This window comes from Cydia pomonella, chromosome 14, assembly GCF_033807575.1.
Source record: "Cydia pomonella isolate Wapato2018A chromosome 14, ilCydPomo1, whole genome shotgun sequence".
Lineage (NCBI taxonomy): Eukaryota > Metazoa > Arthropoda > Insecta > Lepidoptera > Tortricidae > Cydia > Cydia pomonella.
In genome coordinates this window covers 6,853,779-6,925,867 of record NC_084716.1, presented here as the reverse complement: position 1 = coordinate 6,925,867, position 72,089 = coordinate 6,853,779, and the positions used below count along the sequence as shown (strand labels likewise).

The following is a 72,089-nucleotide window of genomic DNA, read 5'->3' as shown; positions in this document are numbered from 1 at the left end:
AAGTTGCGTCGTCTCACGCCAAGGGAGGGTTCCAGTTACGAGGGTGGACTTCAAACAGTGTGAAGCTACTCCAGCAGATCCCGACGGAGTTACACGCAAGTACACCGGCACAGCTCGGCAAAAGCAAGGAAAATAAGATCCTCGGGATGTACTGGAACCCTGAAACCGACCAGTTGGGTTTCAACACAACAATGATAAGGGTACCGGCCGAAGTGAAGGAAATGATACAGACGCCTACGAAGAGGCAAATGTTATCGGCCGTGATGTCAGTATATGACCCGCTGGGGCTGTTAAGCCACTATACTATAACAGCAAAAGTTCAGCTGCAAAATCTGTGGGCCAAGAAGCTGGACTGGGACTCTCCACTGCCAGAAGAGGATAAGCGTGACTTCGAGGCCTGGCTGCGAGCTCTGGATAGCGTCGCGAAGCTCAGGATACCAAGATGCTATCTTTCAACGGGGGCAGTGGCGAGAAGGGAACTACATGTGTTCGTGGACGCCAGCACCAAAGCATACGCATGCGTGGCGTACTGGCGAGTAGCCTCAAATGGCGGGGAGGCCCAAGTGAGCCTAATCGCGGCAAAAAGTAAGGTTGGGCCAACGAGGCAACTCAGCATACCACGCATGGAACTTCAGTCGGCGCTCATCGGGTCAAGGCTACAGCAGACCATCCGAGAGGAGCATCGTCTGACACCAGATCAGGTCATCAAGTGGACGGAAACCTGCCGCGCAATGTGTGGCCACGCGGCATCGTCACCCAGGTGTACCCAGGACCGGATGGTGGAATACGATCGGCTGACGTTCAAACCCGAGGAGGCGTGTTCCGGAGGCCCGTCACAAAGTTGGCTGTCCTACCGTTGCAACAGGAGCAGTCGCAGGAGCGTCAGCGGGGGCAGACTGTTACGGACAGCATGGACCCCTGCCGAGACGAATGCTCGGACGGTACAGACCCGGGCCGGAAAGAATTACCTAACGCGTAAAACTAGATAAAATAGCTATAGAGTGCCTAGCTATAGGATAGAAATAAGTTGACACAAGCACACTTTGTATGATTGACTTATCGGTCGATTGACTAGAAACAGGATAAAATTGTAGTCGCTATGAAAATAGCGTTTTGTGTCAGCTTGTTACGTGACGTCATCACCGCGGGTGAGCGGCCGGTGCGATCACTGCGGAAGCCGGAAGCGTACTGAGCGGCGCGGACTTCGGTGCGCGGTATTTATATGTTCGGGCCGAGGCGACCCAATTTCACCTGATTTCTCCCAAGTTAGGCTTTCCCCAGGGATCGTAGTGACCTGTATAGATAGAAAATAGGGTTAGCTATCCGTAGACACAAGCATTGTAAGCATTGGGCCTAGAATTATCGAGATATTAAGACTTAAAGTTATTTTTGTATGGAGTTGAACTATCGATAGAGATAATTCTTATATTTATGAATATTTTCAGCTGAAACTAGTATAATAGGGTAGATCTTCGTAAATGCTTTCTAAAAAGGTACGGTTCATCACTGAAAACCTCAGGGTTCCCGAGATAAACCCGAAAAGGTGGTTAAATACGGGGAAAGTTCTACGCCCAATGCGAGAAAGAGATAGCACAAGAAAGAGAAGTCCACGTAACGAGGCCGTTCTCGAATTATCTGGAGTTACTTTCGAGACCTCGTATTCGCCCTATATAAGCAGGTGAGATACGGCCTGCGGACAGTGAGTTAGTACAGTCAGTTCAGTTCAGTTCAAGCGATCGGAAAACAAAAAGGAAAAGTGAGGAAAAAGTGAAAGTGCCCTAAAGTTGTGATCAGTATTAGTGGTAATAGTGGTTTTAGTGCTAGTTACGTGGACCGCTTAGTTATTTTACCTTAGTAAGTACTAGAATAACGTTATAGTGAAAGTGCCTATAGTGTTAGTGTTTAGTGCTTAAGTTTGGTGCCTAAGGTCTAGACTAAGTGTGTGCTAGTGCTAAATAAATAAGAATCTAATTAAGTGGTGTTTGTTTGACGCTCCAACTACGTCCCACCGTGGGAGGAATTGGATTTCCGAACCAGCAGGCTCCGTAAATAAATATTAAACTGAGTTATCGCTGAGAGCTGACTCCAGGGTGTCCTCTGGCGGTTACAGGTGCCGAGACTTAGAAAAAATCGGTCTGGCCAGGGACTCTGACAAATATTGATGGATGCGGTGTGGGGGCTGAGACTTAGAAAAAATCGGTCTGGCCAGGGACTCTGACAAATATTGATGGATGCGGTGTGGGGGCTGAGACTTAGAAAAATTTCGGATTTTTTAATACTACGTCGGTGGCAAACAAGCAGGCCCGCCTAATGGTAAGCAGTCTCCGTAGCCTACATACACCTGCAACTCCAGAGGAGTTACATGCGCGTTGCCGACCCTAGCAACCCCCCCCCCCCTTTTTTGAGCTCTGGCAACCTTACTCACCGGCAGGAACACAACACTATGAGTAGGGTCTAGTGTTATTTGGCTGCGGTTTTCTGTAAGGTGGAGGTTGTTGTACCCCAGTTGGGCTCCGCTCTAGATCTGGAATGACATCCGCTGCGCTGTGCCCTACCACATAAAGCGAGATGACATTCACAATGCCATACCTCTCTTTTGGACGTAGTTTAAGGACGTACCCGAGTCCAATGGACATGGTGGAGTTATAGCGGTGGCCCCGGCTCCCGCGTGCCCTGGGCTAGCCACCGTCGAATCCAAGCGGTACACGCGTCTTCAAATGCGTCACGCGCAAATATGTACGTTCACACTCGCACGAATGGAAGAGAGACCGCGTACACAACAAACTCATCGCTCCGGTACTACCCGTAATGCAAAACGATAGAGCATCAATTTTCCGGTCTCTTCCAAAAATACGCATCAAGTGGTTCGAAGCCATGTAAACCGAACGAGACGCACTCCAAACTGACGCGAATCGGATTGTACAAGTACACCCACATCGCCAAGTTCGAAGAACGAATCGTGAGCGAAGTGTTTGACGGAGGAGGGGTGAGCGACGTGCTGGTGCTCTACGGCGTTGGGAGCAAGTTTATGAACAAGGCGTCGTTCTTGGGGCGCAAGTTTCGACACGACTCGTTGCTAAAGAGATTGAGCAGTAAACGCAATGTCCGCGTCGAAATCGTGGCCGAGTCATACACGTCGCAGGCGGGCTCGCAGAGAACGAAAGCCCTCAAAAAAATCGGTATGAATCACCGACTGTGCTGGGGCGTCTGTCCGATGTGCCACAGCTAGTATGATCGAGACGAAAATGCCCCAAAAAACATTCTGATCAACCATACCAGGGCTACCATCTGTAGGTCACGATGTGTTCCGAAGAAGGCATCGTAACCTCCCGAAAAAAAAATAAAGCTCTGATGCAATAAGGATAAAATTTCGATTTCAATTAATTTGTGGTCTGGGGGTTAAATAAACTTTGTAATTTATTTATTTTTCAACGGTCAAACACTAATCTCTTCTGCTCCATGACTTCTAGAAGTAGTAGTTGTATAACACAAGTTCTTTGCATGGTGTGCAATTCCTCATTAGCCAAATATTTACGCAAAACACGCATCACTTTTTTGCAAGTTTGAAACTTTGACTCGGCAAATAATAGTCACGTTGACTCTTTCTGAGAGCGGTTTTGATTAACACTGGCCACACGCAAGTCTCGGGCACGGTGAATTCCACCGAGTTTACCGCAGAGGGTGTGTATACGTTGCGCAACGAGAGATCCACCTCGTCTGGATCCATCGTTGCGGGCCCGAGGCTCGGAATTCGGTTCATGTTACTTGAGACGCGGGTCGCGTATCGATATTTTATACGAGGCCCACTTTTTGGAATTTTGGTGCGCGCTCATAAACGCAACGAAATCGCCCCATTTGCACACGCAAACGAGCCGCTTCTGCTCGCCACGATACGCGTTTCCGTCCACGATTAGGTCGATTTGCTCGTTGCGATTATCGAGAACGCGCAGCTGTTTCTCTTTGGGTCGGGTAAATATTGTAATTGTATGTCGGTCCATGTGTTTTGAAACTTTTTAAACGAATCTTCGTAGATGTAGAGGCGGGATATGGAGCAGTCCTTCTCTTCAATAAACTCGGGCACGGCCGTGGGGAAGCCGTTGCGGTCGTGGGGATTGCGTGATCCCCGCAGCAGAGAGACGCTCTCGGGCGCCAGGCGAAATTTGTACAGCAATTGTTTCGGCGAGAGGGGCGTGAGCGGCGTGTCAACCAGGTGCATCGGCCCGCGGCGTCCAATGACGTCATGCCGTCACCAGATATGCTTGCGACACCGCGGTCATCACAAAAACGGGCGCCGAGTACACTTGCACCGGGCGTGTCGTGCCTGTGTGTGAGAATAGCAAATTCCGATCGTCTCGGTGGACGGCGGTGTCACCAAGCACTACGGAGGGACTAGTAAAGAGCTACACGGGCGGTTCTACAACGCAATGACGGGACCCGATGTAGACTTGCTCGCGTCGTTGAAATGGTCACGATTCGGGGATCTCTTCGAACAAACCGAGGTTTTTGTCTTTGCAAATGCGAACGAAGTTATGATGACAAACAACTACCGGATATATCTTTTTTTTTTTGCCGTTGGCAGTTTGCCTGGCATTTCACTGTCCCGGAGAGACACTCAGGTATATCTTTTCTATCTATTAACGGCGAATACCTGCACACTGCACATAATTATTCACCAGCAACTTGCTCTTCTAACTATACGGCCTTGTGGACCGCGAAGTATTGTACTACTTGCGCCAGTTTTCGAAAATGGTCATATCACGCTCTATTACATATACACTAAGTCTCTCTAAACACTTGTAATGTTGTAAACCGCATGTTAGTCTTAAGTATTAAGTGGTATTAGGTATATGTTCTTCGTGAGATACGTATATGGAAGCATCTGTATCTAAGGACATTTATGCTATTTAAGTCTTTATTGTTCATGCCATGTATGTTTTCTGTGTTATCTCCTCAATAAATAAATAAATTAGGATCGATCTATCACTACTGTCAGAACTATTGTAGCCAATAAGCCTGACATCGTGCTGATAGACCAATCGCAGCGCCGGATCGTGCTCGTCGACATCACTATGTCCCATGAGGATCTCATGAAAGCCGAGAAGGACAAGTCCAGTAATGGAAAAAAAGTGTTCGATGCCGGCCACCCGTACAAACTGACCTCGCGGGGTCCCGAAGATGATGCTAGCCTAGAGTTTGTATCATTGGATAATGATCCGTTTGGCATCAGCCCGCCGCACACTTTCCACTAGACCGCTGTGCGCATTCTACCTCACCTTTGACAAGTGCCGCGCAGTACTTGTATGGCTTCAAATCACTTTGATGCGAAAGATGGTGTATTCGATCACGCGATCTGTATTTTTTTTGGAAAAGTGCGCACGAGACGCGCTCCAAGCTGACGCGACTCGGACTGGAGCTTGCGTGATCCCCGCGGCAGAGAGACGCTCTCAGGTGCCAAGTGAAATTCGTACGGCAATTGTTTCGGCAAGAGGGACGTGAGCGGCGTGTCCACCAGGCGCATCGGCCCACGGCGTGCAATGACGTCATGCAGCGAGCTTATATATGCTTGCGACACCGCGGTCACCGTGAATCTCTCGGTCTCGGTGGACGGCGGTGTCACCCCAGCTTGGTGAGGGAGTGCATCGGGCGGAAGCCGGCGTGCCATCGAAGAGATTCTGTGGGAAAGGTTCGGACTCACTCTGACCGCTCGCTTGTTGCTATGTGGATTTCGCTTGTAATCACTGGCTCAATTTATACCGTCACGTCACCGATTCTAGGGCAATCCATAAAGAGATCCTCTTCTTAATGCTTAATGTGGCAGAAGATCCTGGTTAGGCTCCAAATCTTAAGGCATGACGTCCGGGTCGAAAGGTCCAAATTTTATGGTTGATGGTTTCTTGAATTAAAAAATGTTTCAGATGATTTGTTTAATCGTAGTATTAATTAGATACATATTTTTAATCAAAATTATAAAGGACGCTATGCGTATGTGCGAGCGCGTCAGTGTCGTTTCCTATCTGGTCTTGCAGCGTTGGCCGTTGTCCTCTCAGCGGAGGGGAGGACTTCCGAAGAATCCCGAACACACTGGCTTTCCGTGCACCAAAACGGGAACAAAAATAGTGTTACTATTTTAATTGTTCAACTTTTATTTTATTTTATTATTAAGTATTCTTTTGGCATCGTAATTTGTAAATTGTATTTTCAGAAATCAGAAATCATAGCATTTATTCGTGATAAACTATGACATACAAAAGTATAACAACATAACAAAAGAAAGAAACATTAAACATTTTGATATGGGTGTACAACTGTACGTGTTGCCTGAAATATATTTTTTTAATTTAATTCAATTTTAATAGCATCGTTCACAGACGTTTCTGCTTGTTAAAAATTAATACAGTGCGGTTAGTTTTGAAGTCTATGGTGATGTAGATACCATGTGGGCAGGTTGCTTGGAGTGAAAGACTTTTTGTAGTTATGTACAAGATTGAATGAATTTTATTTACAAAATGCGCGTAATTTATACAGAATTTGTGAAATGTAAGAAAGAGATGTATATACAGGGAAGAGTGTGATACATTATAGTACCCGCGCGGGACGCGCGGGGTGAGGTGCGCGGGCGCGAGGTTGCGGCGCGTGGCCGCGGCATTCGCGCGCGCCTATAAAATAAAGCGAGCCAACGTTTCCGTCCTTTTCTCGGCCGGCCTCCGTAGGGTGCACATCGTGTCGTCGGTGCGCCGTGTCCCGCTCCGCTGCTTGATACTCGCTGGTAGAAGACACGAAGAGGATGCTGCAGGCTCCGCATATGCATAAACTGCCCTTGTCAGGGCAACATAAAACTGCCCTTCTCAGGGCAAACTCAAACTGCTCTTGTTGCTGTTGTGTGTTGTTTGTTGTTTGTTAGAGCAAACGTCACCGTTTCTCTGCTTAACCGTAGAGTGTCAATCGATCGATCTATAAACTGTTCTTATCAGAACAATTTCACTGTTTCTATAACGGACACGACGTCGGTCGATGTATATGTTTAAGTATGTATATATGTCCCCACAAGTCCATTGTCCGTCAGATATCTCTAGAACAAATAAACTTCCTGGGCTGGACAGTGCGCAGTCTTGTTTCTTATTACTAGCGGTTTATGTCGAGCACAGTTCTTTATGGCGATCTGTAAGCGGGTCGAGTCGTCGGTATATCGTGTTACTAGTTCGTCAAATTTAGGACAACCTAGCTCCTCGATATTTATATAGTTAATTATGCCCAGAGCGTCCATTAAGTCCTTCTCATAATGTCCACCCTTGTATCCAATTACTCCGCCTTCTTGAGCTGCTTTTCTGCTAAGCTCAATGAGTTTTTCATTTATTTCCTTCGGTGGTTTATCGTCTTTTTCGTCTTTGAAGGGTAGGCCATGGACGAATTTGGTAACATAACTCGCCTGCTTACGGTCCTTGGGCGTCAGTTCATGATAGTATCCAACAATATGATGCGTGGTACTGACTCGGCCCGTTGACACCTTTATAAAACTAAACTCTTTGCAGTAGAACTGCTTACTGTCACTTATGTAAAACCCGTCCATGTCGATTAGGTAAGACACTTTCATCATAGTTAAATTTTACCGAATGCTTTCTTATATTTTGGAAATAACTGCACTATTAACCTTCTGAATCCCCAACACAAACAAATTGAAATCGAAATTTCAACCTTATTGCGTCCGAGCTTTATTTTTTACTCTCAGGATGATATTCTTGCCTTGATTGCGATCCCGCAAGCGCGCAACATTACTTACTACTGCGGGTCGTAGGGCCTGCAGACTGTTTTATATATGATCCAATCTCGAGATAACCTCCTGAATACCCGACACAAATAAATTGAAATCGAAATTTCAACCTTATTGCGTCCGAGCTTTATTTTTTACTCTTCAGGAGGTTACGACATCCTCTCCGGAGGACATCGTGCCCTACAGATGGTAGACCTGGTATGATTGATTAATTTTCTAACTGATAGTTTTATTAAGTAAGATAGTTTTGATTTCCTAAAATTGTAAAGCAAGTTTGTATTTTTTTTAATGCTTTATTTAAATGCGTACGCAAATGTTTGCCATACCCTATTAGGGTCCATGAGATTGAGTTGAGAGAACAACTTACTTTTTTACCATGGTGCAATAAACGATTATGATTATGAACGATTATGATTATGATTATGAACTCGCTGCGGCACGTCGGTCAGACTCCCCAGCGCAGTCGATGGTTCATGCCGATCTTTCGAAACTCGCCCGTTCTCTCGTTGCACTCTGAACAAGCTTGAGACGTGTACGATTCGTCGACAATTGCAACAGGTAATGTTACGTTTGGAGCGCAGTCTCTTCAGCAACGAGTCGTGCCGAAATTTGCGTCCCGAGAACGAGGCCGTGTTCATAAACTTGCTCCCGGCGCCGTATAATACGAGCACATTTTCAACTCCACCGCCGTCAAACACCTCCCTCACGATTCGCTCCTCGCATCGAGCCGTACGCATATACTTGTAGAGTGTGAGGCGCGTCAGTTTAAAATGTTTTTCGTACGGCGCCTGCTTCTGACCATTTCATGCGAAATACAGTGTATTCAATCACGTGATTTGTATTTTTTGAAGAAACTGGACAAGTAAGTGACGCCCTCTCCTTTTGCATTGCATTCAATACCGGCGTCAATAGTTTGTCGCGCACGCGATCCCGCTTCCATTCGAGCGTGTGTGAGCGCACATATTTGCTCGTGATTCGTTTAAGGGCGTACCGCGTAGATTCGACGGTGGCGAAGGGGACTCGCGATCCCGGGTCAAACGGTACGGCTCTCTCGTATTTGATTCGCGCTCGTTTGGTAGTCGCCGACGTCTCTTTGGAATTGACGATTCGGTTCATCGAGAGACTCGCTCTAACGCCGTCCGTTTGCAGGCAGCATCCAAACTTCTCGCCGTCGACCTCCAACCACGGCGTCCACAACTGATGGAGGTGGTCCGTGATTTTGGGCCGTTCACTAGCAATGGTGTCGGGAGTGACTCGGCGCACCAGCTCGTGCCACCCGCGCGAGGTGTACCCGTGACGGTTGGGGAAACAGACGAAAACTGCGCGTTCCCATCGCCTGTTGTATGCGCATCCACTCGGGCACGGTGCTCCACCACTGAGATCCCTCGACGATGTCCACGTTGATGACGTCGTCATCATCATCGGGTAGATTCTTTTTGTAGTACGCTCGGAAGAGTCGCTTGTCGGTCGTTACGTTTCACTTTGAGGTAGCCAGCCAGTCTCGAGTAGGCGTGAGTGGTGATATTGGTGTGTAGCGCGGTCTCGTACTGCTTGGCCAGTTCTTGCACGATAAACGAGCGCAGCCTACCATCGTATAACTAAAGTATCTAGTTTATGATTCGGCGTACGGTCCTTTGCCCTTCATTGCGTAAACGAAATTCAAAACGTCCGGTTTCGCGGGCACACTGAAAAAAATGAACTCCAACTAAGTAGCATTTTCTCTTAGTTGGCGTTAAAATAATTGAAATGACCTTATTATTGTTTACTGAAACCAAAACCATGTAGTTGTAACAGAAACCTGAATATGTTTGAAGTTACACACAAGTAAATTGTTGATGTAATAAAAACTTTTTATAAAAACAACTAATACTTTTTTGAATTCATACTGTTAGAGTACTTGCTAACTCTAACAGTTACTTGATAGATATCTTGATATTAATGTAAAACACGAAAGACTAATTCTTGATATAAACTTGCTTTATTATAACTTGATAGGTGTGCACACTTATATAGTAGCGAACGTGATTATTTAATGAATGAAAAAAGGGTACTTATTGACTAATTATAACACTTTTATATAAACTAAATGCTGATGGGGCAAATGATGAATATGATGCATGTGCAATTTACTTGTACATATTCCGGGGGCGGTTGAGATGAGAGAAAGATGCTGCGTAAAACTTGATATACATTATTTAAATTTAATTAAAACTAACTACTTTAAATTAGGGCTCCTGATATCCGTGATACACGCCGATCCGTAGCTACGGGTTCTTAAGCCCGGCGGTACTAAGATCACGAATTTCACGAACACGCCAAGGTACGTACCTCGTACCTGCGTTCGCGACCGGATTCACGTGACACGCCGTGACCGTGACACGCCATGATACGTAGCCCGTACCTGCGTTCGTGTGCGGAGCTTCGGGCTCGGTTCCGTTGGATAGGTACTTATCGCACGTCTCGTAGTTTCGACACGCCCGGGAGAAAAATAAATAAGGCCTAGGTATTATTGAATTAAGTTACCACTTAGTATTGTATTTTTTGCATCGATTTGAATATAATGGTTATATCTAAATAATTTATGGGGTTATCCTGTTTTTTGTATAACCAGCTAATGATTAATAGTCAAAACTAGCGACCTGCTCGTTGCATAGCACTATTATAAATATAAGGTGTAAAACTCCCTAGTAAGTATCATTATAATTATGAACTTAAGCAACGCTGTGCTACTGGTTGTCATTATTAAATCAAGAGAAGACATTTTTCTCTGTTAAGTATTAATGAAATGAATGAAAAAGCAAACTTGAACTTGTAAAAGCTTGCTACTATCAAAGAATATAACGTAGCCTAAATATAAACAAGGCAATCCTAATCCAAAGAAACAAAAGGGTCTGCAAATCTTCGGTAGGTATGATAAAATTGATAAAGGTAATACAGGTAAACAAATTCAACAAAAACACATGTACGGGGCCACGGAAAAAAAGTACGCAGCTGCAGTTCTTATCAGTTTCGGACTTTCGGGGCATTAAAGAGTACTGTTTATTTCTAGATTGAAGGTATAGTTTCTATTTTCCTCCGTGAGCTTCTACGGGTTATCGTCTTATCTATTGTTTAAAAACCGCAAAGGCGCGTGCCACTATAAAAAAATGGTTAGGCCGCATAGGTAGCGTTTATTGAATTACTACTCTATTGAGCACGGAATAAGATTCATTATGAACTAATACAGAATTCTAACAGAATAGCTGTCTGATCTCTATTGGTGCGTCTAAGGTAGGCGACTAAACGCTCTCAAACCAGCTTAACTTGTGACACTGCGATCCGAAACAAAGATACGTATTCGAAGACCTCGCTTGCACTGGTAATGCGAGCGCACGGCTAGCTAGCGCAAAGGAAGCAATGTTATGTTTCTCGAGGAGCAGGTAAAAAACAGGGCCGGTTTTTCACAAAAATAAACAATAAAACAATGGTAAAATAGTAATAAATATGTATATCCATTTAACAATCCCGCACTACTAATGTTAAAATAGACCTATATGTTATAATTATGTACACTAAAATAAAGATATTATTTACAATAGAGTACACATTTAGTAAAACATTTATACAAATTTATATTATGAGTCAACAAAAAAATAAGTAACATATACATAATAGTGTATGCATAAAATAAATAAATATAAAACAAAATATGCATATCGTTTAGAGTCAAATCACGCTAACTCTTTCAAGCAAACCATACAAACAGTGTCAGTTTGTTAGAAGTCTGAAGAACGCTAACTCTTCAGACTTATTTATTACTATTTTACCATTGTTTTATTGTTTATTTAAAATTAGCCTGTTTAAAGTTTAAAATTAGCAAACAACTGTTTAAACAGTTGATTATAAAAATGAGTATATCTCGTTATTATTGTAATTACACAAACCCATTCTGTTAGATGTGTACCTACTATTTAAATAGTGTTATGTTTTATCTCTTTAAATTAAACAACGTAAAACCACCCAAATATATTTGTGTGAAAATCCGGCCCTGTTTTTTACCTGCTCCTCGAGAAACATAGACAAGACAAGACAAGACAAAGCATTTATTGCAATCATATTAAGTACACAAAAATTACATAATATGTACCCTGCAAGGGCGCAGCAGTCTTATAACTAAATAACAATCTAGTACAAAGATTATATATAACATTGCTTCCTTTGCGCTAGCTAGCCGTGCGCTCGCATTACCAGTGCAAGCGAGGTCTTCGAATACGTATCTTTGTTTCGGATCGCAGTGTCACAAGTTAAGCTGGTTTGAGAGCGTTTAGTCGCCTACCTTAGACGCACCAATAGAGATCAGACAGCTATTCTGTTAGAATTCTGTATTAGTTCATAATGAATCTTATTCCGTGCTCAGTAGAGTAGTAATTCAATAAACGCTACCTATGCGGCCTAACCATTTTTTCATAGTGGCACGCGCCTTTGCGGTTTTTAAACAATAGATAAGACGATAACCCGTAGAAGCTCACGGAGGAAAATAGAAACTATAATAATGACATATTATTGTTAGAGCGTTTTATTGTATGACTAACAAGCTAAGCCAACATACCGGTTTTTTTTTGGAGATAAGAAGTGCAGTTGCACGTGCAGACAAAGATAATAAGATTTGCGAGCGACTTATTAAAATGAAACAAACAATATACATAAGTAGCTGTGGGCTTTACCTTTTATTCGTGAAGTTGAAAGAAGTGACCGCGATGTTTTGTTTTACAAATTCGTGGTATTTTTTATTTAATCTGGAGGGAGCAGTTTAGAATTTTGAACTCACATTCATTGTCATTAGTTACTCCTGACATCATAGTTGGTCTCCTGACACACAGTGTTGTTGTATTATTTTAGCAACTCGTTTGTGTTCCTGCCGGTGAGTAAGGTTGCCAGAGCTCAACGAGGGGGGGGGGCGGGTTTAGGGTCGGCAACGCGCATGTAACTCCTCTGGAGTTGCAGGCGTACATAGGCTACGGATACTGCTTACCATCAGGCGGGCCGTATGCTTGTTTGCCACCGACGTAGTATAAAAAAAAATATATTAAAGTAGCTATTCATTGTAATTAATGTTTGGTTCTTTTCATTTATTACTCATTAATATTTAAAAGGCCTTACTATTGAAAATAAATTTTAATTGAAAAGTAATGAAACGGAATTAGAGCTATGAATAAAAAATTCATGATAAATATTTATTCGTAGCTCTTAGAGACCGCATCGTATCTTCACTCAACGTCGCGGGCGGACCGAACCGGCGTGTTCTTAAGATACGTGAAGCCGTGATCACGCCTACACGGATCTACACGGATTCACGTACCCTAATTTCACGTAGCCGAATGTCACGTGCGGAACGGACCAGAAAACCGTAGCCGTGAATCACGAAACCGGGCGCACGGCTACGGGTTCACGAATCACGGACACGACCGCGAGCCCTACTTTAAATGAAGGGGATGTTGCTTTATCTACTCGCGAAAGATTTGTCGTCTCGCTGTGATCTTCGTTGCTGTGTTGACGAGTCTCGCTGACTACGGCGAAGCGCGGAGACGCCCGGGGCTGGAGCGGCGTGGCGGCTGGTGGCTCCTCGACGATAAGGACGTCTTCCATCATCCTTGTTTTTACTTGTAGCAGGTTGTATATCTTGCGGAGATCTGTATGTAAGTTGTCGATTGGCAGGGAAACATCTCTGGTTAGGGTGCTTGCTATGGTGTTTAACTCATTAATAAGTTGTTCCGGAGTTAACATGTGTAAGTTAAAACGGCCTTGATGTATATCGGTGATGGTGTCTAATAACATGTCTTGTATTCCATAACTCATAACTCTAAACATCTTTATTGCTCATATATTACATTGAATACAGACCCTGTAAGGGCACAGCAATTTATTCTTATACTATAAGTACTTATACTTAAAACTAATCTTATTAATTACATTGCACAGCTATGTAGGTAAAAATAAACCTTAAAAAAAAAAAAAAAAAAACTAGCATTCTATTTTGTCGGAAAGGTATCTTCAAAAAACACTTTCAAAGAATAATAAATAATTATTTAAGGCGGTTTCAAATGATTTAGGTTTTGCTATTGATTTTATTGCTTGTGGAATTTTGTTATATATTTTAGTGCACATCATGTGAGGTCCTGAATGATATAATGTTAGGTTGGATGTGGGTAGCGCGAGGTTGTTATTGTTTCGGAGGTTTAGCGGTTTTGTGTGTCGTTCTTTGGATTGTAAGAAAAGATGGCTATGGGCTTTTACAAATTTACATATTTCTAATATATATAAGCACGTTAGTGTTAAGATGCCTAGCTCCTTGAAATAGGTTCGACAGCTGTGCATTTGTTTTATTTTTACTATTATTCTGATACACTTTTTTTGTACGGTGAACAGACTGTTTACAATCGTGCTATTTCCCCAAAGCAATATGCCATAGCGGAACAAGGTGTGGGCATAAGCATGGTAGGCTGTTAAAGCAGTTGTTATATCCGTAGTCTTTTTTAATTCATGCAGTGCATACGTAAATCGGGATAATCTACTAATTAATTGTTGTATGTGGTCCTTCCAATTTATATGTGAGTCTATATTTAATCCTAGCAATGAAAACGTATTTACAAATTCTAACTTATTCTTTTTAAATGAAATATCTATTGTTAAGGGTTGTTTTTGATAAGGCCTGAACTGCATTAGTTTGGTTTTGTTATAGTTTATTTGGAGATTATGGTCAGTTAGCCAAGATTCTAATTTAGAAAGGGTACTATTAAGGTAAAATTTACAGTTACTAACGCTTGAGCACAGAAACACAACGGATATATCATCAGCAAACAAAACGCTTGGTGAATCTATAATTTTTGGTAGATCATTTATATAAATTAAAAACAATATGCACCCTAACACACTGCCTTGAGGTATGGACCTTTTAACGTTTATTATACTTGATCTGACCTTATTTATGTTTCCAGTTCTATTATCACAGTATTCGATTTCTACACATTGTACTCGGTTTTGGAGGTATGACACAAACCACTTATGCACTATTCCCCGTATCCCGACACCTTGTAACTTATTTAAAAGGATATCATGAGAAACCCTATCATACGCCTTACTCATGTCCAATAAGATTCCCACAGCATATTGTTTATTATTTATTATTTCCAAAATTTGACTGATGTACTTATACACTGCTAAGGTTGTAGAATGTTTTTTCCTGAATCCGTTCTGGCATTCACTGAATATAGAGTACTTTTCAAGAAATGAGTATAGACGTGTGGACATAGCTGTTTCAAGAATTTTTGAAAAAGTGGGTAAAAGTGCAATTGGTCGATAGTTATTGCAATCAGTATGTTGTCCTTTCTTATAAATTGGTTTTATTATAGACAGTTTTAAGGAATCTGGAAATAGACCCTCAGTGAAAGACTGGTTTATTAGAAAAGTTAAAGGTCGGGTAATTTCATCGGCACATTTTTTAATCAGTATGGGGGGTAATTCATCGTGACCAAAGCTGCGTTTATTTTTTAAATTGCCTATAATCTGGAAGACTTCGTGTTCGGTAACTGGATCTAAGTAAAGCGAGTTGGGAGTGGGGGCGAGGACGGGACGGCCAGCAGCGGGCGCGCGTTGTGCGCTAGCGCTGCTGTCGGTACTCGTTCCCTCCTCCGCGCCCACTGATACAAAGAAGTCGTTAAAGTAATTTGCAAGTTTGTTCGGATCTTCAATTACAGTGTTATTAATTTTTAACTTTAAATTTTGTTTACTTTTTTTGGGAAGTTTGTTCGTTCGCTCTTTTACTATATGCCACATTGTTTTTGTAGTGTTATCAGAGTTTTTAATTTTATGTATGTAGTGCAGCTTTTTTGATTTTGTTACTATTTTTTTTAATATTTTTTCATATCGCTTATAATAGTCATTTAGAGCAGGATAGTTAGTCTTAGAAATTAAAAGTTTTAGGAGTCGTTTATTTTTACAGGAAGTTTTAATACCAAATGTCAGCCAAGGCTTCCCTTTAGATATTTTCTTAATTTTTTTTTGAGTTTTAGGTATACACGTATCCAAAGCAATTTGTGTTGTCGATGCGAATGAAGTAAAGTTTTCATGGATGTTTTTCTTGCGGTCGATAATTATGTTCCAATTTATATTAGCTATGTAAGATTTGAAGTTTTGAATATTTTTATCGGTGAAATTCCTTTTAGGTTGTGGCGCATATTACTTGCTATAGTGGCTCCTAAGTTGAAGTCGTTGATAATGTTGTTAGTTTCTACCTTTTGTTGCAAATTCTTGAAAGCTTCATCCATATGGTTTATATGTTGATGTAACATTTTATGTTGTTGATTCATAGTGTCTTCGGTACGTTTTAATAAATTGTATTCCGCTTCAACAATGGATGTTTGATTTTTCCAAAGGGAAGCCATATGTTTAGTGTTGTCTCGTAAAAAAGTGTATTATGATACCCGCCGCATTCTTGACACCGTTTAGTAGAATGGCAAGGTTTGCCGTTATGATTGTATAAACAATTACTACAAAGATTAAGTTTTGTAATTGTTTTTCGTTTAAGTCCTGGGGCCATGTTTTTGAACTCAGTACAGAAATATATACCATGATCTTGCTGGCAAACTGGGCATTTGCGCCTGTATTCGAGGCCTGGCTTACTTGTTGGAGTCTTGTTGCTTGTAAAATACCGATTTAAACGGCTTGACTTGTATTGATTACTTGATGTAGATGGTGTATTCAAACTTGTTCGATTAACAGCGGCTTCTTGCTTGCGCCGTGACGACTCCATAGCGGTAAATTTGCTCTCCAAAAATGACAAGAATTCCTTTAATGATGGTAACTCCCTGGGCTGTTTTAGGGCTGTCATGTATTCGTTGTGAGTTTCGGTGTCCAATTTCTGTTGCAATAAATGGACTAATATCGGATCCCAGGTGTCAATGTTGACTCCTAAGTTTTTTATACCGTTTAAACTTTCTATAGTGACGTCATGGAGTCTCTTAACGTGGCTTGACGTAGCTTGTTGCATCACAGGAAGGCTTATGACGTTGTTTATGTGAGTCGTAAATATTAACTTCTTGTTGTCATATCGGTGGTTTAGTATTTCCCAACACGTAGTATAATTATCTGAACTGATGGGTAAGTGTTGTATAAGCCTTTCTGGTTCGCCCTTTATCTTGCTCTTCAGAAATTGCATCTTTTGTGCGTTAGATAAACATGGATTACTGTGGATAGCTTCGGTGAATAAATCTTTAAACGAAACCCATTGTTGATAGTGGCCATGAAATACGGGGATGTCTAGGCGTGGGGTAGACTTTTCTCTGTGCGATGTTGACCACAACTTGCTGTTAATTTGCTTCTTCATTGCTGCATGCTCGTTTTCGTATTTTGTAAATGTGTTTTCGTATTGCTCATCCGTTCCCCCGAGTTCACTGTCTATCTCCCAGTGCAGCGAATCGATGGCAGCCCAGCGAGAGTCCAGAGATTTTATGATATCTTCAAGCTCCCATTTCTCTGCTGCACTGTCTAGCTTGATATTAGCCAGCGTTCGAGCTAATGACTTGAAATTGCTACTTTGCTTGCGTAACATTTCATCTAGTTTGCTATTATTTCCTTGCGATGTAAATGTAGGTTCGGGCAGATTTTTCTCGACTCCCGTTGCTGGCAATGTCGATTTGGCTGATCCTGGTTGCTGTCTTGGCGCCGGTTGAACGTTGACAGGGTTAGGTTTGGCTATTTCCGTGGGCGGGGATGTTGAAGGGATTGATTTTTGAATTAGTTCTCTTGTTTGCATGTAGATGTTATACGTCTCATCATAAAGATTGTTGCAAAAGTAGGTATGATTAGGATTGTCAAACCCACGTAACTTCTCGTCATTGCTGTTGAACTCCTCCCAGTGTAAGTCGAGAGAAGCTAATTTCCTTTTAATGTAATCTCAGTCTTACGATCCTGACTATCCTTCTTGAAGTTGATTTTCACTTGTTTGATTACAGTTTGGAGCTGAATCTGATTTTGATACAGATCCTCCATATTCTGTATGAGCAAGGTTTCCCCGCTGCACCTATATAATTAGCCTTAATTTTAATTGTATATTTTATTTTATTGTATTGTTGCTTTATTGTAATTTAATGGGTTAATACCTGAATAAAGAACATTTTTATTTATTATTTACTTTATTATTACGCTTTCTTGATAATTAGTACTATAAAGAAAATAACTTGATAATGGGTGGTGGTAGACTTGCTTGGTCACCTTTCTTGATAAATCGTGTTCACTTTTCTTGCTTTCTTGATTGTTCGCGTATGTATGTCTGCCTTGTTGCTTAGTTGTTTGACCTTGTTGTCTTACTTGATGTCTTGATTATTTCTTCCTTACTTGCTGGTTAATATTCTTCGTGCACTTCGCTATCTGCCTACTCAATCCAGTCGGTGAGACCCGCTTGTGGGAAGCCAACTGAGTTGAACTGACAAATAAATGAGCACAGAAGACGGTTATCGAAGGACCATTAATGTTAGAGTACTTGCTAACTCTAACAGTTACTTGATAGATATCTTGATATTAATGTGAAACACGAAAGACGAATTCTTGATATAAACTTGCTTTATTATAACTTGATAGGTGTGCACACTTATATAGTAGCGAACGTGATTATTTAATGAATGAAAAAAGGGTACTTATTGACTAATTATAACACTTTTATATAAACTAAATGCTGATGGGGCAAATGATGAATATGATGCATGTGCAATTTACTTGTACACATACACTACACTCGTTAAATTAGTTATTTTCTATAATTTACACTTGCAAAGACTCTGTGCATGCATTAACCATTTATGTCTATTATATTAACGAGGCGCAAAGTTAAAATAATAACTGGATATGTTACATTAAAGACGCTATGAAGTAGAACAAAACAAGACAAAATGTAATATCTACCATTTTCTTTAGTAGCACCAATTATTTAGTATTTAGTCGTATTAATTATTTACAATGTTACTGCAAATAATTTATGTGGTATATAAACAATGTTGATTATAAAATTAAACATAATTAAGTTATTGTTTGAATAAACATAATGATAGCATTTACAAATTATAATAAGTTATTTTAATCATATAAAGTGATAGTTGTGTTCAACTAGGTACGTTATACCTAACAATCTTTAGTAGATTCAAATAAGATTTGACTGAAACTAATAAGAGCGAGTCCCCCCACGCGTCTCCGTCTGCCGCCACGCGCATTTTCCGGCGACGCTTCAATAGCGCCACAGCTCTGAGCATTGTGAAGTGGAGTTCTGCCTCTGGCAACGCGAGCGCAGCCTGAAGCCTCTATTTAGTGATCCGCTTACTGATACTTACGTATTGATAGTGATTTTGTGTTGATGTGGTCCAGTCAGAAATGGATGACGTTGCCGAACTTTTGAAGACCTGGGAGCTACACGACTTAGTACCAATTTTTACAGGTAAATACCATAGAAATATAAAGCCGAGAAACCTAGTTCACGCGCCAAAGTGAGGCCATTTTTGTAAGCCAGTTGGCTTACTACGCCATACATTATTACTGCGTTTGTGTGCGTAATGGCGCGTATGAATAGGACTTTTTCACAACTACATGAATCCATTTTCGGCCTCAGTTTTGACGCGTCGCCCGTATGAAACTATCCTTCTGGGCTTTATATTTCTATGTAAGTACCAACATAAATAGGTGCTATAACCTATCTATTTTTAACCAGCTCGTACCTACTTCATTCTTACGTATGATACATGCTTAATAGGTGTTACATAACTATACCCGGACTTGTAATTCGAGATCAATAAATTAACCTATTTCTTAGAATCGAGGTTTTTAAGTAAGTGATCTTTAAAATAAACTACTGTGGCGACCACTTTTAACCAACGCTGTCAGTGCGTTTACGATTCGATTCCAACGGCCCGGCTCGCCCGGCTCGGGCCCCCCCTCTCGCGTCGCCCGCGCTGACGCCAGTCGGCCTTCAATCGCGATGGGTTATGCTTATGCATGTCGGTTGCGCCCACGCGCCTAAAGGTGGCGATAGACGTACGAACTTAAAGTCTGCGGTTTTTAAGATCGCGAACTTACTTGGCTCGACGTCGGCGATACACGCGCCAACTTACTCATACCGTATCGCGATGTCGTCCACTGAAGAAGCTTTGTGTTATTTAGGAATTATATCGTATTACATTTCAAAAACTAAAAACAATAGACGAAGGCGAAAAGTGTGGGTTAAGAATAGAAGTGGGCGCCGCGCCGGCGCGGCGCCGCCGCGCCGCCATGCATGCGGCGCCGCCGCCGCCGAGTATCCAAAAATTCGCGCCGATCGATATCGACTCAAAATTTTCAAAAACTTCAATTTTCGCTTTATTGTTCGCATAGCAACAGGCCGCCGAGCGCTAGGCGCCGGGAGCGGGCAGTTGGGGCGCGGGGTGCGGTGTGCGTTCGAGTCGCGCCACAGTGGCGCGGCGCACACAGCCAGTCAGTTGCTAGTACGCTTTACTACGCAACACACGTACGTTTTCGCGCGCCGCCCTGCCGACTGCTTTATTTACGTAAAGAATTAGTCGAAATGTCGTCCAATACTAATGTTAGCAAAATGAAAATAAGTCAGTTTTCAATTTCGGTACTTTTTGATTGGAAAACCAAATCTAGCTTCGCGTGGAAGCACTTTGGTCAATTGATTTTGGAAGAAGAAAACAAAAGGAGTAAAATTTTCACTGATCAAGTTTATTGCGAGCAATGTCTTACAGCCTGCCAATCTGAAAATGGTGATATATCGTTCGAAATGTAAGTATTTATCTAAACTCACATTCTCTTATTATAGGTATATTAATTACTGTATATTATTAAAAGAAGTAGGTACCTACTACCTATAAATCAATCACGTCTGTGGGACAGACTATTGACAATGACGCAATGTAACTTTTTCTAGGTTCAAGATGTACTAGATGCGCTGGACCATTCTGACTGACAGCTCAGTGCTGTATTCAGTATTTTTGTATGTATTTAGGAAACAATGTTTGTACTTTACAGCACCTAACGCAAAACTAACCTGCATCTGCGTCCTGCCGTCCTGCCTACCTACTACCTACTGCATATTAATTTGCCTTTGCTGGCCTTATTTTTGAATTTTTGAATTTGGTACGTAATGAAATGTGTGTGTGTGTGTGTGTGTGTGTGTTTCTTAAAACTGTCATGCTTATTCTTATTAGTTTCCTTACACGACTTGAATAAAAAATTGTACGGTCAGCTGCAGAAGTGCATATCCACTCAGTGAGTTATCTAGTAAGTTTTCTGACATAAGTGAATATGTGTACGAATATTTTAATTTTATTGTTTACACATAATAAATTATAAACAGATTTTTTACTCCTAAAATATGTATTTACATGTTTGTGTACCTACTTATTCAATCGATCACTTAAGCTGCTGACTAAACATATGGATGAAATAGAATAATTATATACTAATGCTCTGAAAATAAGGTTGCGGAGTTTTAATCTGGATTTTGGTTGTATTTTAGGTTTTTACTAATATTAGTTATTTTGCAGAAACTTAACAATCAGTCACATTGAAGTAAAAACAACATAATTATCTCATATTAAGTATAACGTTTTAACTAATTGCAGGGCCAAAATTAAGTCATATGGCAAAACCATCAGCACAGGGAATCTTATAAGACACTTAAGAGACTCTCACAATATAAGGGAGGACAAAACTGAGTCAACAAGACTTATAAACGACTTTTTTACCCCCACCCCACGCCCTCGAGCAAGAGCCACAGTTGCTTCCAGTTCAACAATGAATATGGTTACTAAAAAAGATAAATGGATTCTTGCAAGAGATTTAGCACTTTGGTTTTGCACCTCACTCATGCCATTTGACTCTGTTTCGGATGAAGGGATGATCGATTTCTTTAAGGTGAGTGAATATAAGAAAATAGCGTCATTAATTCATTACCTTTTAAATTTACTGAATTCTTTATATTGTTCTGTGTATTTATATTTTAGAAATATAACATAATTGTCTCTGATGAAGACATGCCATCAAGATACACTGTTGGTCGAGGTGCGCTAGATGACGTATATGAAACTATGCTTGCGACTGTGAAAACCCAAATATTAACAGGAACTCCACGACATGTCTCTATTACGTTTGATTTGTGGACGGACCAGTATCGAAGACTCAACTATATTACATTCACGCTTCATTTCATTACTGCTGGTGAGAGAGAACCCACTAATATTAGACTTACCTTTAGTTTGTGGCCTATTTTAGGAAACAGGCCTCCTATCCTTGGTTTTCTACTGTAGCAGACTATAACGTAGAAATGTCACCCATATTCCATCCATTACTCTTACAGATTTTTACTTTTTCAGATTACGAGCTCATAAGTTTTACACTCAGTACTCAACTAGTCCAAGGAAAAAAGACAGGGAAAAGATTCAAGGACTGATAAATACTACAGTATCAGAATTTGGGTTGTGTGATAAAGAGTTGCATACGGTAACAGACGCAGGATCAAACGTTAAGCGTGCCATTTCGCTGTCTGGTCTTGACAGCCATCTATGTTTGGGGCATGGTTTACATAACCTGGTCATTGCTGATGGGATTAAAAATGTCCCTTCTTTGAAAGAGTTGATAAAGAAGGTTAAAAAGATTGTAAAAGCCATAAGGTATCGCTTGCCCGAATTGGAGAAGGAAGCGGAAAAAGAGCAAATGGAGTTTTTACAACAAATCGAAAATGTTTCAGAAGTTCTGGAAAATGACGAAAATGAACCAATTGGTGATGACGACGATGTAGTTTCACAAAACTCTCAAATATTCAACGACGAGTTTGGCAATTTAAACCAATTGCCAAGCATTAAAACCGCAACGCCCACCCGTTGGCATAGTGTGCTTAGTATGTTGGAGAGTTTGGCGCATTGTTGCAATAGGAAACCAGTAAATTCTATTCTCACCAGGATTGGCAAGGAAGATTTGAAACTGGTACAAACCGATTGGAACCTGCTGGAAGACCTCATCAGATTTCTTCGGAAATTTCGCGAAGCGGTTGAAGTTTTATGTGCGCAAAAGTCTGTTTCTCTCAACTTAGCTCTAGTGTTTCGCGCTGAATTAAAAGAGATTTTAAATTCGATCTCTGACGAAGAAATTGCGACGATGATATCGCTCAAAAATAGAATGCTCGAGAAATTTGACCACAGATTTCCTTTGACAAAGAATGTAGTATTGGCATCTCTTCTTGATCCCAGATTTTCAGGATTAAAAGAAATTGATTCATATTTATTCGAAATGAACACAAACCGTGCGGTTTTTCTGGCAGATTGCATTAATGATCTCATTAGATCCTCTGATCTGCCACGTTCCGAATCTGGTGAAACTTCTCATGATGTATCAGAGCCACAACCAAGCTCTTCTTCGACTCAATCTTTGCTGACAAAATTATCTAAAAAGCACAGTAGTTGCAGCAACATTGATGAATTACCAGAGTCAGATTTCTCCCAAGAATGTTGGAGATATCTAGCGACGATTGATCCTAAAGAGGTAGAATTCTTGAACGGGGATGTTCTTGCCTATTGGCGGGAGAAAAATAATGTTTTCCCAGGACTAGCTGCACTTGCCAGGTCTATTCTCGCGATTCCTGCAACGAGCACCCCGAGCGAACGTGTCTTTTCTATAGCTGGATTAGTTTTAAATGCTAAGCGATCACGTTTGAGCCATACTCGCGTAAATAAAATTATTTTCATACACGACAACTACAATAATTGTAAAAACACATGAATAAAACTTTTCGCATCTAAAAATTGAGTTTTTTTTTACAAAAAAAGCCACGCCGCGGCGCGGCGCCGCCACGCCGACCAATTTTCCCCGGCGCGCCGCCGCCGGCAAATTTTAAGTCGGCGCCCACCTCTAATCCAGATCGGGCCAGCAAATACTTTTTGCGTGTAAGCGATGCTTGCCGAAAGACACCAAAATAAAAGTTCATGTATCAAGCCTGAATAATTTGAAACAACATGTAAGAAGGGTACATGAGTCACAGTACGTACAGTTTGAAGAGATTGTTAAGGCGGGCTCTAACCGGGGCAAGACAAAAAGGAGAACTCATTCTGACGGTGACGATGATAGCACAAGTAGCAGTAATCCTAATCCTGTTAAAAGAAGAATACAACAGGGACGACAGCTGAGCATCGGGGAATCATTCGGGATTGCAGCTACTGGCAGCGGTGTGCCCCAAGCCAAAGTGGAAAAATGTATAGTAAATTTATTTGTTTCAAACATGATTCCTTTACATGTAGTCGAAAGCAAGTCTCAAGAAGAACTTTAGGTAGACGCATTACTGACGAACACATTGAATTGAAGCAACACCTGATTAGGTAAGTAACTAAAATAAATACCTATTTTCTACTTATTTTTAAAAGATAAATTTCGCCTTACGTAACCTACGTAGGTATAATTTTATTTGAAAGTTAAAATAATTAGGGGTTCATAAAATAGGTATGCGTGTAGGTATATAATTTTCATTTATTATTATAGCTTTTTTTAAACGTGACGTGTTGTTTATGATTTTAATTTCAGTTTACTTGGAAAAATTAATTGGGTGGCAACGACGGCTGACTGTTGGTCAGCTCACAACAAAAGTTATTTGGGCATGACAGTTCACTGGTTAGATCCTATCACAAGAGCCAGAATGCATGCAGTATTAACGTGCATACGCCTAAAAGGTCATCATACATACGACATCCTGGCCCAAGCAATGATAGATATTCACTATGAATTTCACATAGATAAAAAAATCACAAGGTCAGTAAAATAGACTTACTATTACTATTTTTCGTGGCATCCTAGCTCCTAAACGGCTGAATCGGTTTCGATTTAGTTTTTTTGGTTTGATAGCTGGCTTGATCGAGAATGCTCTTAGCTAGGTTTGATCAAAATCGGTTTAGCCTTTTATTTAGGAGATATTGTACTTTGAAATGTAAATGTCGGGGGATTTTCAACTTTTCAAGTTGGTTAGGTTATTTTATTTTCGCACGTATACAAGTGAGACCACAAACCACATTCATACATACATTAAAAAGCTGGCTTAATTTTATTTTAGGACTACTACGGATAATGGCAGTAACTTTGTAAAGGCATTTGTGCAATTCGGCTCGGAGATCGACATACTTCCAGAGTTGCCATCGTGTGATTTAGAGTCTGAGTCTGACCCTGATATTGCCAATCTTTTAAATCCAAACTCAGAAGAAAATGATGACTTAGAATTTATTTCAGTAGAAAACATACTGAATGCTCCTGATCGTCTCCAGTGCAATGAAATCAATGAACAGATATTAGAAAACTTTAATACTTTGCCAGTTCACATGAGATGTGCTGCACATACGTTCAATTTGGTCGCTAGCAAAGATGCAGATGCTGCTCTACACATAACTGTTTTCAAAACTCCCTACAGAAGTGCCTTAGCCAAGGCACGTACTCTCTGGAATCAGCAATCACGTAGCACGGTAGCAGCAGATATCATTCACGCTGAATTAAGCAGACGACTTGTCCTTCCAAATTCGACGAGGTGGAACTCTCTTTATGATGCTATTGTCGTTCTCAACGCTATATTGGAAACAAAAAGGCCTTCTCTTCACAGAGTTATGACTCAACTAAAAATTGTAACTTTCAATGACCAAGATGTGACTGTAATGAAGGAGTACGCAAAGGTAAATTTATATATGTACATAGTTTAAAATAACGTTTTAGTATAGTTATTTTCTTTCCACATCGTATCAATACTTATATTAAATACTTATTTACAGGTTATGGCCCCTGTCGCGAATGCCCTGGATCGTATCCAAGGAGAAGCTCAAGCATATCTCGGATCACTATTACCGACGATTGCAGCTGTCTATAAATTAAAAAATATTAAATCTAAGGGCCTAGTAAATTGCACAGCTTTAGCCAATGCCTTATTAAATGGCATAGAGAAAAGATTTGGACCACTCCTGAATGATGAACAGTGCCAACTTGCCGCGGCATTTCACCCAAAGTTCCGGTTGATATGGCTGGAAACGTATGACAGCAGTAGAGTGGATGCAGTAAGAAAGTGCATGGAAAAAAGGGTAGAAGATGCCTTACGGCAAGAAGCAGCGGAAAACTCGAAGGACAGAGATAGTTTAAGTGGCGGAGGGAGCAATGTGAGTAACAACGATGATGACGAGGAGGAAGACTTTTCAATTCTGTCACTCAGCCTATAGAAAAACCAAAGAGCTCCAACTCTTTAAAGAATAAAGCGCAAAGTCTCGTTAAAATGTGGCTGGACATGAAATCAAAAGACTCGTTCAACGATGCTGCATTCCTCGGGGAACAAATATTCATAAATCTATTTATTAAATACAATACTGCTATACCCTCAAGCGCTGCAGTTGAACATTTATTTTCCACGGGTAAAGACATTTTGACACCAAAAAGAGCCTCGCTTTCAGACGAGAACTTCAACATGTTAATGTTCATGAAGGGGAATATGCACCTTATGCCCGACGATTAAATTACACATTTGAATTATACAAGTATTTTGTTTTATTCATAACCTTTCTTTTAAGTTCACTAACGCAACGATATAAAAATGTAATTTTACACATATTAACGGATTAAAGATTAACGTTAACTTGCGTTAATTCTTCCGAAATGTAACGCTTTAACGTTTAACGAAGCTAACTTTTTTTGTAGCGGATTAACGATTAACGAAGTTAAATATTTGATTAACGGTGCCCAGCTTTGACCATGACGATGGACAACCTTTCAACCTTGTTGCAGTCGATCCAGCAGTCCCAGACGGATATGTTGTTTCAACGATTACTGCAAGAAGTTCGCGCCTCAACTCCGGCTTCCGGCGAGCCCGTCAACGTGACCGTGGCCGCCCCCGCCCCTGTCGTGACCGGCAACTTTTCGAAATGCCAAGCCACTTACAGCGGTCGCGCCGAGGAGAGTCTCGAAGGTTTCATCGATGCTGTGGAAGCGTATAATTAGTATAATAAAATTGTAAGATTTAATGTAGAGTGACCGACGAGAATGCAATAAGAGGATTTTCAATATTGCTCACTCATTCCGCCGCTACATGGTGGCAAGGAGTAAAAGGTACAACAAATACTTGGGCGGAGGCCTTGGACCGTCTTCGAAGGGCGTTCGGAGACCGCCGGCCGCCGCACCGCTTATATCGCGATCTTTTCGAGCACGAACAACAAACTTACGAAAATACAGACGTATTCGTGGCTCGAACTCGCGCTATTCTCGCTCGAATACCTAGTGAAGACATCACAGAAAAAGCACTACTCGATATGGTGTACGGTTTGCTGCATCATAGGATCCGAGAACGCCTCCGTCGCGAGAGCGTTAGATATAACGATCACTTACTTAAAAAAACTCTATTCTAAGAACATTTTAGGTAATTTTTTTGATCTCGAATTACAATTCCGGGTATATGCCGGCGCTACACATAGCACAAATATTTGAACATATATTTGATTACATGAGGAGCTCAGGTATATTGCTTATTTGTTAAATATTTGATCACACATTTGTACTTTGCCATGCGTTGTCGGTTTTTCGAGCGCACATCAAAGCGTTCAAAGTTCAAATGTTGGGTGGGCTGCCAGCACAAAGTTGTTTTAACAGGCATAATGTAACTCATGAAATGTACCTACCTTGTTCTGTTACGATACATTTCACACATCCACTTGCACTTTCTAGTTTTTGTCGCGCATAAAGTAATAATTACAAGCGGCTGAATAATATAGGTAGATTTCGTCAACAAATCCGTCGCGCGTCGTCCATCTTGTTTGTTGATTTTGCGAACACTGTGGACTAAACATTAAACATGCATTTTAAGCAAGTGGTTTATGGCAGGGTACATAAACATTTATTCAAATGTGTGAGCAAAGTATTTCAAAGTCTTTGTTCAATTTTTTATCTATGTGTAGCGCCGGCATTACACTTGATACCTACACACACATATTTTAAGTAACCGTGTATGTAGGTTTCTTAAGGCTTAAGGCCGTGCCACACTGCTGCGTGCTGCAATGGGTGCGCAGCACGTGCACAGCAGCGCGGTGTGGCATCTATAATGGGATTTCATACATTACAACGCGCACGCCACGCACACGCTGCTGTGCACGTGCTGCACAAGCATTCGGTTTGGCCCGGCCTTTCCCTGCTTATCTATGTAGGTATTGCAGGTACTCGTACGCTTCCAGAATCCTAGCAGCGCCACGCCAGGCTGGCAATACCAATACTTAAGTACCTACATTTCTTGGTGGGTCATTTGTTTATGTCGTAGGCGGCGCCGCGGCTACTACTTTTAGAGGTACTTACCTAACTTCTGAAAAATAATATCTAGGTATTTAATTTATGTTTAATATCCTAAACCTCGGAATTGAAACTAGTAGTTATTACAATGAAGGCTAAATCTGTTGTAAATTGGTACCTAGTTACTTACTGACGTAAAAGGATAAGTTAAATGATGAAACTTGCTTTTAGAACAGCGGATGACAATCCAGGCGTTATCGGCTCTGACTCGAGAGGACTTGAAGGACCTTATTCCGCAGGCAGGACCAAGGGTGCTATTTACAAGGTGTTGGCGTTCGTGGAAAAATGAGTTTTTGCCAATAAACGATACTAGTATACCATCTTTTCGGTAAGTTTTTTATGTGATTTTGTTTGGGTACCTAAGTACCTATTTGTAAAATGTTATATTGACAACTTACCTATTAGTTAGGTGGTATCTAGATAGGTACAGTCAGCATCTTATCCAGCGCAACCATGCAACAGATTGTTGGTTTGTTTTGACCTACTAGGTACCTACTTGGCGGTAGCTACCTACTTAGATATGTAGAATAAGTAGGTATCAATATGAGGAGGGAGGGAGGACTTTGCCCAGCAGTCGGGCAGAGACTGTGAGACTAGGATTGTATTATTAGACTTAAGTCAAATTATTATTATGAATTATTGTTTTCAGGGCCTGGATTTGTCAAACTTGCAGTTTGATTGCTTGAGGGAAACTGACGAACTATCTGAATGTGTTGTAGAGGTAATACCATTAGACAACCCTGAGACAAAAGAAAATACTGCAAGTACAACAAGTCATCAACAATTAGGAAAAGAAACTCAAACTGGGGTATGTATGATAAAATATTAAGCAGATCATTTAAGTAGTACAGATATACTTTTAATAATCAGCTTTTAGCCTCCGCCCCCGTCTTAGTTGGAACTTTTGCATTTATAATATTAAATTAAAAAAAATAGTAGTTACCTAATAGGGTAGGATAGGATTATGTATCTATCTACATAGATTTATTACAGGTTTACATACCTACAGGTGAAAAAATATTCCATCTCTGTTTTGAATTTATACCTATGTACCTACTTACCTACCTACTAATATTTTCTTTCAGATACTTGAAAATTTATTGAAACAATCACTCGAAACTTCTTCACTTCTGATTTATAAAGGCGGTAGCTTAGATGGAGATGCTACTAGAAATTTATTAGCGTCTGTGATTGCCAAAGAAATATTAAATGAGAACAAAAATTCACCAATAGTTGGTCAAATTTATTTCAAGTGGACAAAATTGATAAGTGAACTCTTTCCGGGTGAAAGGACCACAACGTATTATATCCCTGCATGTACTACTGCGCCTGGCGCAGTTCTTCAAGCAAGAGGCAAACTCGTACATCAGGTAGGTGGATGACCACTGATTTTCAAGCATATTTTGTACCATGGTAGTGTTCCTGTGTCCTTGAAAATTAATGTACTTAAGTACCTACTTTTTACATTTATTTTAGAGTTTAGTTTTAATTCACAATTAGTTAATTTTAATTTTTATCCATTTTATTAGTAGGCAAATAGTAGTTATATATTAATAATTTGTCAATTTTAATTTTGTTCTCCAAACTCATCTAATTTTGTTCTCAATTAAATAAATCTAAGCTTCAGTATCTAATGTCCCAGATACTTATTTATTTATTTATTTAAACTTTATTGCACAAGTATTACAAATAATGTACAAACGGCGGACTTAATGCCTTTAGGCATTCTCTACCAGTCAACCATTTAACTAAATAGAAACAGTAATTAAAGGTGCTTTAAAGAACAATACGTGAGAGAGATTATTGAAATAAAACAACAATATTCTATGTTATACATATTATGTTAAATAAACTTAAATAGGTTGTATAATAAACTTACATATACATATTCACTCTCTATGTACCTGTAGAAAATATCATACCTACTAAAAATCAATCACGAAGCTTATCCAAAAAGTGCTTACGTAGCATGTGCTTAAACGAAAGTTTACTCTGTGCTTGCCTGACACACAGTGTTTTTTATTATTCAAGGTACTGAAGAAAAGGAGGCGCTTCCAACAATTAGGATCCTTGACAACAAAAAAAAGAAACAGAGAAGAAAGCCCAGGACCATCTTCTTCATCACCAAGACCAATGCCAAGAATAAAGAATAAATTTATTGTCATAAAAACCTTAGTTGGTAAACAACTAAGGTTTTTATGACAATAAACAACATTAAGGTTGAGTCCTCCTATTAGGTATTAACAGGCGCGGATACAAGATTTGGCTTAGGGGGGGGGCCATTTTGAGAAAATCATATATTTTTTCAAAATTTACTCAATTTAGTAATGTGAGAGCCAGGGTTTTAGGGGGGGGGGGGGGGGGGGCATTGCCCCAATGGCCCCCCCCTTGTATCCGCGCCTGGGTATTAATGTAAGTAAGTATTGTAAAGAAAGAAAAATAAAGAAATAATTACATAATGTTTTTTTTTATAATCTCCTAGGTACAAGGATTCAATTAAGAACTTTTTCAAGGTAGGTAGTATATTGGTGACTACCTAAATCGTCGTTTTTATCAAGTGTTAGCGAATTCATGTAACATACATAGGCATTTACTAAGTACATAGTGTACTGTGTGTACACTTAGTAAATATCTATGTAAGTTACATGGATTCGCATACACCTAGTACATACGACAGTTAGGTAGTCATGAGTACCTACCAACTACCTTGAAAAAGATCTTAATTGAATCTATTTCCTGTCGTGACTACATCAACAAATCATTCTTAATAGATTCAAACAAACCTCAAAGTCAAACTAGCCTAGATCTTAGTTGAATGAACTTTTATCTTAGTTGATGAAGCTATAGGATCTTGAGTGATTCTATAAATTACTTTGTTGTTATTATAAAGTTTAATGCTTGCGGATAACAACATAATAATTGACATATACAAGTGGCCTTCTTTAAAGCAAGTATTATTTAGATAGACTCAACTAAGCGTCTTGGTTAAATCAACTATTATCTCATTAAATACAACTGCGATTACTTGACACATTGGACCACTTTCATTATTCGGATAACTCTTATCTTAGTTGATTAAGCTATAGGATCTTGAGTGATTCTATAAATTACTTTGATGTTATAATAAAGATTAATGCTTGCGTATAACAACATAATAATTGACATAAACAAGTGGCCTTCTTTAAAGCAAGCATTAATTAGATAAACTCAACTAAGCGTCTTGGTTAAATCTAACTATTATCTAATTGAATACAACTGTGCGATTACTTGAATCTACAAATGAACTTTATTAATATATTAAGGTTTAATGCTTATACTGGACAAGATAATTAATGAAACTAACTAATCAGTGTTTATTAATTCTACAACAGTACTTGATAGCCGGAACTAAGAACATTTTAACTGAATTCTCTTTGTCACAGTAGTCATGATCTTGACAGGCTCATATGGAGACAAGATACATGATTTTAATAAACAAGATCTTAGTTAAAATGATCAAAAATTTTTTTCAGTGCAGAGCGGGGGTCTTCATGTAGACGTTGTAGAATATACCCAGTTCAATGTCTGGACGCGACAAGTCTCGCACGTCGCGGTTAAATAGCGCTCGGCTCTGGGATCCCGTCCCGTCCCGTCCTGTCCGTGGCGATCCCGTTAGTCATGGCGCGCAATCTACTCTTAGCACAACACCAGCTCGAGTGGTCCTGCACCGAGCAGTATCGCCTGGCGCGCCGGCTGTCCGAGGTCACCGATGATGTTTGGGGTGACCCGTGGTCGGTGGCGTTTCTGTACAGAGAGGTTGCCACTCAGCGGGCCGACCGGGCTCTGATCACCGTGAACCGGTGCTGTCTAGTGGGCAGGCACGACGCAGCGCGCTGCGGCACCGGACAGGGCGAGCGGGTTTGTGCTCGCTGTCGACAATCTTTTTTTGGCGCGTCTACTGGGCCAGTACGAGCGCTACGTGGAAGGAGCAGACGTCACGATGATGGGGCGCAAAGTCTCACGCAACCGCTATTCGAGCAACGCGTGGAAAAGAAAACCTAAATATTGATTACAAAGTTCAACCATCAAGTGCGTTTTTTTGGGATACCTATGGGGATGTAATAAAAAGATTTTTAAAATATAATTATGTTACCGCAATAGTATTCGAACTAAGTCAGTACCTCCGGAGAAGGCATTATAACCTTCCGAAGGAAAAAAAACCCGGACGCAATAAGGTTGAAATTTCAATTTCAATTTATTTTTGTCTGGGACTCAGGAGGTTAATGGCGGGCACTTGAAACGACTTGAGATGAACCATACTCTTGGCCACCGAGAACCCACCCTTTGACCTCGTGACAACCATCACGTTGCCCATAAACGCATTAATTTCCTTCTGATATCGGTCTAGTATGCGGTCGCGCTCTATGCGTAATTGGTCCACGTGACGTCTCAGTTGTGGTACCGGGTGGGGGGTAGTCATGGCGAGTACGATGCCGCGCAACAGCTGACCGTTACGCGTACGGTCTCGCAATATGCCCTCCTCCAGACTCTTGGTGGCGTGTATTAATCGGACAGCGCGCGCAAATTGTTTTAATGCCGCAACGTTTGGGATGCGAAACGCCAGGTTGCGGCGATAGCACTACCTGCCCATTACGGCTTTCATGATGAGCGGGTCGTCGATCAGTTTCGGTAGGCGTATATATCCGTTGGAATGCGAGTCAGAAGGGCCAATACGAAAGGTGATCCTCACAGGACACGGTTGCACGAGCAGGTCGTCCATCAATAATCGTCCCCACTCGGTTATATCGGTTCGCCGTTGCGAGCGCAAGTCCGCCACTGTATAATCGTATAATAAACCGCACAAAAGCACTAGTAGCGAGCCGGCATTAAGGAACCTATCCGCATCCGGAGCAACTTTCCGATAATCAATCATCCGGGATCCTAAAAAGAGATTATTATCATCGTCAATTGAAATTCGTTCGTCTAAACGAAGCGCTTTGGGTAACGGGAATCGGAATTTAACAGGGACACTAAGTGCATGAGCATCTTTGCTCCCCACGGCGCGTGCATTAAAGAGCAAGAGTAACGTTGAAATCAAGTCAGTCGGCATCATGGAGGCATTTTTACTAGGTCGCTCGGACACGCTGCGTGGTGACCGGCGGGCCATCGGGATTTGGAGCAAGACGATCCGGCGGGTTTACATTGACTACGGCACTTATCGCCAAGCACTCGAACGGTTGATCCAAGACAACTACTATGGACACGCGCACTGTTTTGTGATTGACCCCCGAGATTTGGCCTACCTCAAACTATATTTTGACATCGACTGCGTAGCGTGCAAGATTTCGTACACTAAGTGCCAATCGACATGCTTCGCGGACCGCACCCGCACCCTCCTCGAACTGCTCGGCCACTTGCGTGCATTGACAAATATTCACGTGGGCCGCGAGATGCTGACTGTGTGCGTCAAGAGCACGGCACCATTCTGTGGGATGCACGTCACCTTGGACGTGATCGTCGACTTTGGCGCATATCGGTACATTATGACCAAAATGAGCCAAATTCAACTGTGCGATGGCAAGTTCATTGTGGATGATCCCGCCAACATCTTGATGCCTGGCGGGCGCGGCTACAATACCGTGGCATTGCTGTCGGACGCGTGTTCGTACCCCCTGTGCGCCGATGCGGCGCGCGCGGCCAGCGTCGTGGTGAGCGGCGAAATCATACGTAACTGCGACCGCCTGTCGCTTGTGGTGGAAAAGCTGCCGCCGGGACAAGCGTCAGATTTCGGGCTAATGTGCATGACGAGCGCGGGTACGACGTCTGAGGAGGTGTACGCTTTCAAACCAGAGATTGTGGCGCTCCGGACGCTCATATGGCACCGAATGAGCCGCGTCCTGGCCACCGAGGAGAGAGTGGAGAACATCACCTTTGCGGGGCGTGAATATTTTCAGGGGCAATTTCGATCACCCGTCACCCAGTTTCGGGTGAGCGGTGAAAAATATCACGTGCGTGACCACGAGTACCACGTGAGCCAACAGCGGGCGCGTGTGTACCATATGACCCCCAACTCGAATGCGAACGACGAGAAGATGCGCTGCTCAGAAGACGACAACGACGGCGCCCTGAAAATAATCACGCCCTCCGAATTTCTCGAACTAAGTGTGAGATGTCAGGAGGAGAACGAGCGGCTACAATTACCGGCGGCCGAGCGTACTATCCCCGTTATTTATCCATATACGCGCAAGCAGTTAGATTGGCTGGCCAATAATATTAGCGCTAGTGGAATGAAGTTACACCCGCGGGTAATTACTAAAATTGTTTTTGTGTACAACCATGTCAAAGAGAGTTGGGCGGCGGAAATGGAGGTCATGGACGAAATGCTGCTGCGCTCAATCGATCTATTTAAGAAGCCCGTGCGTAAAGAAACTACAAAAAAGAGAAAGGCCGCCGCCCCTCCTGAGGAAGAGCCCCGCACGCCAGCGACCGCCCGAGTACCTCTCTGCACCCTTATCAAGACGGCCATCGGTAAGGAGAGCGTCACCTCGACGATATCTTTTCTATTGCGCAGCGGCAATCGACAATACAATTGGTCCGTGGAGGAGGTGTGCCTGTTGCTATTTCTTAAGACGTGGGGAGAGCACAGCTAAAAAGTGCTCTATTTGCTGTCCAAGTGGGCTTCCAGCGACGATGACGTGCGAAACTTTTTCGACGAGGGCTTTGAGCACCACGATCTATACTACCACTACTTGATGAAACACCATCCCCATCTGACCACAAAGACTATAATTGAGACTTTGGCATCAAATAATCTCGCGACAGACACGCACCTCATTGATTTCCTATCGCGCTACGTGTTCTCCAGCAAGCCGGTGGGGGACACGAACATGGGCTTTTGCGATGGCAAACTAGATTTTCACAAGCACCTCAAGGACCTGCCCGCGTACGGTCAGCTGCGCGCCGTGGAAACTTCGTACTCGTACCGCACGAATTACACCGTCAACCGTGAGCAATGCACGTTCAACCCGTACACCGGAGTGTTTGAGCCGTCGGGACCGTCGCTCACCGAGATAGTTTATCGCCAATTCAACGGGGACCCCGGTCCTCTGCCGTCGGTGGCCATCCATGAGACGTGCCTCATGTACACGTTGCGAATACCCGTGTTTATAGACCATTTGCTCGAGTGCGCCCTGTACATGACGCTGGTAGCGCCCCTGTGGCCCGTGTATGCCACCTATCCAAAACCATCGGAGTACTACAAGCACACTAGACCGATAGCAGAGTTTGCGGTGCCCGATTATCAAACCTTGCTCCCCGACCTGCACAAAGTAATGTGTTTGATGACGTCACGCGCCCAGCCGCTACAGTTTATATTGCTTCTGGCCGAGTATCGAGAATTGCACATCCTGATGAGCGCCGTGCTGGCAACGCTGCACACCCTCTCGGCCCGGTTCGCGATCGCCATCGATAACCCCGGCTACTTGATCATCCGGCTGTTGGGTACCAAAAAGTGGCACCAGATAGGTGTCAGTTTTCACTGTACTTGGGACGAGGGCACCAAAATACTCACCAAGATTGATCCTGACGCGGCGACCGATTCGCGAGAAGACCGCGACGAGGGCGAGGCGCCGGGTGAGCTGGCTGAGGTGGACCTGACCACCGACTCTACGAGTGCCAACACCTCGGCCATGGTACAGCGACTGTTGGAGGCAGACTTGAACAAGCGCGAGGTGATCGACACCGTGTCAGAGATGCTGATAGTTCACGCGGAGGACTTGACGGCGCGGGTTGAACTGGAGTTGGCGCGGCCCGAGCCCAGCGGGCTCAGGTGGACGCCTGCCGCGTACTCGGGCAGCGAACTATTCAACTATTTCAAACGCCTGCATTTCGCCCGCCTGTTTGAAAACGAAGAATTGCTGCGCTCCATCGACTATGACTCTGATGCGTGCAACATGCACGCTCTCTTGCTCGCCTCGTGGATTATCCGCGCGGGCGACACTCACCGACTGCAGGATAATGCACTGTTTGCATATGTGGGCGCGCGCCGAGAACTTCTCTACCACCAGCTGGTCGAGTTTGCGGGCCGGCTGGTGCCACACGGCCGCCTAGAGTGCCGTACTTCGGACGACCTAATTGAGCCGTTTTTCAGATTTTGCGAGACCACGACCTTGTCCGAGTATGATCATAATCCGCAAATGGACGTGCCTGCAATCCTGAAGCACTACAACTTGGCGAAGAAGAGGTTGCTCGAGAGCGTGTCCGAGGACAATAAACGGAAGCTGGCGTCGTGTCTCTTGGAGCTTCTCAAGTCGGCTAACTACGATATGGATCTGTTTGTCGAGTTTAACAAACTAATTGGCTACACCGAGTATTTGGGCAACACTCTGCACATTGGTATCAACCTAGTGGGCTTCTCGGGATCGGGCAAAACGTCCTTTATTGAACAACTTTGCTCAGCCTTTCGCACATCTCAGACGCGCAAGATGACCTCAAAACAGTTTAGAGAGGCGCAAACGGGGGACAACGACCCAAATGCGCGCACACTCGCTCGATCCTTTATATGCTACCTCAACGAAGAAAAGAGCATGACGGTCACGCAATACAAGAGCTATGTGGACATTGGAAGTGCCACCACGCGTGACTGTCACACTACAAACGTGATGGAGCTGCCCCTTCGGAGCAAAGTGGTGTTTTGCACCAATTCGCCGCTCGAGGTGGACGACCCTATCGTCGACGGTTTCGTGAAACGGCACTACCCCATCTCGCTAGACTATCGTTTCACTAACTCTAGTAATTGTTTGGATCGTTTGGTGCGGCACCACCTCGCCAAGAAGGCGCCCACAGTGACGTGGCTCGGCGCGCAACTAATCACCGAAGTGCACGTGGCCGGACGCACCTCGTCGTTGGCATCAAAGATTGAGTTTACCTCGAGACACTTTCACAGCTCGTACTACTTTAACTCTACGCACCGGGCCGTTATGGAACAGCCCACCGGACACGTGGACCGCGAGTACGATTTGTACTTTTCAAAGACTGACCCGGTGCGCATATTCATGTCGTACGTGAGCCTGGACGATTGCCACTCGTATCCAATGACGGAAGAGCAATTGGTTACCAAACTCAACGATTGGTGGGAACAAAATAAGACGCATATCAATTATAAATTCAAAGGAACCAGTGGGTTTGCCGATTTATTACTGCGCTTCAAAGTGTTTACTCAATACAAACATTTAGACAAGTATTATCTTAGATTGCAATTAATTAATACTAAATAATACTACTAAGCAGTTCAGGACAGTCAATGCTGCCATTGTTAAGAAATATGTAATGTCGGCAATTTCACGTGGCTGTGACAAAGGTAACAAATAGTGGTTCTTGCACACGCTAATATAATTAGATGAGTGGTATGGGATACGTAATTTATAGTAAAGAAACTTTATCCTCCTGAGTTCCAGTTTACTTGTACAAGTACTAAAGAATAAACGATTATAACCGCTAATGTTTCGTTTTCTTTATTCCCCTTGTCGGAGCAAGATCAGACCATTCACCCCTCTTCCTATATAAATCATAACATATGCAAATCCAATTTGACAGTGACAATCAGGTGGGAAATCTACATTTAAACCTGCTGTTTCATGAGACGTACGTTACGTTTTTCCAAGACTTATGAGATAATTGGCTCTGTGTCACTATTTATGTTGTTATTAGCATAGTTATAACTGTTGGTTCCGTAAATTTGAAAATTATGTAAAACGTAAACTTATCTCTAAAGCCTATTATAGCACACAAGACTACATGAATGATGAAACACCGTGGGATTAAATGTGATTGTAAATAATGAATTATTTATTGTTATGTTAATAATGATGAAATTGATAATTTAATGTATATATATGTATACCGTATTTTTTTGATATTTAGAGTTTATTCTAGAAAGTTTCTAGACTAGTATTTTTATACAATTTTGGTTTGACGATCCTTTTGTTATTATTAAGTTTACCATATCTATAATAATTCAATGTTTTTTTTTGTGATCAATAATAACTGCATCAATAAATTGCTCTGATATTTAGATTTAGATGATATTTGTAAAATTTGACGATTTGAAAGTGCTTGTTGCTAGGCCTATTTGAATAAAGAATATATTGACTTTGACTTTAATGTCATCCGGAGAGGATGTCGTAACCTCCTGAAGAGTAAAAAATAATGCTCGGACGCAATAAGGTTGAAATTTCGATTTCAATTTATTTGTGTCGGGGATTTAGGAGGTTAAGAGGAAATATCGAGAACGTTTGTATGGAAAAATGGACACTAATCTACTTTTCTCAGATTGAGATAAGCTCCCCTCGCCTTCGTGTTTGTCAACTCGAGCGCGAGTCGTCCGTACAGGTTGCATTTGGTATAGAGCGCATTCAACGAGTCCGTTATATCACCGGACCCGTACTCTAACGGAGGCGGTAGGTCAACAGCGTCCACTGTAAACACTCGACTCTTGGCCTTTACCATCTGACGTAAATCGGCGGCGCGGTCGTAGGCCACTAAATTGCCGTTTCGATTCAACTGGTTCTCAAACAGGTTGTAGGGCGGGCACTGGGAGCGTGTCTCGATTCTAAAAAAATCATCTGCCTTGGTCGATTTCACAATTACATCGCTGCTGATCAACCGAATCATTTCAATAAATAGACGCAGATCGTCCAAATTTTTGAAATGTGCCGAATAGAGTGACACTAGATCGGCCGGCTCGGCGGCCGTCTGCTCCTTGTCGACAATCTGCCTGATCGTCTCGAGTACTCGGCCGTTACCCATCAGCCGTGCGATGCTATCTTTGAGAACCAGCATCTTATTTCACGTGGCCAGTCACCGCCGAGTGTAGTCTGTTTGCAAATTCGAGCCCGGCGCTGGTGCCAAACTTGCGGGCGTAGTGCTCCGTCATGCGCGTGTTTGAGTGGCGCAACAGCTGGCGCAGGGCGAAATTTTCTCCATACACGAGACCCTCGTACGCGACCAGGTTACGAAACACCTTGAACCCGACTCCGGGTGGCTTGCGACGGCCGGTCGCGATGCGCCACGTCCGGCCAAACTCTTTAAGAGCACTCGTGTATATGGCCGCCAGGCGCTGTGGGCCCCGATCTGACGTGAGGGGCGATATCACGGACGCTATCACGCGCGCCACGTGTGGCGACATGATGAAGTTTACAGTGCCCGTTTTACTGGCTTCGCCGAAATCGCGAGCCTACGATCTCGGAGGTTAGGCTCCATGGCAGACTCGATTTAAACCATTTTCCGCATATGATATTCAACTCTATTGACAGATATTAAAGATCAAATTTGAAAAAAAAAAATATATTTTTTTCTGTCTTCGATCCTTTCAACTTTTTTCAAAGAAAAACATGTTTATTCTGTGCGATTCACAGGTTAAACATACGTGTCATAATGACACCATATCCATCGAAATTTTTCTAAGTTTTCCGGCCCCCTTTCGTACACCTCAACCACAATTTAGCATCTATTGTACAAGGAAAGACTTCCTGAAACCAATTTTTAGTTAAACTGGGTTCAAACAAAATAAACCTAGGTACACTGAAGACAGACTTTGATGAGAAAAAGATAATAGCGCCAGCAAAGGAGAGACTAGAAGATTTAAAAGAATTACAACATTTTAATACTCAAGGTTGGAAGGCTTAATGAATTGTTAACCACTTTAGGCTTTGAAAACCTGAAAATGAATGAAAAACTGCTTTGGAACAACCAAAGATTTTTTGGCAGGAACTGAGAACCTTTTAGTACGGTCGCCAAATCTCAAAAGCCCTCTAGAAACACGATTTAATTGACTCGGCTCGGCCTTACCCACAACCGGTATCAATGTGTTCGGACAGTTCTCCTGATCACCGTACATGCGGTAGTAAAGCGGAAAAATGGTGGAGGGGATAGTAATGACGTCACAAAGATGGCGGCCGGACCTATTCTTTTTGGCGGTGTATCTCGAAAACCACTTAACCGGTTTTAATCATCGAGGTGTCAAATAATAGCTTATATTATGGAGATTATTTCCTTTTCTACAAACATTTACGTGAAACCTATAGGAAAAAAAATAATCACAAAAAACAGTTTTTTTATAAAATTATTTTTTTTTATTTTGTAAAAATCTCCGTAAATATTAGCATTTCGCAAATTTTGTTTAATATAAAACATATTGCTTCATTATCAAGGAATATAATGAGCCTTAAAACATACAGATCGAGTAATAAACAATGAAGCTACACTCATTTATTTGCGCATGGGTAACGATAACTGGCTTTTACCGGTCGAAACTGTGGTGACTGTTACGATACGTATTGAATGGAATTTATAGAGTATCGGTTTTAATTACTGAAATTATAATGACAATTATAAAAACCAGACACAATAATGTTACCTTACTTCGACGTTTAGTCTCTTTTTTCGTCTTAATCATAGGTAGGTACATATTTCTTTTTACTTAAAAATTTTATACAGGGTGAACTTTTAACCACCAGTCATACTCTGCGCAGCGACTTTATAGGTCATACTGAACAAATTTACTATTAGTAGTCCCCAAGCCGCTCCGAGGCCAGATTTAATTGACTCAGCTCGGCCTTACCCACAACCGGTATTAATGTGTTCGGGCGTTTCTCCTGATCACCGTACATGCGGTAGTAAAGCGGAAAAATGGTGGGAGGGGATAGTAATGACGTCGCAAAAATGGCGTCCGGACCTATTCTTTTTGGCGGTGTATCTCGAAAACCACTTAACCGATTGTATTCATCGAGGTGTCAACTAATAGCTCTGTTAAGTCCCATTGATGCTTGAACTACTAATCTGTGAGTATATTATAGCGGCAACAGAAATACATCATCTGTTAAAATTTCAACCTCCAACTATCACTTAATGGGAAACATACAGCACATAATAAAACAAAATGGTAAAAACTAATCTAAATTAAAATATATCTAAATAAGGCCCCCGCGGCATTGTGCCAAAGATGCTGGCAGCATTCCCTCGCTGAATGGCAATACTAATGCGCTGCGAGAGAAAGCTGCCAGCTCTCTGGTCACCGGTAGAGTCTATGAGCCTTTTACTCATTTCCTTAAAAAGTATCTTGGCGCTTGGACCCCACGGCCCTAGTGTCTCGACTCCAAACGCCACAAAGTGGTATTGGGGGCCGAGACTTCGATATTTGAAAACCTTTTTGATTTCAGCCGCCTCGGCAGCTGCCCCAGCCTTGGCCGAAGTTCTTGGTAGATGGGACGGTGCCAGTGTATCGACGCATGTGGCGTCCCAGACTAGCACTCGACCCATCTTCCATGGGACCAGGGTCATACCGTCCGGTCTCTTGCCATCGTCCCTCGAAACGCCGTTTGGTTCAAGGATAGCCGGCGCGTTGACGGTAGCAAGAGATCGGCGGATGATATCGTTTAGGGCAGCGTGCCTGGAGAGGCGACCGGCACTTAATTGACAACAAAGGCCGTGGTGTCCAAGCACGTCGACGGTTGCGCCGCAGGGGCATCTGTGGGGGGCGCAGACCTTTACTCCTAATCTAAGGCTTGCGGCTAAACGGAGGGTATCCGGCTCTAGATATGTACCGGTGGGGGGGGGAGGGGTAGGCATGCAGCCACTGGCCGGATTCTAGTTCTGCAGCTGCGAGGAGCCGCGCGCGTGTAGGACCAACTGAGCTGGAAAGTAGTTTATCAAAGTTAATTTTGCACAACGTGTCGTCCCAGCAACGTTGAATGTTTAATTTTGAAGGTAAATTTTGACCCGGACAAGCCGTCAGCCAGGCGTTTCTGGCCTCCGTCAAGCACGCTGTCTCGTAGTTTAAAGTTTAGTTTTTCTCGTCTAATAGCTTATATTATGGAGATTATTTCCTTTTTACAAACATTTACGTGAAACCTATAGGAAAATAATAATCACAAAAAACATTTTTTTTTATACATTTGGTTGGTAGGTTTGTCTTATGTTTTAAAGCAGTAAAATCTTTCAAGTCGAAACACAGTATAAATATACATTTTGTTGTCTAATCTAAAAGTATGATGTTCATTGTTTAAGACTGATTAGTGATTACTGAATTAAATAACATGCTATTTGTTATTTTTGTTTTATTTTTTAAATCAGGTATTAATTTATTCACTATGTATCACTATACAGGCAAAATGTGTATCATAGTTGGTCTGTAAGTACTTACTACTTGTGTCGAATATAGGTATAAGATGAAATTTTAACCACCAGCCATACTCTGCGCAGTGACTTTACAGGTCATACTGAACAACTTTTATTATGGGACCAATGCCGAATCACGCAAGAAAATTTGGATCTGGAATGACACCCACTGGCTGTGCCCTACCACACAAAGCGAGATGACATTCACAATGCCCATACCTCTCTTTTGGACGTAGTTTAAGGACGTACCCGGGTCCATGACGCATGCTCGCCACACCGCTGCTTAAAATAAGCTGACGCACCGTAAATTGAACTGCGCAAAAATCGCAAAAAATATTACACGGAGATCTTATGGCAGACACCGTACCGGTGACGTAAAAGACGCAACTGTTTTGCGAACAAAAAAGATTCGCGTGAAGCACGTCACTGCGATTCCGTACCGTCACCGTTTTTTAAACAGCGGTGTGGGGAGCATGCGTCAAAAACGGTACGCATACGACGCGTCACTGCGATTCCGTATCGTGACCGTTTTTTAAGCTGCGTTCTGGTCGCACCTTGTATTGTATTGTATTGTATTGTATTCGGGCGATTTTTCCGCAACTCGACGACTTGCGCCTATTTTGCGTGATATGTTGGGGGTGGGCTAGTCCTGCCAGCCCAGCTCCTCGAGGAATCCTATCAAACCTTTGATGTTGAGTAGGACCTCGGTGAGGTCTCTCGGAGATCCGAGATGTTTAGCCCTGTATGGAGTCACTCCGCTGCATTCCAGCACCACGTGAGAGGCTGTTTCTTCTGTCTCCATGCAACCTCGGCACAGGGGACTGTCTGTGACACCTGTTGTGAAAAGATGTTTGTTAAATAGTCCATGACCTGTTATGACACTGGTTACCATACTCAGTCGGACCTTCCCTAGTTGCAGGAGCGCCCTTGTGAGTTTTCCGTTGATGCCAGGCATGGCTTCTTTTGCCTGTCTGCATCCAGTCTGGTTCAGCCAGTGTTCTGTGTGTAGTTTCCCTGTACGTGCCAGCAGCATTGAGCGTACCTTGCTAAATGGTATCGGAAGAATCGGTTCCGGACCAATCGCCCCCGCATTCTTTTTTTCTTTTATTAAGAAACAAACGGTCGTTTACAATATGCGGTATTATTAACTATTGCATTTTAAAGCTAGACCTACGGTTTCCTTAATTAAATATAAGAGTGCTAGATTTTAAACAGTTTTTTTTTTTGCTACATAGCATCTGAGTTTTATATATGTATATATAGTTACTGAACAATTATAATAAATTCTAAGCTTACTTAAATACCTGCAGAGTTAAGTACTACAATTATATACGCCATACACTATTGTGCCATTCACTATATAGGTATATATTTGATACAGGTATTATATTTAAGTATATAAAATAAAATCAATACCTAATTATTATTTTTTTCACAAACAAATGCTTTCTTTAAAGATACTATATTACAATGAAAAACATCAATATTAGAAAGATTTACGCATTCATTATAAAGTCTACAAGCACGCCTTATAAACATATTTCGTGCATAACAAGTTCTGCTAAATGGGACAGCAAATAATTCCTTTTTGCGACATTTACGCTGACGCGCACGAGGGACTTTAATATTTATTTATATTTAATATTTATTTATATTACATTCGATCCTTGCCTGGCAAGCTCGTCCGCAGCATCGTTACCTCGGGATCCACTGTGTCCCTTGATCCATTGTAGGGTGATCTTGTTATTATGACATACCTCCATTAGTCGTTCGTGGCATTCGTGTATAAGTTTGGATGTAACTATATGGCTATTTAGAGCCATTAAGACTGCTCTACTGTCGGAGAGTATGCGGATGGAGGATCCTACTACCTTCCTTGCAGTGATGGCAGCCGCCGCGTTTATGATGCCCATGCACTCAGCTTGGAATACCGAGTTATGGGCTCCTAGCGGAGTGGTGATCGACATGTTCAGGTCTTCTGAGAAGGTTCCAGAGCCCGATCCGCTGTCTGTTTTGGACCCATCAGTGAAGATTCTCAGCTCCCGGGGATTGAGTCCTTCATGATTGTCGTCCTCATATAACTGTATTTTGTACCTTTTATCGAAGATAGCTTGTTTGTGAATCCGGTCCGTGCCTGACCTAAGCACTGGAAATTCGTCATACACCTTTTCCAGGCATTTTGTGTGAAGAGCTCCTGTGATGTTAGACCATATCTTGAGGGTTCGCAACCTTACCGCTGAGAGACTGGCCTCTTGCTGTATGTGTAGGTGCAGCGGTGGAAGGTTTAGCATGACCTCCATGGCTGCAGTCGGGGTAGACCTCGTGCAGCCAGTGGTGGCCGCGCATGCGAGCCTTTGAAGTCTTTGTAGTTTGTCTCGTACGTTGCCTAGGTTTGTTCTTGGCCACCAAACCAGAGCACCGTAACAGAGTAAGGGGCGGATTATCGTCTTATAGAGCCAGAGGGTAATTTTCGGGTTGAGTCCCCACCTCTTACCAATCATCCTTCTGCACTGCCAGAAGACAACTCCCGCCTTGTCTATCCGTTTGTTGATGTGGTTGTTCCAATTGAGTTTATTGTCGAGAGTTAGTCCTAAGTACTTAACTTCATCGGACAGCTGTAGCTCAGTTTGGAAAAGTGTTGGTCTGGTAAAGTTGGTCGCACCTTTATATGGGACAGTCAAAATTTTTTTCGCGATTTCGGAATTGGTCCCATAGTAAAAGTTGTTAAGTATGACCTATAAAGTCGCTGCGCAGAGTATGACTGGTGGTTAAAAGTTCACCCTGTATAAAATTTTTAAGTAAAAAGAAATATGTACCTACCTATGATTAAGACGAAAAAAGAGACTAAACGTCGAAGTAAGGTAACATTATTGTGTCTGGTTTTTATAATTTTAATTATAATTTCAGTAATTAAAACCGATACTCTATAAATTCCATTCAATACGTATCGTAACAGTCACCACAGTTTCGACCGGTAAAAGCCAGTTATCGTTACCCATGCGCAAATAAATGAGTGTAGCTTCATTGTTTATTACTCGATCTGTATGTTTTAAGGCTCATTATATTCCTTGATAATGAAGCAATATGTTTTATATTAAACAAAATTTGCGAAATGCTAATATTTACGGAGATTTTTACAAAATAAAAAATAATAATTTTATAAAAAAACTGTTTTTTGTGATTATTTTTTTTCCTATAGGTTTCACGTAAATGTTTGTAGAAAAGGAAATAATCTCCATAATATAAGCTATTATTTGACACCTCGATGATTAAAATCGGTTAAGTGGTTTTCGAGATACACCGCCAAAAAGAATAGGTCCGGCCGCCATCTTTGTGACGTCATTACTATCCCCTCCACCATTTTTCCGCTTTACTACCGCATGTACAGTGATCAGGAGAACTGTCCGAACACATTGATACCGGTTGTGGGTAAGGCCGAGCTGAGTCAATTAAATCTGGCCTCGGAGCGGCTTGGCGACCGTACTATTTTGGCGGGCCTAACTAATGCAAATTTAGAGCATAGAGAACTGTTACAACAAGGTCTACAGGAAATATTAAACTAAATAGTAACGTTCGATTTTTCTTGCAACCAGGCATGACGACGAAACTGGTGTTTGTTGTCTTTCCATAAAGTTCTACGGGATCTCAGACAATTTCCACGTTCTGACGTTTGCCGATGCCGTCCGCGAGAGTGATCTTCGCCTTTAATTAATACGTACCCCTTTTCCCGTAATTTAGTAGTCAATTGATATCACGCAATACTGGCATTTGCAAATTGCATTTCACGAAACTTGTTACCATAAGGTATAATTATTTGAAATTAGTTAGAACAAGTCTGTGGGATCCTAAGATAAATAGGTTTAATAGTCAAAAGTGGGAACAGTAGGTGAGATTAGTAAAAATAAAAAAAGATAATTTGATGTTATGTTTGCTGCTATCATAAAATTTGTAAGGTTCGTATTAAATTCACTTTGCCCTTTTTTTCTACGTTTCCGACATGTTTGGTTGTCTCCAAATGTCTTTTAATATTGCTTATCTTCGTATATCTTGATTACAGCAAGAGCAGTATACGTGTTTGTCACGTACCTCCAAAAACGGAAAATTGCCACAATATTCGAGTAAAGATGACATTTTAGAGCGTTTTCTTATACATTTAGTAAATATAAATTTTAGCTAAATATAATCGTGAAGATACAATAGCTAAACAATAACGAAGTCAATTTATTGTTCATCTGATTGACAATGTGTCAGTCAAAAACGTACTTACTCATTTCAAGTGGCGATATCGTTTAATAAAGAGGTTGATAAATGATAAGTGATAATTGTTTATGAAAATCAAAAATACTATTTGAAATCATCCTATAAGTGGTTTGACGTCATCCGCACTTTTTGTACGACCCCTGTTTATTACCAACCTGACGAATCTAAGTATCTCAGAAGTCGATGATAAGGCCAAGGAATTGCAAATGATTTATTCTACTGACTTAAAAGACAATTTTACAGAAGAATGTCTTCATGTTCGTTCTCACTGCGGCATAAAAAATGAGGAGCGAAAGTGTGCAGTCAGTTTGTTGAAATGGTTACGAACCGAAGGTCTTCAAACCATTTATCCAAACGTGGATATTGCTCTTCGTATGTGTGTATGTACACCCGCCAGTAACTGTACAGGAGAAAGATCGTTTTTTTTTGTTTGCGCAGAGTTAAAAACGATTTACGCACAACAATGACGAAGCAGAGGTTAAACGATCTTGCTTTGTTTTACATAGAAGCTGATTTTTTGAGCAAATTGGGTTGCGAAGGTTTAATTAATGATTTTGCTGCATAAAAAATAAAATAACTTAATACTACTAGACCATTTATAATCTGTGGATCTGAGAATTTTAAAGTAATGAGGGCTACCGTTTTTGTACTCGGTAGCTGGCGCCACTGTAGCTATAGTTCCAAAATTCTGCTATGCTTTTAAAAGAAAAGTACGTTCTTATATACACAAAGGTATTTTAACGTGCCGTTATTTAAAACCTGATTATATTTGCATATTATATTTTAGTTGGCACTTTTTCGAAACCACTATATCTACAGTTTACCATGTTTAATCAAAGATGGAAATAGATTTACCACAATTATGAATAAGGAATGAAATTAGCGATAAAACGCTTGCAACCGCCAAAAATTCTATGCATTTGATATTTTGAAAGACTTCCGTCTACACTAGCGCCCTTAGCGAAATTAAATTTAGGCGTTAATAATATAGTATCCCAAAGGCTCACATACACCATCGAAAATAAGATCTTGCTCCTTGGCAAGGTCAGAGGATGGGCCTATAATTGGTCAGGTAGTTAGTCAACCTGACGGTACGAGTGCTTGTCCATTCGTTCGCGTGTTACTAGTTACTACTATTACTACTACATACTTTAAACAATAAATATTACGTTTAAAATGTAGGTTTCGGGATTGCTCGTATATTTATAAAATTTCAAAACATAAATAACGTCAGATGGGGTAAGCGAACTATCGAGGCAAGAGAAACACTTGTAGTGAATGGTACGTCAAGTATAAAGCTTACAGAGATGTATGGATTTTTACTGCCAAGTTGCTGCAAAGTTAGCGTAATCAAAGTCTACTATTTTTTTGTCCCAAGTAAAATAAACAATGCTTCTCTTAGCCCACCTGACCTTAAAGCATAGAATGATTAGTTCATAATTAAATTAATTACTCGTGAAATATTGTTATGCTCATGCTGCAGATGTTAAATCAAAGACTAGGTGTGGTTTGTAGATGATCATTTAATGAATCTCTGTCAAAACGTTTTCTATAACTACCTACATACATAACACCTCCACCGTTATTCTAAAGAATTTTTTAGACAAAATAAAGATGTATACAATTCAGTTCAAATAAGGTCAGTTTGAATAGGTACATACGCGTTCTTATATTTTAAAAGATTTACTACCACTACCTTTCACACAATTTGTTTACCTCGCTATACAAGATAATTATTCAACGTAGGTATGAAACTATTGCAGGTGTTACGGACAGCATGGACCCCTGCCGAGACGAATGCTCGGACGGTACAGACCCGGGCCGGAAAGAATTGCCTAACGCGTAAAACTAAATAAAATAGCTATAGGGTGCCTAGCTATAGGATAGAAATAAGTTGACACAAGCACACTTTGTATGATTGACTTATCGGTCGATTGACTAGAAACAGGAAAAAATTGTAGTCGCTATGAAAATAGCGTTTTGTGTCAGCTTGTTACGTGACGTCATCACCGCGGGTGAGCGGCCGGTGCGATCGCTGCGGAAGCCGGAAGCGTACTGAGCGGCGCGGACCTCGGTGCGCGGTATTTATGTGTTCGGGCCGACGCGACCCAATTTCACCTAATTTCTCCCAAGTTAAGCTTTCCCCAGGGATCGTAGTGACCTGTATGGATAGAAAATAGGGTTAGCTATCCGTAGACACAAGCATTGTAAGCATTGGGCCTAGAATTATCGAGATATTAAGACTTAAAGTTATTTTTGTATGGAGTTGAACTATCGATAGAGATAATTCTTATATTTATGAATATTTTCAGCTGAAACTAGTATAATAGGGTAGATCTTCGTAAATGCTTTCTAAAAAGGTACGGTTCATCACTGAAAACCTCAGGGTTCCCGAGATAAACCCGAAAAGATGTTTAATACGGGGAAAGTTCTACGCCCAATGCGAGAAAGAGATAGCACAAGAAAGAGAAGTCCACGTAACGAGGCCGTTCTCGAATTATCTGGAGTTACTTTCGAGACCTCGTATTCGCCCTATATAAGCAGGCGAGATACGGCCTGCGGACAGTGAGTTAGTACAGTCAGTTAGTTCAGTTCAGTTCAAGCGATCGGAAAACAAGAAAAGGAAAAGTGTGAAAAAAGTGAAAGTGCCCTAAAGTTGTGATCAGTATTAGTGGTAATAGTGGTTTTAGTGCTAGTTACGTGGACCGCTTAGTTATTTTACCTTAGTAAGTACTAGAATAACGTTATAGTGAAAGTGCCTATAGTGTTAGTGTTTTAGTGCTTAAGTTTGGTGCCTAAGGTCTAGACTAAGTGTGTGCTAGTGCTAAATAAATAGGAATCTAATTAAGTGGTGTTTGTTTGACGCTCCAACTACGTCCCACCGTGGGAGGAATTGGATTTCCGAACCAGCAGGCTCCGTAAATAAATATTAAACTGAGTTATCGCTGAGAGCTGACTCCAGGGTGTCCTCTGGCGGTTACAGCAGGCCTTACAAAAAAAAAACATATAGTGCAAATATGAAGGGAAAAAAAAACGAACATAAGTACATTACATTAAGTACAAAACTAAAGAAAAATGCAGGAAGATCATAACTATAATTACAAATGAAATTGATCTAGCTCAAAAAAAAAAAACTTACTCGAACCCGTATCTTTCTGGAGGTTTTCGATTTCTAGGAGGCTGATACCTCGGATACAGGTTGGTCGGTAAAATTTGGGCCCCGCTCGTGCCACCGCGCCCGTCCGGACTGCTTGGACCTGCGGCTTCCGACTGTGCCCCGTCACACGGGAAAAGTAACAAATTATTTCTTGAACGCCGTTTTATTTGGTCGACATGACGATGAACAATTTCCCCCGTATCAGCTTCTACTGCATAATCGGTGCTACCTAAACTTTCCTTAATAATTCCTTCAAGCCACTTATCCGAATTCCTAGAACTATAATTTCTATACCAGATCATGTCACCTGCTTGGAAGCCACGGTGCGCACCGCCGGCAGCGCGTTGTTGCCGCGCCTGCGCTTCGCGCGCGTGTGCTCCTCTCTCCGGTTTTAAACAATCCAGACGTGTGCGCAAACTTCTACCTTGTAAGATATTGGCAGGACTTTCCCCAGTCATACTATGTATTGTATTTCTATAAATTAAAAGGAATCTACTCAGAGCTATCTCCGCATCGAGTTGCTGTTTTTGCGCCTTAAGCAAAACGTGTTTACATATTTTTACAGCGCTTTCCGCAGCCCCGTTAGACGAGGGGTGGTATGGGGCTGTAAATATATGCTCCACGCCGTTACTTTTGATAAAAAAATTAAACTCCTGACTAGAAAAGGAGGGTCCGTTATCTGATACTACTTGTTTAGGAATACCAAATCTAGCCCAGATTTCTCGCAACTTAGCGATGACAGCGGCCGCAGTTGTACTCGTCATTTTGATAACCTCAATCCACTTGGAACACGCATCTACTATTACTAGGTACATAACTCCTGCGAGGGGCCCTAAGAAATCTAGGTGTAACCTGGTCCACGGGCGCTCCGGCCACGGCCAGGCGCGCGGGGCCTGCGCCGGCGGCGCGCTGGCCGTCGCCGCGCACACGGCGCATGCGCCGCACGTCCGCTCGATCGCTTCATCCATGCCCGGAAACCAGGCATAACTTCTCGCTAATGATTTGGTCTTTACGACTCCCATATGAGTTTCATGAAGTTCCCTAATAACCTTGTCTTGGCAACCCCCCGGAATTACCACTCGGTGTCCCCACATTAGAAGAAGTTACTTACTTCTTTCGCGCCTGCGACAGACGACCGACAGACTCCAACCGCCATTCCAGCATGGCTTTACTAAGAATAGAGGAACAGGTACGCAAATACTTCGTACCGGAAAGTTTATAACGGATGCCTTAGAAGCAAAGGAGAGCGTGGCCTTGGTATCGACTGATCTTTCGAAAGCCTTCGACTCCATAAATCACGAGGGTCTGACAAAGAAACTTCAAACAGCCGACGTTCCAAATAACATTATCAAAATAATGGAAAATTACCTGAGCGGTCGAAAAACCTATGGACGTTTCAGAACCACCAACGGCAAAGAGAAAGCGGTGCCATACGGAGTCCCACAGGGCTCTATCCTGGGCCCAATCATCTTCAACATGTATGTACATGACGTTTGGGATCAACGGAACCGGATCCGCGGACTAAAGCTTTCTCAATACGCCGATGACTTGTGCATACTCAACAGATCTCCCGAACCGAACAGCGCGACGAGCCGTACGGGCTGGGCCGCCGAAACTATCATCGATTACTACCATCGCTGGGGACTGAAGTGCAACATAGAGAAAACCGAATGTGCTATGTACACTCATAAGAGAAAGTACCGCAGAACCATTCGCATCAAAAACGAGGTAATTGAATATAAAAACAGCATAAAATATTTGGGTGTACACCTAGACAAGACCATGACCATGGGTAAACAGACGGACTACGTAGTGCAGAAAGTACGACGGGCGCGCGGTGCTCTAGCTTCCATTATAGGCTGGCACGCTAAGACGGATCTGACGGTGAAACTGTCTGTCATTCAGGCCTGTCTACTTCCAATATTGGATTATGGCGTGGTACAATTACTCTCACGTTACAGTAAGAGCAACCTACTCTAAATTGAACGTCAATATCGAATGGCTCTCAAGACTAGTGGACAGTTTCCAAAACGCCTAGAAACTTCACTACTCTGGGACATGCTCGACTGGGATCCATGGCACCTCCGCGCACAAGACTTAAATGAGGACATGCTGCGCCGATTCAGGGAAATGCACATTGCGGATCTAGATACCCCTGGTAACGCCTACATCGGACACAAGCAGCACAACCCACTTCTAACTAACACTAGATTAGGAGAAATTGACTATGTACCAAAAAAAGACAGGAGTCGGCAGCTCAGCAAGCGAGCGACCGCTCCACGTCCCCATAGATTATAGGAAATTAGTTGTAAGAATAGTTGTAAGACAGGACAAAATGAAACAACTTTTAAATTTATATAAATTTATTCTGTACGCACACACTAACAAGCACACAGCACAAACATGACACTTATACAGATCTTTCAGACAAACATAGGTAGATTGTAAGTAGCTGACATACCCACAGGCCGAACACACCATCGGCCTGATGGACATAACACAATGTAACATAATAAACTAGAGAAATAAACACCTTTCTATTCTATTCTATTCCCCACATTATGCACCCAAGTTCTAAATAAAGTTCCTTCCTACGATTGAAATACGGTTTCAATTGCTCTATTTCTACGGTATCTGGCCACCCATCTAAAATAAAACTTGTTACCCGAGACAATAACGGATCTTTCTTTGTTTCATTTTTTACCACTTTGTAATCTAATAGCAGGGCATCAGACGCAAAGTGGAGATACGTTTGTTCGGGCTCCTTTTTCTCATTTTCTACTTCACTTAATTTATGCGCTTTAATAAGCCGCGATAAGACATCCGCCACGTTTTGCTCTGATTTAACATATTCTATGTCGAAATCGTACGCCGACAAACATAAAGCCCACCTCTGTAACCTACTGGCCGTCATACTCGGTACGCCTACATTGGGTCCAAAAATGCTAACTAGGGGCTAGGGATTGCAATCCGGTCCGGCGGATCCGGCAATCCGGCCGGATCCGGCACTTTTCAGGAGCTACCGGATCCGGTAAAAATCACCGGATCCGGACCGGATCCGGTAAAATAAATAAACGCCTAAATACAGCACGCGCTGTGCGTTTCAGATGAGGAAAAGGCAACGGATACGAGGTATGAAGTTGAACAGAACAAAAAAACGAATCAAAAAGTTTAAATTTAGTAAGATAAAAATATATTTATTATGACGATGACTGGGAACAGAAGAGGATTTCTTCTTCTTTCATGTTGGTGGCATGATATGACGATTACATAAATACTGTAATAGAAGGAAAAATGAAAGGATGGAGATGCCATGGAAGGCATTTGTAATTTATGCTAAAGAGAAGGTTAATGTCGTGTCATAATGATGTGATAGGAGATCAAAAGTAAACAAATGAGCAGGATTAAGTCGGCGGTACTCAACCGACTACAGTTGGGCTCATCAATATGTGTGAATGAAGAATAATGATAATATTGATAATTTTTAGTTTTCTCCGATATATAAAATATAGATTCTTTTCTATTCAAATTTAAGAGAGAATACAATTGAATTGAATTGTCTTTACAATTTCATCCTATCTTATGCAATTTCCTTCATCTCCTGGTACATGCTACTCTACGTCTAGCCAATTCTTTATTTGATCTATGTAACTTTTCTTAGGGAGTCCCTTTCCACAATGGTTTTCAATCCTAAATTCTATTATTTTTCGCATGAGATCGTCGTGTCGTGTGTTGTTCCCTATAATTTGACCACTATACTTTTCCATAAATTAAAAAAAGTACAATTTTTTTAAGACAAACAGTTTACTACTTTTTCGGACAAAAAAATTAGAGCAAGATAATACTAGAGCGCATTTAATATCAAAATTGGTTAAAAGTAAAATATCTTCGTTAAAAGTAATAAATAATAGTAAGCGTAGGAGTTGAAAATAGAGTTCCGGTTAATCTTGTTTGCCGCGATATCTATTGTCGAGTAATAGCAGTACTGAGAGTTCCGCTACTCGATGCTAGATGTCGACTACGAAAATAATAAGCGTTTTGGTACCAAAACTGATATATGGAGTGAGCACTCTATGTACTTGTTATTTCTCTATGCTAGAATGGATGTCAACGTTAGAGTTTGTGAGGAAAGAGAAGAGTCGTGGAATGTATGGGGCCCAATACATTCCACGACTCTTCTCTTTCCGAACAGACTCTACAAAGAATTCAATCAAAGAACAGTTACGAAAACTTATCCTTTCAAGGAGCTCCAATTCCCACCCCACATCCCATCATCAGGCTTTGGAAACTAATCAAATTTATAATTGTAAACGAAAATTTGAGCACTTTTGAATGGTTAAATATAATAAATTACCGATTTCAAATTTTGTTTTTCATGTTATATTGACATTGTGACACTTTTTACTACCAAGTTCTATTTTATTGTTAAGAAGTTATTTATTAACTCCAAATTATAGATTTAGGAATACGTATTACGCAAAAAAGTAGAAAAATATGTCATTTAATTAACTTTTATATCCCTATACCAAACCGGATCCGGTCCGGCCGGATCCGGCCGGACTATGGCCAAAATCCGGCCGGATCCGGCCGGATTGAAAACCAATCCGGTTTGCAATCCCTACTAGGGGCTTATGATCTGTTCGCAAAGAAAAACGCCTACCATACAAGTATTGGTGAAAACGTTTGACCGCAAAATAAATTGATAACGCCTCTTTGTGAATTTGGCTATAGTTGCGCTCAGCCGCGGTGAGCGCACGCGACGCGTATGCTAAAGGACGCTCGGAGCCATCGGCATAACGTTGAGCCAAAATGGCACCTACTGCGAAGGAACTAGCGTCACTTGTGACCACCACCTCCAACGCGGGGTCGTAGTGCGCGAGCACCTCGGCACTTGACAAAATGCTCTTTACCCTGTTAAACGCTTTAATCTGTTGTTCACCCCACTGCCATCTAGTGTGTTTTTGTAACAAAGCATGAAGTGGCGCCAAATAATTACTGAGATGCTTGACGAACTTGGCATAAAAATTTACCATGCCTAAAAATGATCGGAGTTCACTAACATTACTAGGGTACGGCATTTCCAAGATCGGTTTTATTTTAAATTTGTCTACACTCACACCATTTTTGTCAATAACGTACCCCAAGTAAGTAACCTTTTCTTGTAAAAATACACATTTTTCCTTTTTTAATTTTAAACCATGCGCTTGCAACCTAGCTAAAACCGTATTTACCGTCGCTAAATGCTGCTTTAAGTTACTCCCCGTAATTAAAATATCATCGTAGAACACAACAACGTTATCAATACCCTGTATAAGGTTACTCATTAAACCTTGAAAAATACCTGGACTGGAAGCTAAGCCAAAAACCAATCTATTATATGTGAATAACCCTCGGTGCGTATTAATGACCGTATATTTCTTTGATTCCTCGTCTAGTAACACTTGAGAATACGCTTGTGACAGATCCAGTTTCGTAAAATATGTACTACCACTAAGACTACTAAACACATCTTCTATTCTCGGAACGGGATATTTGTCGACCAATAAAACTTTGTTCAATGTTACCTTATAATCGGCGCAAATGCGTAAGCTGCCGTCAGGCTTACGTATAGGAACGAGTGGTGTGGCCCAGTCGGAGGCATCAACAGGCTCAATGACACCGGTGTTCAACATGGAGTCGAGCTCCGCGTCGACGCGCTCGCGCAGCGCGTAGGGCAGCGGGCGCGCGCGGTGGAACACAGCGGCGGCACCAGGGCGCACGCGCAGCGTCGCCGTCCCGCCCGTGAACCGACCCAAGCCGCCATCAAACAACTCTTTATGCCTGCAAAAGATATCGTTCACAATTTCATTTTCTGTTCCCGACTCAACAAAGTTTAATGGCAAAGGCACCTCGGCACGTAACCCTAAATGTGCCATCCACTGCCGGCCCAACAAATGTGTATTACTATTCCCGCCCCTGATGACATACAAATCGAGATTCTTTCTAACATTATTACACTCCACTGGTACATTAATATAGCCTAATGGTCTAATCCTACCATAATCATATAACGTTAAAACTAGATCACAACTACGTAACGGTACGGATTGGAATAACTTTTCATACACCTTGTCACTAACACACGATAAAGCGCTCCCCGAGTCAATCTCCATTATAAGACGAACATTATTTACACTCATTGCTATGCTCACCGGTTTGTAATCCGCTAAGGACATCTGATTAATGCACTCATCCTCAGAGAAATCCTCCACCTCCTCCGAAGGTTGATATTCATTGTTGTGTAGCCAATATGCATTAGTACTCCGGCGTGGGCCTCCGCTGCGCCCGCGCGGCCACCGCGGCCGCGCCCCCCGGCCAGTGAAAGCGCCATCACGCCGCCTGCCCGCCGACCCGCCGACTTGCTCCTCCGGGTTTGGGCAAACGCGCCTTAAATGACCAATCTTCCCACACCTACTACACACGAAACTCTGGAATCTGCATTCCGTAAAGTTATGATAACGGTCCCCGCACGCCGTGCACCCGTTTTTAAAATTCACTGCACTCATGTTTTGCTGATTTTGTTGTCGCGAGGTGCTCCCGAATTGCAATGTGCTAGGCATGGCTGTGCTCGCGCTTGCATGATGCACCCCCTCCGCCGACGTCCCCGCGACCCCGCTAGGCTCCACCGCTAGTGCATCTCTTTCCGCCGCCTCAAGATTTAATGCGATAGACACAGCTTTTTCGAAGTCTAATTTCAATTCGGTAAATAATCTTTGCCGAAATAAATCGTTACTAATTCCGCATGCAAATTGATCACGCAAATTTTCGTTAAGTGCTGTTTTGAAATCGCAATAGCGAGATAATTTTTTTAATTCCGCTACATAATCCTTTACTGACTGACCTTTGACTTGACGACATTGGCGGAAGCGAAAACGTTCTGCCAACACAGATGGCGGCGGTTGGAGATGGTTTTCCATTATTTTCACAACCTCTGCGTATGTTATTTCTCCAGGTTTTTTAGGGCTACATAGGGTTACCATTAACTCATATGCTGCATCGCCGATGGCCGAGATTAATATCGGTAGCTTCATGTCGTCCGCGACCGAGTTGACCTTGAAGAACATTTCCACTCTGTCCACATATACTCGCCAATTTCCATTACTTAAATCGAACGCACTTAACTTGCCGATGGTAGCCATGATTTTCCACGCGAAGCACTTCGAAAAAAAACTGTATTATCCCAGCCCGTCGCCAGTGTTAAATCAAAGACTAGGTGTGGTTTGTAGATGATCATTTAATGAATCTCTGTCAAAACGTTTTCTATAACTACCTACATACATAACAGTTAAACTGTGTTGTAGAAGGTGCCGGTTCCTTCGTGCAATTGCGGAGCGGACGGACGGACTCTGTGTGGGTTGTGGTGGTCGTAGTAGTAATCCAGTAAGTTTGTCGATTTTTGGAATGGGGTTCGTTTGCGTCAAATCCGGTTGTTCTAATTTTTTGGTGATTCGTTTAAGAAGTTTGCTCAATGAATAATCCAAGTTTGTGAACTGGAGCGCCGAACGCAACTATGTCAAATAAAACCGCGAAAATTTCGTTTTTTTTTTACATTTGGGAGATTATAACTCTAAACCTAAAGTATGAAAAGTACAAGTAAGTAAAAGTTATAAGTTTTTGCTATTATATATTTATATATATTTCTGTGCAGGTACTTTTACTATGTATTGATCAAATAAATATGTTAGTGCAGACTTTACTTAGTTTAGTCTACGTTGATCTGTATTAATGGTCCCGAATATTTATTCATAGGAATATTTAAAAATATGCACGTTACTATAGGTATTTAAATTAATCGTAATCTCAATCTCAACTAATACTTTAAATAAGAAATATTATAGGCCTTAAACCAATATGTTAATTTTTTAAATAACGCAACATAAATGTGCGCGAGTGTACTCTCGGCCGAACTATTTGCGTCTGCAGTTTTACACTCGAGAACATTCTTGTAGCGCTGGGCTGGGTATATCTCTGCACCCCACTCTGCGCGTAATCGTCTTAAAGGACGGACGTTGCCGGTCGCGTTCACGAGCCTTGTGCCGTGTCGTCTCACGCGCCGGTTCGATTTAAAATAATAAAGTTTAATCGGCAGTGTTCGCCGAGGATAATTTAATTTCTTAATACTTAATTCGTAGTAATAAACTAACGTACTACTCAAATAACTTATTTTCCGTTGTGTACCCCGTTTAAAGGCCGATTTACATTAAAAGAACATAGAGCTAGAGCTAGAACAAGAGCATTCTTTCGTAATCTTTTAGTGTAAACGAAAGCTAGAAGGTATCGATTTACATCAAACGAACATAGAGCTAGAGCTAAAACAAGAGCATTCTTTCGTAATCTTTTAGTGTAAACAAAAGCTAGATCGAATGTTCTTTGCTCATTCGTGTCAATTCTGTGGTTAGTATTGGTAGTGCTTCGTTATGTCTGACTCTGACAGCGATATCATTATTGCAAGTGCTGCATTTATTATTTTGTCGCGAAAACTCAAAAATAAAAGAAGGAAGAAACGTTGGTGGGTTACAAATTTAATGCATCGAAGGACACTGGATAATGTAGGTGAAACAATGACGGATATGCGAAAACAAGAAGAAAGTGGACAATTCCAAAACTTTTGTAGAATGGCGCCAGAGGATTTTGATCATTTACTATCTCTGACCAGCGAAAAAATTCGAAAATCAAGTACGAATTTTAGAGACTCGATTCCTGCATATGACAGACTAGCAGTGACTTTGCGATTTTTGGCAACTGGAGATTCCTATGGAAGCCTGATGTATTTTACTAAAATGTCTAAATCGACAATATGTAATGCTATATCTGAAGTATGTGCTGCAATAAATGAAGCATTGCAAAACTATGCTAAGGTAAGTAAAGTTATTACTTTTATACATACCGACACACCTATTATCACGACCGTAATTATTAGTGAAAGTAAGTAAATAAACTAAGACAATTTATTTTTAAGATATTTATTTAAAAAAAAAAAACAATCAGAGAACTTAAATAAACAAAAAGTAACTAGAAAAGATATACATGTTACTTAAAATTTCTAATAAAATGCAGCAAAGACTCCCTGGTTTCTTCAGTTGCGGTATCATCCGGAATGTGTAATTGTTGGCCTAAATTCACATTACTTTCTGTACTAGCTTCCATTTGGTTGGGTGGAGGGGATTGATCTGAGGCTACAGAATACACAATGCAAGTATTTTGTGAACTGTCTGAATATGAAGACATCGGAGTTGATGCTAAATTTGACTCATAATCAAATTTCCCCAAATCAGCGTCGAACAGTATATTATTTATGTAATGTTCAACATACGCTTTCGTCCTTTTTGAGTATTCGCGATGTTTTGAAGCAACATGATTTCCAAAAGCTTGACTCTTGTCCCTTATCTTTGAATCATGTGTATCTTTTAAAATACGGTAGGCTTCGGCTACTCGAGGGTCTTCATGTTTTGATTTTTTTGGTGGTATTTTGTGGCCAGATTGCAGTGATGTTGATTGTTGCCATTGTGGTGTGGTGTTTCTTGACCCTACTGAAATTGCAGGTTGTGAATGTGTTCTTGAATCTGACTGTGTATCTGCATTAGGGTCCACTACCGCAGTTTCTTGTTCAATTCGGTCATTCTCCTGCTCATCAGCCTATAAAAAAACAGTTTAATTAATATACACCCTAAAATAATTTTTTATTCATTTTAGACACCGTCAACAGAAGAAGAATGGCTATCAATCGCTCAGGAATTCAATGAGAAGTGGAATTTTCCAAACTGTATTGGCGCTTTAGACGGAAAACACTGCGTCATACAAGCACCTGTTAACAGCGGAAGCGACTTTTTTAATTATAAATCCACATTCAGTGTGGTGTTAATGGCCATAGTAGACGCTAACTACAATTTTATATTCGCCGATATTGGTTGTCAGGGCAGAATATCAGATGGCGGAGTTTTCAGAAACACTTCTTTCTATCAGAAACTACAAAATAATGAATTAAATTTGCCCAATGACCAAAGCCTTCCAGGAAGACAACAGAATATGCCATTCGTAGTTGTAGTAGATGATGCATTCCCATTACAAAGACACATCATGAAGCCGTATTCTGGTACTCATGCCAGGGGATCCGAAAAACGAATTTACAACTACCGTTTGTCTAGAGCAAGACGAATAGTAGAAAATGCATTGGGCATTCTTTCAGCAGTTTTTCGTGTATTGCGAAAACCTATGTTGCTACAACCTGATAAAGCATCTCTCATCGTAATGACCTGCGTGTACCTACATAATTATTTGATGAAAAGGAAAGCTTCTAGGAAGCTGTATAATTCACCAGGCATGATGGACAGAATTGAAGATGACGTCGTCATTCCAGGCCAGTGGAGAACTATGGACCGTTTATCATCATTTCTCCCGTTACCCAACACTGGACGAAGACACACTTTGCAATGTGAAAATATCCGGAAAGAATTTTCAGACTATTTTAATTTGACTAATATTTTGCCATGGCAAAACAATATTGCATAATGAAAGCGATATGTTACTTTATAAAAAGCGTAAATAACCCAACCTAAAATTATCGTAGTCGTTCCCAATAAATAAACATAACTACCTACTTACCATGTTTTTATTTTGGTTAGTGTCGAAATCAATTGTTTTCCTCGGTTTATATTTGTCATTCAAAAAGTGCATGCTTTTAAATGCAAACCATTTAGAATTATAAATACAATCGGCACCGCTGCCTGACTTCGTACTCATTGTTTTTTGCCTATCCCGGCGGTAAGATGCAAGAAGCGAGTCCATCTTTTTTTTTAACTCTTCAACATTACATTCCAGTTGTTTTGCGATTTCCTGCCAAGCATCTTGTTTGTAAGTTGTATTTTTATAGTTTTCATACGTCGGATCCCACAGACATCTGAAATTGCGGTAGGCTTCTATCATTAATAAACATTTTTCTTGAGACCAATCCATAATTTAATCGATAATACGTAAACAATCGCTAGAACACAAGAACGCTTTGATGAGACCGCTCAGTGGCGCGAGCACGTCCGAACACGCTAGAACGCTCTAAGCAACTGTTCGCGCGCTCTTGCGCCGTTTACATCAAGCGAGCGAGTATTCTTAGAATATTCTATAGAATCTTTGCGAACGCACTAAGAACAACGAAAGAATGCTCTACGCCTGTTTACACTAGAAGAATTTGATGTAGTGGGGATAGAATGAGCATTCTCTCGTTTGATGTAAATCGGCCTTAAGGGGTGCATTTGTACGGCGTAAACCTACGGCGGCGGCAGGAGGAACCTGCTGATCCGATCGCAGAGTAGGAAGCAAGCCAGAGGCTTCCTTGCATCACACACCAGCTGACCTCGTCGCTTCCCGCAACGTCCCGACGACCGACCCGGGCCCTGCACGTTCACCTTGCCACGTCAGGGGAGTACCCAACAACGTCAGTGAAACCAGACAGGCTTATTGATATTTAACGGACCCTTACCACGACCTCCGCTCGGTTTTAATTTAAAATATATTTAGTAATTTGAAAGCGTTTGGTGTTTAATTTGCATTCTCCAACCCTAACCGCTTAAAGATATGGTTGGTGTGACCTGCATTATCATGACCTTAGTAATCATTAAGATGTTAATTTTATTTCCTGTTAAACTTTTAAGTTGTTGTTGATAATATACACTATGTACAGATTTGACAGGGCTGCTTACTGTCGCCATTTCCGTTCCTGATTGTCATGGACGATGTGATGCGCAGAGTTAGTTACCATTCAAGGGGAGAGCTGGTGGTGTAATTAATGCAAAATAAAGATGAAGTGGCTCATCTTCTCCGTGCGTACGAACACGAATCTCATTTGCTAACTTATAATCATACTCTGGATCCTGAAAATCACTTAACACAATACTGCAAGTTCTTGCCAAGATGACACCTTATTCCTGTTTGCACGGAACCATATAAGAGCGTGATCCGAGAACAACCTGGCTGCAGAGTACAAAAGTTTGGAATCTGTAACTCCATCAGCCTGCTGAAGATCTTGAACATTTTCCAAAAAAGTCTTCGGATCTGTGTGTCCATTGAACTTGAGATTCCATTTCAAAATACTTTTAGGTATGACCACGAACTGACTCCGACACAACTTGTTCTTCCACAAAATTACCAGAAGAACATTCACCTGTCGTTAACAAAGAAGTCACCTTACCGACGTTATCAAACTTAGTCAAAAGACCGTGTTAAAGTGTTTGTTTACTTGCCTTTATTTGTGTTTGTGTACCGTACCGTATCCGGCCGGATTACCGGATCCGCCGGACCGGATTGCAATCCCTACTTAGCGCCTACCTAGTTAGGTCTTGCTCGGCAAGTAAGTACTAGTAGTATAGTATAATTTCTCTAAGTTGAGAATACACGCGTTTAAGTAACTAACGCCGGCTTTTCGTCTTCGCCCTCACCTCCCGTCCTACAAGTAGCGCCCAACGTGGGGCCTCTTGTAGGACGGGCCATATCGAGCTTATGGTATATCTAGATGACCTAATCGTTATGTCGCCCACTTTTGACGACCACGTGAAGGATCTACAGGACGTTCTCAACAAACTCAAGGAGTTCAACTTAAGAAGTATCCCTAATGCACCTAGATTCATACTACCATCATATAACAATGTCTACGGAACGAGAACTAATAATTTCATACTTACGAAAATAATAAATAGCCTTTCGAAACACATACAAGATTTATACCTATCTAACTCTAAATCAATTAAAAAAGTTAAAAAATATTTCATATCAAATAATTACGACTATATTTTGTAAACATATATTTGCTTTGTTATATAAATTAGTTTAATAAGTCCGAACCCTTGCTGTATTAAGCCATTCATGACTTTAGCAGTAAGTAAACATGGAACTCTGCGATTTTTTTTTTAAATTGACGTCCAACATGATCTCAGAGGGATAATGACGAATGATAACTTCGTTAAAGAATTGACCCCTCGTTTACTCGATGGCTGATACCTTAGCCAGAGCTCGAGAAGTACAAGAGGAGAAGGAGGAGAAGAGGAAGGAGTATGTGGATCAGAAACGACAAGCATGCCCTGACTACAAACCTGGCGACTTGGTGTTGGTCGCTACTCACGTATTGAGAAAATCTAGTCAAGGGTTTAGCTCTAAGCTTGCCCCACGTCGTTCCGTTTCGTCGGACCGTATGTATAGTACGACGACACGGTGCTAGTTCATTTGAAGTCGCAAGCACGGACTCGAAAACCCCTGTTGGCAAAATTTCACAACACACCATGATCACACCCAACTTATTGTCACGGATAGGTACGACGACCGAAGCAATAGCAGTCTTCATCTAAATAGTAATTAATAGATACAGTATAATATAATAATTTAAAACAATATTATGTGATAACATCAAAAACGACTTGCGCATCAGCCTTAACTGGATACCGATCTGAAGACACAACTGTTCCTGAGCCGTCGCTACCGATCAGGAAAAGGGAAAGGCCAAGAAAGCAAACCTCTGGCAAGAAAGATGCGCCTGCAGCAAGTGGCTAGACCCGGCGGTACACCGCGCACTAAACCCAGACTTTAAGATTAAAGTCACATTTGTCAGGTCGACTGCATGGACATAGGGGGAGAGTTGTAATACGAATATGCCACAAAGCTACTAGATGCCGCTAGTAGTCTCGCCTGCGCTATAGTAAATGCATAACGTCGGCCCCGCTGACGCTGGCTATCAAGAGATGGCGCTAAGATCGAGTTAGATCTCGCTAACGACTGTGCGACAAAGAGTCATGACCCTCGGAGCGTTGCCAAGGTTTATTTGAGAATGCAAGCAGGAGCTTCGCTACCGCACGATATATACGAGGGTGAATTGAAAAGTTCTGAGCCTAAGGTCGATATCCAAATTAAAAAGAAAAAATAATACTGGCACGTCAGACACACATGTTTTTTAATCATAATGCATCGTCTTTTGGTTTTTTGCTGTCACTCTTGTAAAATTTATGATCAAATTAGTAAAGAAGGTTCGCGATTTTCTTAGCAATGGATAAAATTGAACATCGTTCCGTCATAAAAAGTACTTGCAAAAAAAAGGGTTAACGCCAAAACAAATTTATGAAGATATGTGCCAGACTTTAGGGGAATCCGCTCCATCGTATGCCACTGTAAAAAGATGGGCAGCGGATTTCAAACGTGGCAGAGAAGCAGTTCAAGATGAACCTAGGAGTGGCCGGCCGTTAACAGCCACTACAGATGAAAATGTCCATAAAATATTAGACATGGTTATGAACGACAGGAGGTTGAAGATCGCGGAGATAGCGGACACAATAGGGATATCTTATGAACGAGTGCAAAACATAATCACCAACGATCTTGGATTTTCTAAGGTCTCAGCCAGATGGGTACCAAGGCTGCTTTCAGCGGAAAATAAACGCATCCGCCATACTGTGTCGCAAGATTGTTTGGACTTGTTTAGAAGTGATCCGCAAGACTTTACTAACCAGTTTGTAACTATGGACAAAACTTGGGTCCACCACAATACACCGGAGTCAAAAATACAATCCAAGCAATGGAAAAGACCAGGTTCACCACCGCCTAAAAAAGCAAAGGCCATTTTGTCCACCAAGAAGGTAATGGCTTCAGTTTTTTGGGACTGCAGAGGGATCATAATGATAGATTACCTTGAAGAGGGCAAAACTATAAATGCTGACTATTATTGCTCACTTTTACAGCGTTTACGTGAAGAAATTAAGACGAAAAGGCCTGGTATAGTGTCTAAGAAAGTTTTGTTCCACCAAGACAACGCTCCTGTCCATACTGCGGCAAAATCAATCGCACAAATACATAATTCTGGGTTTGAATTGTTGCCGCATCCACCTTATTCGCCGGACTTGGCGCCTTCCGACTATTTTCTTTTCCCGAATCTAAAAAAACACATAGCGGGACGAAAATTCAAGACGGGTATCGAGGTACAAGAAGCCGTAACTGAATATTATGACGACCTGGAAGAATCTTTTTTTTTACAAGGAATACTAAAGTTAGAATCAAGATGGCAAAAGTGTTGTGATCTTTCAGGAGACTATGTAGAAAAATAAAATTGTTATACATCCATAAGACTTTAATTTATAGGTCAGGCTCAGAACTTTTCAATTCACCCTCGTACCTTCACCCCAGTTGAAGTATCTTAGTGTCGGTGCCGTAGTACAGCTTACTACTCGTAGTCTAGCTCGCGCCTACCTTCAACAAGTAAGTACTAGTAGTATAGTAAAATCTCTCTAAGTTGAAAATACACGCCCTTAAGTAACTAACGCTGGCTTTTCGTCTTCGCCCTCACCTCCCGTCCTACAACAGCAAATTTTTGCTACTATTACGAGTATATAACAAGGAATAAATATACTTTTCCTTGGTTATCAAGTTTTAAATCATATTGTGTACATAACTGGCATCATATTGTTCAATTTAATGTTTTGTTCAAAGTTCCAGTATATAGTCCTTATTTATATAATTTTTGTATGTTAGTATGCTGGTTAAGCCCTTAATTTCTATCACAACTATCATCTAATATGCCATCAGATGACGCTGCCAAAACCGGATATTGTATGTATGTATGTATGTCACTTTATTGCACATAAACAGGATATTCTGTGGAGTTCAGAAGACTACACGTGAAAATATATTTAGATCTCGCTCTCTTTTCATACATGACACCCCATCGTAAAGAATTTTGGCCCCATTATAATTGCGATCACAGTACCATCTGGTATTTGGCAGCGACTGACAGCATACACATTTGAGGGTGTGATTCGAACACATCTTAAGTCGTGCCTCGTGCGTGCGTGAGAATAATCTGTTCGTTGGTCACAAGTTAAAGTTACTAGATTTGATTAGTTTTTGTAACATATTATGCGCGGTTTTCCTCCAGGGTATTCCCATAACCGGCTAGGGTAAATACCGTGACAATGTGTATGAAAAGGAAAATGCATTTATGTGCGGTTTTGGAAGCTTTTTCAAGAGAATTAATTAATTCGATGGGGACACTATAAATATGAGCCTGTAGTTAATAATTTTCAATATCAGATATCACGATAAACTTTAAATGTCAATACAGTTTAAGTATATAAACGCTTACTAATTCCTCGTCGTTCCATAATCAACTGAGAAGCGAAATCAAGATGTTCTACAGGGCAACAATTACTTTGGGCGCTTTCTTTGCGATCATGACGGGTAAGAACTATTTCTATTTTAAACTTAGTATGTTCCATTAAATCTGTCTTTTTATATTTAATAACGTGCCGAGTTTGTAGTTTTAATTTTTGTTATACTAGCGTAAAGTTATCCTTTTTAAGAGATTTTGCTATAATGTCTTACTTTCGAGGCCTAGGCCGCAAACGTTATCTCTCCCTTTTCTTTTACGGACTTTTCGTGTATTCCCGAATAAAATTGAGGGAGGTTGTAAAAAAACAAGTTACATTCTAGTGTACCGACCGATGATTTTAAGTAAATTGTTACTATTGAGTTGCGCTACTTACTTTTCAGCTATCAGTTTATTACGAAGAAGACCTAAACATTTTATTGATTGCCTCTTATCCCTCAAAAGTTAATCTTATGGAGCTATAATAACAAAGAAAACTTGTATATATATTTTTTTTTATGGTAGAGGAGGCAAACGAGCAGACGGATCACCTGATGGTAAGCGATTACCACCGCCCATGGACACCTGCAACACCAGAGGGGTTGTAAGTGCGTTGCCGGCCTTTAAGATGGGAGTACGCTCTTTTCTTGAAGGTTTGAAGGTCGTATCGGTCCGGAAATACCGCAGGCGACAGTTCATTCCACAGTTTAGCTGTGCGAGGCAGAAAGTTCCTGGAAAAACGCACAGTTGAGGACTGCCAACCATCTAAGTGGTGAGGATGGAAATGTTGTCGCGTAGGGCGATGGCGAAAAGAAGCGGCAGGGATTAATCCGAACAATTCCTCGAAGCACTCCCCGTTGTACATGTGTATGTCATATGGCCGTCTTTTGCGATTTTAACAACGACTCTTTTTCAATGCATCTTTTGCAATTTAACTATTTTATTGTTTGTTTCTTTCAAGGAATTGGTGCGACGCTGATTGACGATGAAGGGAATCAAAGGCAGCAAAATTTCCCCAAGGGATCGAACGACTGCTGCTCTCTACAAGTCTGCTTATCTGAACCAGGCATCGGTGAACTGATCGATGACCAGCGTCAGATTTTTTCTAAGCTTTTCATTACTCAGAACGTTGATGCCAACAAATTGTTCCTGGATCCGAATGATCCATCAGCAAGGATTATGGGAAACTCCACCAAAGAATTCAATGCTTTCTACAGAAGACTTAACTACTTAATCAAGTTGGGAAATATGGTTCAAATCGAAAATGAACTGGATCCCCTACTACGTAACGGAGTGGAAAACTTTCTCACTCGTCAAGTCGAAGAAACAAGATGGCTTGCAAAAGTTATTTCACACCGCATGAAGTTGGTTGGAATACACAAGAAACTGTGGCTAATTTATAAAAAACTACAACGTAATGAAGAAATTGACGCTGATGAGTTAGTATCCATTAGGGATTCAGTGGATGACTTAAAACATTCGGAAGAGCGTTTGAAACAGAAGACCCAAAACTTAATTTTATACGTCCTTGAAAACTAATTTTCATTAAAACTTGTAATTACGAGATAACACTATACTCTTCAGATTTTTTTAAATCACTTAAATAAATGTAAGGTTTAAAAAAATCTTGTTTAATTTGGCTGCCTTATTAAATATTTAAAAAGTTTAGAAAATCTAAAGTGAACGCCTCGATAATTTTTTGAATGAATTTCCTTGCCATAAGGAAATTCGTCTGATAAATTATTTGTATTGATGTATGTGCACTCATATTATTCTATAAGTGCACTATAAGTAGGTAATAAAAAAGTTAATTTAAGTTCCGACAAAATGATTTTTTTGTCATGTCAAGAGTAGAGTATAACCTCAACGCTTTGCTTATGAAATGTTCAATTGAATTTTCTAATATGAGAAAGTGGTGTAAGACATACCTTTTCTTTTAAGTTGAGGCACTGTTGCTTCTGGTTCTGACTGTAGTGAACAACCCCGAATACAGGTTCTTTTGTTTTTAAAGCCCTGGCGGTTGTACCAGTGAAGTGAATAATTCCTTTGGCTGTTTCTGTTGTCGTCGGAACCTTGATAGTAGTACTGGTGGTAGGAAAAATCGTCGCGGCCAATTTTGTTGTCGTCGAAACCTTGGCAGTAGTACTGGTGGTAAGAATAATTGACTTGGTTGGTTTCACTGTCGTCGGAAACCTGCGATAGGAACCAGGAGCCTTTATGTCGCAGTATCGGCGTCATGTGTGCACTTCCGGATAAGATTTCAGCCAACACAAAAAACATAAACAGGGTGACGGTAAGAAGTGACATCTTGTAGCTTTGAACAGAACTGAAACAACTGGTAAAACAGATATTTTCAAAGTATCACCAATAAAAGTTTTTGTAAACAAAAAAAAAACTCTAGTAGGAACTTACGTCATTATATGAGATGATGTTATCCCAGCAAATGAGCGGAAATACTGATATCAAGCCTCGATAGTTTAAAATATTTTTCTAATTTCCGTGACAGTGACTCATTGTATGTATTTGTATCCAAACAAAAGGTTTTGTCAGGAATTTAATTTATTTTCACTATGGCTTTTATTGCATGTGATGATGATGTTACTACAATAGAGACATTGAAAATGCAAAAATTAATTTTAGCTCTCATAAGCAATAATAACGTTGACATTTAAGAAAATAGAGAAGTGTTGGTTATCTATGTTGCACTGTATTTCCGAGGCCAACAAATTAACCCATACTCGTAAAAGTGATGACGTCATAGTCACAATCATAACGGAAAGCTGTGAGTCTTTGCTTAGAACATTTTTCAGGTACAACTGAGTATAACTAAAGAGAAATACTGTACACATGTATCTTTTTGTATTTATGCAACAAATGGTTTCATAAGGGCAAAGGGCAACTAATTATTAAAAGCTCTCGCTTGTTAATAGGCGTATATACTTTCAATTTTATAAATTGTCAATAATTATTGACAAACAATTTATAGTGAGCACGCTATACTTAGCAAGAAAGTCACTGCTAGTTTTACTGTTAATGATCGATATTGCAATGGCGCATCCAATTACATAAGTGCTTTGTTTTTATTTTACATTTCTTGATACACTTTTTCAACGTCATCTCAACAGTTTTTGTAACGTTTGATCTAGAAGTTTGTTTTTCCGCTCTTTTCAGAGCATTTTAATCCAGAAACGCACTATGTAACAATTGAATGACGTCGTGACTCTTTCATTCGCCTAGTCAACGTTTCCTGTAAAAGTGGTCAAGATTCTGACAAATATTTCATAGTAATGAATAATTATGATTATTAACTACATTACCTTGTTCAGAAAAACAATAGATGAAATCAGAAGCACATTCTCATATGCCTACTGAAATTACCATGTGAAAACGCTAATAAATTTCATTAATTAGTTTGATTGGAACGATTAGGTAACAATAAAAGTAGTAGTTTCTAATCGATACAGTATATGTTACTGGGAAATTTTATAGCTTTAATGGCTTCAGTCGAGTGCCAGATTCAGCAGTAATTAGTCAACAATGAAATTTGTTCTAGTGTTAGTTTTTGGAATAATCCTAAGTGCAGTGGCTCATCCTATTGGAAGAGTGCTAAATTGGAACATGAAAATTCGCCACTTAAAATCTAAACTTGAGGACATTCTCTTACATAGGACTATCTCTTCAACTGGTGGGATGGAATACGGTGCGTAAATCGATTTTGGTAACGCCAGTAGCGTTAATAGTGGAAGTCCAGTAATTAGTTTGTTTGATTCCCAGAACCTTCCAATGAACGCGTGCCTTTCAAAAAAATTCCAAAAGGAGTCCATTCAGCTCTACACGGTGTCTTCGATCTCCATAAGTTTTACGCGATGGATAAAGACCATTGCCTTGTAGTGAAAGCAAAAGTAAGTGTTTTACTAATGATGCAATTGCTTATCTTGAATGTTTTTTCAGACTCTAATTGTTTTTTTTTTATTTGTAGTGTATTGATGGGAAGTTCCTTGCTGCTCTGTTGAAAAGTATAAGGATGGAGAGATTTATGTAACAGAACAAGTTTGCTACACTCTACCCCACCAGATAGTTCGCCCGGAAAGAGCGTAATGACGTGTTTAGTACATATTTGATCGTGAGTGATGTAATTCTTTACAATGTCAATGTGTCATTATTCAGTGTTTGATCCTGTTACGTGAGGAAGTGGAAAGCTTCACGTAATAAATACCTCGTAACTCCCACTCTTTCCTGCTTTACAGCATGACATGCATTTAAAGTTGTTAAGTTGTTATCATCTTGAAATAATTTTAGATAGCAACTAAATTTTTATCTACCATCCACGTTTTTTATTCATACTTCAGCTCAAAATTTTGGATTCAGTTAACAGTTGCGTAGTAGCATTATCTAATTAGTTTTGATATTATGACATTTGTTTTTTCTATGAAATATGATGAAAGATAAGAGAGGTTTTGTGCTAACACGCAAATTTTATTCATTCCAATTTATTATACCTACTAGTATTCGTGACTACAAGTCTATGTGACCATTTATTATAGGCTAATAAAAAGTTTACGAGCTGTTCAGTAGCTATTTAAGCTAAACTTCATTCCGCTGATGGTCATAATAATATTAGAGTTGACAGTGATGAGTCAATTATGAAGCTCTTAATTGTATTAGTTGCCATAGTTGGTTGCGTGGCCAGCCATCCTATTGCGAAAATCCTCAATAAGGAAGCAAAGGCACGTGCGGTGATTGAGCAGCCTCAAGAGGATACGTTGATTGACGAAATAGAGATGCGTGAGTAACGGTTTTTTTCAGTCTCTACCTAAGTGCTTGTAGTTAAAATCAATCAATTCTTCAGATACGTTCTTGTTTTTGTCACTTCAGAGGCTGATCAACCCCCGCTGCTCGACGACATGCCGGTCCAAGTCCAGCCTGCATATACCTATATATGTATGCTTCCAGCGCCATGTAAAACTATTTACAAGATCTCCCGACGAGTATCCCGAATGAAAGATCCTGAGAGTTACATTAAAGCTTTGTTGCCTTATGTACCAAGTTGGACGGTTCGAGGACAGTCGACCTGTTCGTTCGAAGTACCTTGCGATGAAGTACCTGATTACGCGCAACGTTACTTGGTTCGTCACAAGCGATACTTTGACTAAATAGTCATAAACCCCCATTTTGAGGTTTTCCGAAAGTACTATTCATTATTAATAGCGACGCTCCGCCCCCTAGCGACTGTTATCAATAATGGCCCGCTCCCTTCAACAGTTATTACCAGTAATGCCCTGCCCCTTAGTGATTGTTGCCTAGCGTTTATTATCCAGCCAACTATTTATTTGAATTTAATTTTGATATAGAGAATCGTGGAATATGCCTACTGGGGAAACCACGCTAAAAAAAACGCGCTAAGTACACTACCTCATAGGTAGCGTGGAAATGTGTGCATATTATAAAGTTTTAAATAGTTATAACTCAGAAAGTGATTTTAATGAAGAAAAGTGTAAAGACAATTTTGTTAGATAATTATATGATCTAGTGTTTGGCTCACTATTATCATGATGAAACATACCGTTTAGTACCGGGAGTTACTAGCAATTTCGTATACCTCACATTTAATGCTGGTAAAACATGGACCTGACAAAACTACTAATACATCAAGTTGTGTAGTTTGAACACCAATGCTCGACGCGCTTGTTAGCAAAATAACAAATATTCGTAGAAAAAAGTCTATTCAATGAACTTGAGTTAATAAGCACTTGATAACCTCTTTAACCCTTTCACCTTAAAGTCGGTTTGTGTAGTACTTCGGCCGGCGGAGTAGAGATAGCATAAGCTGAAAAAATTGATGCTGTCACAAGAATTCGAAGGTCATGCTGACGACTCGAACGAAGTATCAGACACTGAAAACTTGGCCCGTAACGACTTGCTACGCCAGAAGCGCAGTGTAAGAATTTATAAACATAAGGTACACAAGGTGGTACGCTTAATGCCGCACCACGATACGATCCGACCGGACCGGTACAGACTGGACGTTCGTTTCGTCCGTGCAATTTTATTTAGTGTTAAGTATGTTCGTCATGTTTATTTTATGTTTCTTTCCTTTTTTCTGTTACCTTCCGTGACTATTTCGCACTCGATGGTCTCATCGGAAAATCAGCGCTGGAAGTCGCCAGCAACATGCTGAGATGAGGCCATTTCGTGACACTTTACTCTCACTATGTTCTCTTTTATGTCTGTCTATTACTGTT

General features: G+C 41.2%; 3 protein-coding genes and 1 long non-coding RNA gene across 6 annotated transcripts; 3 read left to right on the top strand and 1 right to left on the bottom strand.

The window, feature by feature from the left end:
- The first annotated feature begins 20,131 nt into the window (after positions 1-20,131).
- On the top strand, positions 20,132-22,415 carry LOC133524822 (uncharacterized). 2 transcript variants are annotated; one of them, XM_061860969.1, is made up of 4 exons: positions 20,132-20,566; positions 20,712-20,777; positions 21,409-21,700; positions 21,790-22,415. In XM_061860969.1, the coding sequence occupies exons 2-4, from the start codon at positions 20,728-20,730 to the stop codon at positions 22,090-22,092; spliced, it is 645 nt and encodes a 214-aa protein (XP_061716953.1). In that variant the 5' UTR covers positions 20,132-20,566; positions 20,712-20,727; the 3' UTR covers positions 22,093-22,415. The 2 variants fall into 2 exon arrangements, with proteins under 2 accessions (XP_061716953.1, XP_061716952.1); XM_061860968.1 differs by having other exon boundaries at positions 20,132-20,777.
- A 2,467-nt stretch (positions 22,416-24,882) lies between these two features.
- On the top strand, positions 24,883-26,331 carry LOC133524821 (uncharacterized). The gene is made up of 2 exons (XM_061860967.1): positions 24,883-25,485; positions 25,582-26,331. The coding sequence occupies exons 1-2, from the start codon at positions 25,141-25,143 to the stop codon at positions 26,017-26,019; spliced, it is 783 nt and encodes a 260-aa protein (XP_061716951.1). The 5' UTR covers positions 24,883-25,140; the 3' UTR covers positions 26,020-26,331.
- A 1,280-nt stretch (positions 26,332-27,611) lies between these two features.
- LOC133524820 (uncharacterized) lies at positions 27,612-30,460 on the top strand. Its single transcript, XR_009800451.1, has 3 exons — positions 27,612-28,934; positions 29,212-29,496; positions 30,158-30,460. It is a non-coding gene; the product is annotated as an uncharacterized LOC133524820 (long non-coding RNA).
- Positions 30,461-57,933: 27,473 nt separating this feature from the next.
- LOC133524817 (uncharacterized) lies at positions 57,934-69,782 on the bottom strand. Of its 2 annotated transcripts, XM_061860965.1 has the most exons (3): positions 68,260-69,782; positions 67,776-68,182; positions 57,958-59,372 (listed from the first exon to the last, which is right to left on the bottom strand). In XM_061860965.1, exons 1-3 carry the CDS (start codon positions 68,262-68,264, stop codon positions 59,368-59,370), a joined length of 417 nt encoding a protein of 138 aa, XP_061716949.1. In that variant the 5' UTR covers positions 68,265-69,782; the 3' UTR covers positions 57,958-59,367. The 2 variants fall into 2 exon arrangements, with proteins under 2 accessions (XP_061716948.1, XP_061716949.1); XM_061860964.1 differs by lacking the exons at positions 67,776-68,182; positions 68,260-69,782 and adding an exon at positions 60,339-62,604 and having other exon boundaries at positions 57,934-59,372.
- Positions 69,783-72,089: the final 2,307 nt, after the last annotated feature.

Bases quoted from the DNA above. Each gene is read 5' to 3' on its own strand.
- LOC133524822 (XM_061860969.1), top strand. From the start codon at position 20,728: ATGCGCTGGACCATTCTGACTGACAGCTCAGTGCTGTATTCAGTATTT. The intron at 20,778-21,408 runs GTATGTATTTAG...AACTAATTGCAG, and splicing joins GTGCTGTATTCAGTATTTTT to GGCCAAAATTAAGTCATATG. The intron at 21,701-21,789 runs GTGAGTGAATAT...TTTATATTTTAG, and splicing joins GGATGATCGATTTCTTTAAG to AAATATAACATAATTGTCTC.
- LOC133524821 (XM_061860967.1), top strand. From the start codon at position 25,141: ATGAGATGTGCTGCACATACGTTCAATTTGGTCGCTAGCAAAGATGCA. The intron at 25,486-25,581 runs GTAAATTTATAT...ACTTATTTACAG, and splicing joins TAATGAAGGAGTACGCAAAG to GTTATGGCCCCTGTCGCGAA.
- LOC133524817 (XM_061860964.1), bottom strand. From the start codon at position 60,689: ATGGATTGGTCTCAAGAAAAATGTTTATTAATGATAGAAGCCTACCGC. The intron at 59,373-60,338 runs GTAAGTAGGTAG...GTTTTTTTATAG, and splicing joins CTAACCAAAATAAAAACATG to GCTGATGAGCAGGAGAATGA.